The sequence below is a fragment of the Camelus dromedarius genome, chromosome 3 (assembly GCF_036321535.1).
Source record: "Camelus dromedarius isolate mCamDro1 chromosome 3, mCamDro1.pat, whole genome shotgun sequence".
Lineage (NCBI taxonomy): Eukaryota > Metazoa > Chordata > Mammalia > Artiodactyla > Camelidae > Camelus > Camelus dromedarius.
The window spans coordinates 80,376,264-80,448,352 of NC_087438.1; positions in this window are offsets into that span (position 1 = coordinate 80,376,264).

Here is a 72,089-nt window from a genome sequence, read left to right on the forward strand (position 1 = left end):
TGCTGTTCTCTGTGGACAAGATTCATGACTCCCTAGTGAGGTTGTAAGTGAATGTGCAGCATTCACACATGGGCGACGTCTAGTTAGATAATGTTAGCACGTGGGATTCCACATGTGAAGGGACAGGCTGTACACAACGTCGAGTCATCAATATCTCAAACTTAATACATTGGAACTGTAGAAATGCTAAAAGCAAAACAGAAAAAGAAATTGGGTGAAGTGGTTGCGGTTCAGTGGTTAGAAAACCCTGACATTTTCACCGAAAATACGCGATGCAGTTCTATTACGAGAGACAAACTAGCTTGAGCTCCTCCCACATCAAAATCATTTCCAGGGTAGGCTAAAGATGGCCACCTAGATGCTGGGTTAAATGACAGAGTCACCAGATTATCTTAGGGTTCTTTCCCTTTTCACTTTCAGAATGTTTTGGGCGTTGGACAGAGTCTGAACTCAGGCTACCTACTCGTCTATTCATGATACCATTTATGTTTTTTCTTTCCCCAGATCATCCCTCCAGCTAAACCTGCCGTGGGTCTGAGACAGGGGGCAATGGCTGCTCCTGACATCCCTCTGGAGAGCTGAACTTCCAGATGGGATCTGTTAGTTGCACTTCTAAGCCTGAGAGATCGTCTTCCCTTTACCTTGAAGCTAAAACTTCCCTCTCTAATAGTCCGCAGAGTGATTTTCTTATCTGCAATTTAGATTACTGGGGGCCATCTGGGGAGATTTGCAAAGCCTGCTGTGCTGTTTTCCAAATAGGTGTCTGAGTATACATCTAAATATTTCTCCTCCTTCCCCCACTTGATGGAGCCTGTTTTCCTAGTCCAATTTTAAAACGTGGAATGGGTTAACCCCAGTGTAAATGAGGGACAGACGATGGCTATAGAGAGGCTTTCATTTAGCCACTGATTTTAGTGTGGGGCTTAAATGAGAAGGTCTTCAGAAGTATTTTAAATTGAAGAATAAAAACAGACACACCAAAGGGAGATTTGCCAACCATATAAATACATAGGCGTTAAGCCCCCTATACAGAAACCAAATATAAATGGAAAGACAATGAGTAAACTGCACATATAAACAGACAAAACCCCAGTGGCTAAGTCATAAAGATCTGACGGCAAGGACCATACGTTTTTAAAACTCTCAGCTTTTCTACTCAAGTATTGTGTTATTTGTCCCAGGTTCGCAGTTCAGTCATCCTACTCAGCATCGTCCTTGGCACTGTTCAGTTTGTCTGCTGTCTACACGTTTGGGCTTTTTGGCAAACGGAGATGCTCTCAACAAGAACAGCTTTTGAGTGTTATTCAGACCCCTGATGGGCCTCAGATTGTATAAAACAAGGATTTGTAGCTCTTTAGGGATGTAGCTCTGTTTGAAGCAAAATATCTTCTCACTTCTTTCCAGCGCTTACTTGTGGGGAGCTAATCCCAGAGCAGGGAGGAGAGGCAATCACTTTCTTTCTTACAGTACCAGCACCCAAGTCAGTGTCCCAGAGTTTGGGGGTAGGTGAGCAGATGTTAGAGAGCGGACGAATCGTCTCTGATCATCTACTTAAGCAAATTTCGAGTTGTGTTTTCCAACATAAAATAGTCTCAAATAAATACAAGTTAGATATCTTACAAACCCCCATTGTTTTTTAGTATTAAATGAAATGACATATGTGAAAGTATTGTAAAACTGTAAATCACTATGCGAGATTATTATTGTTAGAGGGAAGAGAGCGGTTATAAAAATTGACTTCAGAAGTCATGACATCACGGTGATTGAAAGCTGGAAACCACTTAGCTTCTTAGAAGATGTGTTTCCACAGCACTGAGCACATCTTTATTCTTCATTTAATGGTCGAATCACGTAATGCCCAAATTACTCAATTTTTTGTCAGCGTATATTAAAGTATCGTTCCATGGTCTGATCTCTGGAGTTATAGGTATATTTCCCATCCTGTTTTGGAAGGTGCTGTTACTGTGAATAGCGCTCCTACCATGAGCTCCCCAGTTTCTTTGACTTCTTTGGTGTGCAAGCACCCCGGCTGTGACAAGTGTGTGTAGTTTGCACAGAAGGGCAGGGAGCCCAGCGGGGGACTCTGAACAGACCGGCCAGTGAACGTTACGGCAAATCCCGGTACAGCTGGCCATCCGGTGGCCGTGCTGTGAGTGATCGGCAGACAAGCCTTCCAGAGTGGTAGCTATTTACGAGAAGAAGGTGGAATATTCAGTCCCAGCAAAGACAAGCAGCAGCACAATCCTGAACAAAAGGGTCGGGAGGCAGGGCACTCTGCCTTGCTCAGAATCATTCAAGAGACTCAGTAGCTCTGCATAGCAACGGCAGGCTTATTGACAGGAGGTAAAGGCTCCGGGAAGAGGGCGCCGTTCTCTGGGACAGCCACACACAAAGGCATTAACCCCCTGCGGGAAAGTGTGAAATTATCCTGTATTGGGGGCTGGGTTAACGTGTGTGGCCCTATTGAGGCCACTTTCCCCGCTGGCCAGTTGAGAACCAATCTCCTCCTCTTTCCGTGTATAATTAGTGAGTTTGAGGCCCCACATTGCCAAAACAGTTGAGGTCCCAGCACTTTCCTCCTTACTCAAGGGGCCCTCTTTCCCCTCCGTGCAGAGTTGCATGGTTGGCTACCGTGAGAACCACAGCCTGTCTCCCACCCCGCTGGGAAGCGAGTCCTCACAGATGTGCTCACTTTGACTTTGGGAGGAAATTCTTGCTCCCCCCACCCGCTCTGCTCTTCCTTCCCCAGAAGGAGGCGCAGAAATTGTATTTCTCCTTCTCCTCCAGCAAGGATCTCTTGTACTTGGAAAGGTCGATCTTTTTAGTATGAAGAAATGAGGGGAGTCTTCCCTAAGCAACTTGTTCATAACCACACGGGCCTTTCTAACAGTAGAACTTAGGACAAGTCACTTAGCTTCTGAATCACTTTCTGTGGATGCCATAGGGAAAAAAAAAAGTACTAGGTGAAGGTCTCAGTCCAATAACCAAAAGACTCTACCATCTTGTTGGCAGATCTTGTGTCTGGTGTTATGTGGGTAAATACCCAGTACAATGGAAAAAGCAGGGACTTCGAAATTATACAGACATAGGTGTAGGAGCTAGCTCTGGTGCTTTTTTTTTTAAGCAGAGCAATATCAAGCAATTAACTTGTTTATCCTTTTTAAGCCCTGGATTCTTTCCTTGTAAAATGGAGTGGCTCATGCCTACTTAATAGAAGATAGTAGAAACAACCCAAGTACTACTAATGGGAAAGCAGGCAAATAAATTGCGGTATGTCTACAGTAGGGAGTACTACACACACTCTTAAAATAGGTAGAGACAAATGTTCTGATGTGGAAAGATGTCTAAAAATAAGAAGTGGATTAAAGCAAGATGGAGGGCAATGTGTGTATTAGAGTTCCTTTTCTATGAGTGACTGAAACAGGTTTACCTGGGGAGATGTGAATCCCGGTGTGTGCACAGTAAGCAGTGGGGGTGGTAGGAATCAGAAGAAAGAGTTAAAATTTAGCTTAAAGTTGAGGGGTGGAAAGTTAGGTGTCTGGAGGAAGATTTACACTTTTTATTTGTATTTTTTTCTTGGTCATTTTAGTTTTCTAGCCAGGGCCATGAATGACTATTATTTTTAAAACATTATCAGAGTTTATTTGCATAATATGATTATGTATCTTTCTTCCTTTTCATGTTTTTATGGATTAAAAAATGAAAACCTTTGTAACTGATGTGGGAATTAAGTACACGTATCAGGTACCTGAAGCATAGAAGGGGCCTGGTTAATGTTCGTGCAAATGAAACAGAAGGAAAGAACATGAAATTCTCTTTATCAAAGTTTTTTAAAAAACAGGTACAATTTTTTTAGGTAGTAATGATTGCTATCTGTTAGGTACTATTTATCGTTTTTATTACTCTTTTTTAGAGGATGTTTTCTGTCTTCCTGTTTCTCTGTCGTCTTTGGTGCATGGAAGTTGTGGAAGGTCACGGGATTGGTCGTAGGACCAGATCTGCCGGCAACTTCTGTGGTTCGTGGCAGGCTGGTCATCTCATCTTTCTGAGCTTCTGTGTCCTCAGCTTTCAGTTAGCCAGGAATCTGGATGGGTTCTAAGTTCCCTCCAAACTTAAAATTTCCATCTCCATTTGCCCATGAAGCTGATGTAGCTCGTAGCTCGAAAGCAAGGGTGTGCGGTGGCGGACAGTCAGGAGTCCAAAGACAAGAGAGGCAAGAAATGTCTTTAAGAGAAACTTGAGGATGGGAAAGTTTCCTAAGACAGACGCAATCTGTTGCAACCCACACCCCCACTAACTCACTCAATTCTGCTTCTGCAATAGAAATTTTAAGTTGTTTCTGCCAATGAATCCAATGAAACAGAGGTCTATCGTTGTTATAAAAGGCTGCTGGGGTAATTTTATATTTCCTCGGGTCGAGTTTTGTCGGCAGGTTTTTCTCTTTGATGATTTATGTCAAATCTAAAAGGCAAGGCAAATGCTTTGGGATGCATGTTTATTTTCTCCATCTCCCATTCTTTGGCGTAGCTAAAGTCAATTCTCTTATCCAGAGCGGTCCCTAGGAGGGAGCAGGCCTGTCCAGAGGAGGCTTACGCTGTCATGTATGGAGGATATGTATGTATCACATTTATTTAAATAAAATAAACATGTAGTTCGGAGTACTGTGGGGACCCAACCAGGAGTAGAGTACAGGACATCTGTTCTGCTTGCTCCCATCCAAAGGAAAGGCCCACCCTCATCCTTCTCTTCAGAAGCTGAGACATCAGCTAATCAATGGGCAGCCTTTTGCGAAGCTCCTAGCATGTCCTTCCAGTCTTTTTTTTTCTTTTTCTTTTTTACTTTTCTGTTTTCTGATGGAGGTACTGGGGATTGAACCCAGGACCTCATGCATGCTATGCGCGCTCTCTTCCACTGAGCTATACCCTCCTCCTTCTTCCAGTCTTGCTGTTGTGCTGGCAGCCAGGTGATCTGGTCTGTGTGGCTGCAGGAAGCTGGGAAAGACTTTGTTCCCCTCCCTGAGCCTGGCTTCCCTGGGAGCGGAGATGTGTCAGCAAGCGGTGGGCCTGGAGGACTCTGCGCTCTGTTGCCATGGTCACTTCCCAGCGTGCCAAGGACAAGTCCCCGCATCTGCTGTGAGACTTTCCTAGAGACAGAGCAGCGTGTGACTGCAAGCCTCCAGCCACTTTCATAAAGACCAGAGCCTGGCCCTTTTCCTTCGTGTCGTTTGGCCTCATGAGTAGAATGGAGCTGATCTGGGGCCAACAGACCAATGTTTTCTTAACACCAAGAAATAAACGCACTAACACTTAAACCACCATTGATAGGACCAACAAGCCAAATTACAACAATGTGAAGGGAAGCAATGAGAATATTGTTTTATAACCAAAACAATCGTCTGAACAAATCACTGATGTGACTTGACATACTTGTAATCATCCTATACCCAGAATTTTTTTTTCCCACATCACATAACTTTGTGAACATTCTCCCATGTGGCTTTGTTGCCTCATAATTAGCTACATGACAATTTAAAGGAAAACAAACATGGTTGTTGTTAGGCCCCCAGGAACTAGCCTCCAGGACAGACGACATGATAGAGAGAGAGCAATGGGATCACAGAAAATGTCTCTAATTTGGATTTGATTGTATTTTAGTTATGGGAGTTTGCCACTGCTTGCAAGGAAGTCCCAGACTTTAGTTTCTTTGCCTTCGAGGCAAGTCCATGGATTTCTTTGCTTGTCTCCATGTGATGGGCTACAAGTGGCAATTCTTGTCTCTTTCTCTTGTCTGCCAGGGGACTTGCTCCTCATTAGTAGGGAATCACATCCCGCCAGCTGTCTCACCAGCCGTGTGGACATGACCGCGGTTCTCAGGTAGGATTTCTCAGTGTCCCATCCTCTTCCCTTAAAGTCACTCCAAGAACTCCCATCAGAGAGAGAGAGTAACGAGGCCACTTATTGTTAATTGCAAGGGCTCCGATAAATAGGCAGAAAATGTACCCAGACTTCTACTTGGTTCCTGAACACAGGAAATTTCCATGTCATTGATCCTCAATCTGTTTTGAGTGAACAGGCACAGGGCAGTCTCCATTTCCCCAGGCAGAGCTCTGATTCTCTGGCTAATGAGTGGCTTTAACGTGTGAGGTCCTGGCCCTTGGGGGAGACATGTGCATCTGGGTGTAAGCTGCGTTGTGAGGGCTGATCTCCCACAGCCAGACTGGGCCCTCCTTCCGCCACTCTGGTACATTCCCACCAGCTCGCCAGACCCCAGAGGCGGCTTGCCAGAGTAAGGACCCTCCTCAGTGCCTGGCGGGCCCCGCAGGGCAGGCTGTCTGTGTGGCACCTGTCAGCCATGCCCAGCAGGGCTGTTTGTCGCTGCTTGGAGCCCACCTGCTGCTGAGAGAGGGGATGCTCTCTGAGTACTAGGTAGCCTGTGTGAAAACCTGGACAAGGCTGAGAGCATAGATTCCCAGGGTGGGACCTGTGCATCCCCTGGGAGAAGCGGTCCCTGGAATCCTAGGCACGGAGCAAAGGAAAACCTCTTGTGAGACCAGCCACACCTAGTAAAACTGGGAGCCCCATGTGGCTCGTACCCAGACCATGTCAGACCGAGAAGGGAAGCAGGGATCATTAAAAACATGGACAGAACTTTCAAGGTCAGTGGCCCCGAATCACATCTGGATGGAGCAAATGGGAATGGCAGTTCTAATTAAGGGTTCACAATTTTATTCGAGTCATCTGGGGGAGAAGGAGGAGGGGGCGTTTTCTTGGTTTGATTGTTTTCAGCTTATAAGACAAATTCCATTTTCCCCTACAATTGTGTTCAGTTACTGGCTCCAAAGAAATATTTGACGTATGGACGCCCTCTGATCTGTCTTCCCCGGTTGCGTCTTTCACGCAGGCTGGGAGGGTCATTCATGATACAGCAGGGGCGGTGAGGCAGGAGGCTGGCCCAGGCACACCGACAACCGGCTGGTTTACGGAGTGTAATCTGACTGCATCCTGGAAGTCGTTGCTTTGATCTTTTCTCCCCATAATCATGCTTGTCAGAAAATAAGGAGGGGGAAATCACCGCCAGTCAAAACTTTTGCTGAAAGATAAGATGTTATGATCTTCTGCTAATTATGTTCCTGCAATTAAGGAGTTGGGGCTGATCGCTCAAAGCTTCCAATACATAAAAATCAGCAGCCGTTTTAGCTGAAATGCTACATCCTGTGACCTGTTTTTAATTGACTTCCCTCCTCTCACTCTTCAAAGCCGGGCTCTGCCAAAGCCACCAGCTTCTGACTTTGAAGCTTCCTTGAAAAAGAGAGAAAAAACAAAGGCCAAAAGTCAGGGCTTTCAACTGCATATGTTTTAGGCTGAATTTACAAATGTCTTTTTTTTTTTTTTTTTTTTACAATTTTTTCTAGTTTCTCAAAAGGTTACTTTTAGTGAGTTCTTTGATCTAGAAAAACAAAAACAGAAACAAAGACACCCCATATTGATCATGTTTAACACAATTATGTAACAATTGGTCTAGTCACACATGTCTGCTCTTTTCCCTGAAGACTGAAATTTAATACTTCTGATAGGTCCAGAATAGCAGATCAACTTTTTTTCACTTTAAAATACTTCTTCTCTAGTGTAAGGATCACATCCTGGCCAGTGGCTGGTTCTGTTGGATGAGCTCTTTGCTGAATCCTGTGGGCAGCTGTGGCTTAGTCATAGGTCTGTGGAACTATAACTGGGGTTCCTGGTTTCTGTTCAGGGAATACATCGGCGTCTATGACCTCCTTAAATTGTCGTATTTGTATTACAGAAACAAAACCCCAATAATTTAGCATTACACTGATGATTTGCCAAGTTCAGACGCATGGGAAAAATGTTTGCAAATTTATGGAAAAAAACCGAAGTATCCCAGCCCATGTTGTAAGAAGTATTTTGATAACAGACTCATGTAAATGCTCACAACTTAAAAAAGGGCCTCCTTGAGAATGCCAGTGAGACTTGCAAAGTCTTTGTTTTTTCAGGGCTGGAACACAGTGCAGCCCGCTTAGTGTGGTGCCTGTTCGTGGGTCTTCAAATCCAAGCTAACGCATGCTTTGTTCTTGGCATCACCATCTCATTCTGACAATGTTAGAATGTCCCGGGTTCTATAAAGAGTGATAACCTATATTTGGATAATGCTTTTCCGTTTAGGAGCCCCCTTCCCAAATTTTCTCATCACCTGAACACTTACTCCAATCCTGTGAGGTAAGTACTGTTGTTTTCTCTGTCTAATAGATGTAAATACTAAGGTTCACACAGATTCTAGCAAGTTGAGTAGGTAGATGAGCCAGGACCAGATCTTCTGACTTCACACCTTTGCATATGCTACGTGCATCTCTTCTCTCAATGCATCCAGGCTTGGTGTGCAGAGGAGCAGGGACAGGCAGTGTCTGTCCTGTGCCCCTATGCTGAGATGCTAGTCAAAATCCTATACATTCTTTATTCTGGGAAACTTGCATGTCCCATGTTACCCACAGAGGACCCTAGGAAGGTAGTATTTTTAGTAGGGTGTTCATTGTCAGCCTGCCTGAAGACATTCACATTCATGGTTTATAGGTTCTCTGCCAACATAGGGATTCAGCTGATGCATTGCATGAGATCTTTCATGGAGAATGGTTTTCATTTTACAGATAAGGAAAAACAAAACAAAACCAAACCTAAGAGAAAAGTCAGGGAGCTTGAGAAGGGTCACATGAGTGATTTATACAAGTTTAGGGCCAGGATCTATGTTTCTTCCTTCCTTCCTTCCTTCCTTCCTTCCTTCCTTCCTTCCTTCCTTCCTTCCTTTCTTTCTTTCTTTCTTTCTTTCTTTCTTTCTTTCTTTCTTTCTTTCTTTCTTTCTTTCTTTCCTTTAAACTTTATTGTTAGTATTCAACAATTTAACCTTGGGCTAAGAGCAGTTTGAATTATTTGCCAATTCTTAAAAATCTTTTTAAATTATTTATTTATTTTTTATTGAAATATAGTCAGTTTACAACGTGTCAATTTCTGACATACAGCGTAATAGTTCAGCCATACATACATATATTTGTTTTCATATTCTTTTAAAATTTATTTTTATTGAAATATAGTTGGTTTACAATGATGTGTTTGTTTCAGGTGTACGCATAGTGATTCAGGGTCTGTTTCTTTTTTTTTTTTTTCCTTCTAGCACAATGATATTTATTTACTTACTTGTTTGTTTGTTATTCTTAAGGATCTGTGTTTCTCGACCCCCACAATGGAGCTCTCTCCATCACACTATACATTGTTTATCTGCGAGAGTCACGCGCCCTAGTCACAGCAACTCAGTTGGTCCATCCTGCCTTTTGCCAAAGGCTAGAGAAACCCAAGCAGGGAGACCCACGGTGTGTTCTAGATGCTCAGAGCCATGTTCCCTGACGGCGAGCTCCCCTGGGGCATGCTAGTACACACGCAGCTTATCACAAGCTGCCAGACTATTGGTTGTAAAAACTGAGCGTATGTGTGGCAATTGGGCGTGGATTTTCGGGACTCCGAGAACCTCTGTGCCGAGGCGATTCTTTGTGGAGAATTATAGACACAGGGTTTGGCAAGGCTGATGGTTCTCAGGCCACATGTGCCATGGAAACCCAGACAGGTCAGCTTTGATTGAAACAGTCATTTGGTCTGATTCCCAACAGTCCACCTCTCCATCGCTGGTGGAGACCTGGAAGCACAAACTGGCCTCAGACAAAGCCTTTCAGCCACATGCGCTAGACCCCTGCCTGTTGTTTCAGCTCATTTCATCATTTTTGGCTCTACCCTTGGAAAAGTACTTTCGTATAATTGGAACAGCAAAACATTTTATTTTCTCACCATAAAACAAAAATGCACGTTCATTGCAGACAATTTTGAAATTACTGAAGAACACAAAGGAGAAATTTAAACCACTCACTCTAACCTGATTCCCTGACAATAATCATTAGTAAAGGCAAGTGAAACCCCAGTCCAATTTTCCATGACTTCAGATACTTGAAAAAAAAAAAACAAACCAACAACTGGATTCTACTATACGTTGCTTTGTAATTGACTAATTTTTAATTTTCTTAGTAGCATAATAATAATTTCATCTGAACTGTTATTGGCTGTCTACTACATCTCAGCTACAAAAATTCTGTGCGACAGCTGCTGCAGTTCCTGCTTTGCTGCTGACGAAACACGGGTTCTGAGATTGTTTATTCTTTCTCTCCATTGTCTCATTGGATAACCTCATTCCTTGCCAGGTCTCACAGTTCGTTTGTAAGCTCTGGCTCAAAATTTTCTTGTCAGCCCTGACCTTTCCTCTCAGCTTTACCCTTTTATATCCAATTGCCTACTTGACATCTCACTTTGGATCTCAAAGATGCCTAGGACTCAACCCATTCAGAATGGCGCCGAGGTTCTCTGCGTTGTGCAGGGCGGGGCCTGCACACAGGCCTTCACAGCCTTGGTCTGAGTTACCATCTGAGCTGGTTTCCCGCAATGTACTCTTGACCTTCTGGATTTTATTCTCTACACAACAGCCAAAAGATCTTTTCAAAATGCAAATCTGATTATGCTCCCACTTATAGCCCTTGAATGACTTTCCTCTGTTCTTCAGGTAAAGACCAGAATCGTTAACCTGGCCCACTAGGCCCGCACGAGCTGTCTGTCTCCCCAGCCTCGGTTCATGCTGCGTTCCCCACACTCTGTACCCCAGTCACGCAGGCCTTGTATTCATTTAACTAAACCTCAATAGGAGTTTTGTACTTGCTGTTCCCTCTGACTGCAATGCTCTTTCCACCATCCTCTTCATCCTTTGCCGGGATAATTCCCAATTTCTCTTTAGATGTTGACCACGTCACCACGTGCAATATAGGAGGGGAGACTGAATAACCTGCCCAAAGCCACAGGGCCACTAAATGGCAGCTCTGAGCCTCATATTCAGATTCCCAGACTCCAAGTTTCATGATGTTTCCACTGCCCCTCGCCTCTGTGTTAAGTGTAAAAACTTAGGCGGTACTTCTCTAAAATCTCTATGAAGTTTCCCCCAGAGGCAGAGGCTCCCCATCCAAGTTGAAGAATGTACTAGGAACAATGCAGAACCTGAACTGAAGCAGCCCTGACCTCTGTAGGCTGAGCCCTTCCCTCTCTCTCTGCATTAGGCAGGATGCCAGATCTCATGGAGCAGGGGTTCTGTGCCAGATTCAGCAGGGAGCATTAGATTAAGATTCTCACGTTGACAGCAATTTTGTCTTGTGAAGATGCACAAAGCCTGCCTTATGCATTCCTTTCACACCTGGGGGGATTGGAGTATATTTCTATTTGCAAACATATATATCTTGATACATAGATCATAAAAAACAGAAATGTGGGCTCTTTGAAAAGAATTCATGATTACTCTTCCATTTCAATCGTTTGGTGAGTTTTGAATGTATTTTTCTTTCCGGAGTCCATGAAAAGGTGTTTGTTTTCCGCCCTCTTTTAACTAGCTGGGTGCCAACATTTTCTATCCTTCTCTTAATCTAATGTAAGCTCAATGTTTTGCTTCTGCTGTTCCAGCCCGTAACCTGCAGGTAGTTGGATGAAAGAAGCTTTCTTTCAACTCAGGCAAGGCATCAAGTCCCACCCCAAACACAGATACACATAGACACACACAAACACTGTGGAGTACAATAGTTTGACGTACAGGATGCTTTGCAGAAGGAGGGCAGTTCACTTCCCCCCACAGTCCTCGGCAGGCCAGTTCAGGGCAGTGAAATTGGCTCCCGTCTGTGCAAATCAGCATCCTGGAAAAGGAAGGTCTGGGTCAAGAGGAAGGAATATCCCATCCTGAGGAAGAAAGATTAGGTTTGTTCTGTGTGATTGCTTGGGGATAGCTTCCAAACTTACAATGCACTGCAGCTCTTAATTTAGCCTGCTATCAGTCTAAACTGTATTTAGAAGAAAGACATATTCATTATTGTTATTAAGCAATCTAATTTTAGAACTATTACTAGACTAAAACTCAGGAATATAGTAATATTTGACTAGGAGAGTGACTAATAAAACTCCCCATGTTTCCACATTTAGGTATTAAAGGCTGTAATTAAATGTAAACAGGGAAACAGGGAAACTTGGGTGATACGATGAAGAATGAATGGCTTTTAGCAAGCATTGTTTGCTTGAGTGAGTTACTCAAATGACAGATTGCCTTTTCTGATTTGGTCGCATTTCATTTAGATTAGAGACTGACTGTACAGCATATTCTTGTTATTTAGGCTAGGGGGAGACAAGGGATCACTTCGTCATAGGACTCACATGACCACTTTAGTGCAGATCAGCTAGGAACCACCTCAGACCCTGCAAATGTTGGGTTAGATATAAATCAGATAGTGAGACCAGGAATCTCAGATGACTTGCACCTCAACTCAAGCGTAATATATAATAATATTGTTTGTTAACATGATACATTTCTCTCACTCCTTTCTTACATGCATACCTCTTTTTTGTTGTTATTTTGTTTTCTTGCCTAATTGCTTTGGCTAAGACTGCCAAAACAATGTTAATTAAGGTAATGATCGTAGTTCTTTTTGTCTTCTTGACTTTGATTAGAAAACTTTGTTTTCAGTCATGATGGCAGCTGAATGTTTTAAGTTTGTATTCTGTCCCTATCCCTGAATGATGAATTAATGGTAGTCCCTGAAAAGACATCTAGGGGAAATAATTTTATGGCCTTTGTGATTTAAGGCCTATGTGGTTCTCAGTCACTGCAACTTTTATCTTTATCATTGCCTAATTAGCCTTGTCCAAGTCCCGAGGACCAGTTCCCAATCTGAGTCAGAAGAAACTTTTGAAAGTCTAGCCCTGCGTGTTGGGATGAAGCTTTAAGTTGTCTTGACGATGGTCTATCACTGTACTTTCGCTTTGCCTCTGACATACGGATTTCTACCTTGAGCCCAAGACTTGGTCTTGACCTTGTACCAAGCTCCCATAAGTGAATTTCTGTGCTTGAGTGTCTGGCTCTATAAATTGCTTACGATAGGTACTGGTTAGTATCGTGGCTCTGGACCACAAAGTCTGGATTCAAATCCTGTTTCTTCTACTTATTAGCTGTTCAACCCCAGGCAAGTTGTGTGATGTTTTTCGTACTTTCTCACTTGTCATATTAGGATAATAGCCATACTTGTCTCACAAGGACATTGTGAGCTTTAAATTAAATAATGCGTATAGAGACCTCAGAAGGATGTTGGCACATAGTAAGGCACTCACTAAAGGCTTGGAGTCATCATTACTGGCAGTGGAAATGCAGTAGTACTGTTATCCCTTTGAACTCCACTGACTTCCTTCTGTCAACCCTCCTCTCAGGGTTAGATGTCCATGACTTGAGTCTCATCTTGGTGGTTGGGGATCTGCTGCCTGCTATTAGGCTTGCCTTGGCAGGACACCCCATGACAACATACTGCCCTTTGGAATAATGAGTGTTTTAAAGCTATCCTATTGCTGACCTCAGGTTCCAGTATTCTACCTGCTGGGTCAGCATATTCATAGCCTTCTTTTTAAATAGCACCTGACATACTCATGTAACTTACGTTAGTGCTTTTCTAGAAGTGACACTGATTTGTGATGAGGGATGTTGTTCCAGCTCTGCAACATCCCTTTTATTTACCCTGAACCAGACTTCCCAAACAGAAGATCATATTAGTTAATCGGTTTGTTTATTTAGCACATATTTATTTAACCTATAATCTAGGGATAAACTGTGTCAGCACATGAAATAAATATGAAATAACGTAAGACATGGCCACTGTCCTTGAAGAACTTACAGGTTCGTTGAAGGAGACAAAGACCATGGCTCTCTGAGGCCAAGCTGTGGAAGTGAAGGTGAGGATGGACAGCCCAGGAGGGAAGTGAGATCCTAGTCGAATCATGCAATTTTTAAATACAGTACAGCGAGTTTTGAATTTTTGTTTTCTAGAGTCCATGAAAAAGTATTTGCTCTCCCTTTCTTATAACTAGCTGTGTGCCAGCGTTTTCTTTCTCTTTCTCTTCATCTAAGAAAGAGGAAGTTGCTCCAGTTGGAGCACTAACATTGGTAGATTCCAGTTTGATGATATTAATTACAACTGATGTCAATTGACTTACTTATTCAGCTATTCTTGGACTATTTTCACAATTTCCCCTTATCTGTGTATTATCTGCACTGTTATTTACTTAATGGCTTTTGTTTAAATGACTTTATTAACATGTTGTCATTACTATCTTGAATAGAAAAGCAGTATATCTTGCTATAGAAAGGAACCACACAAGGTATGCACAACGACTTAAACTTTAAAAGTTAACCTGTAAATCACCTAAAATTGTCTCAGTGCCACTACTGGGAAGCTCTGGCCTTGCCATCCTCAAGTTCCTTTAGGAAGGAACCCTGGACAGTTTATTGAGGTCTCTGATCAAACACTGCTCGGCAGTTCCACTCCCTCAATTCTAGACACCTCCCATCACTCTGTTCCTGACTTTGTTTTATTTTCTTTACAACACGTCTTATTTTCTAAAACTGTATTTTTTGATTTCCTGGCTTATTATCTGTTCTTTATGGCTGAAGTATAAACTCCAGGAGAGTGAGGACTTTGTTTTGTTCACTGCTGTTCTCCAGAACGTGGTTTGTAGGAAGCCAGTTGCCTGACTTTCATGGCAAAATGGTAAGAAACTTTAAAAACCTGAGCTTAGATGAAATAACCCTGCTTGCTAGCTCAGCACGTTATGGCCTGATTTTTAATTCCCTGTGTCTTTGATGGTCTACTGTGGCTTTGGACTTTATTTACCCATCTGGGCTTTTGAGACCTTTTAATTTCTCTGAATCTTTTTACTTTCTTGCGCTCAGGTCCTTCTCTTTATAGTCAGCCTGTGGCCTCCAATTCCTTTCCTGCCAAGACTACCCAACGGGACCCTGACTGGACTCTTCTGTTCAGATAGCTTCCTGGGGTGCCCATCATTACAGATCTAAGTGGCCAAAAAAGGCTGTGTAGCATTTGTCCAGGAAAGGGCAGCTACGACAGTTCAACCCGCCTGGATGGTGTGCTCTAACAGGTAAAACCGAAACAATAGGACAATGGCAAGTACCTTTGTGCGTCTGTGCCAAGAGTAGCTTTAGCTAAAGGCTTAGATATGTCCCTCAGCTTTAGTTCTGAAGATAGTTTGGATTTTTCATTCTTAAGGCAATAGAGGTATGATCATCAAGAATATACCCCCAATAGATTAGATGATTTTAAATACTTCGGATGAATTTTTATCCTTATTTTTTAGATGCTTTGCTTAATATTCATGTATTGATTAGAATCATTTAAAGAGATAATATGATCTATGAGATAGAGAAATGTTATTTAAAATATTTCCATCTAGGCAGGAAGGGCATAGCTCAGTGGTAGAGCACATGCTTAGCATGCTTGAGGTCCTGGGTTCAATCCCCAGCACTTCCATCAAAATAAACAAACAAATAAACCTAATTATCCCCCGAAGACAAACAAATAAAAATTTCCATCTAGTTCTTTATCCTTCAAAGAATTTGTGTACTTTTTCCTGCCTAATAGGATAATGGTAAGTCAAGAGGACGAAAGAACATGCTTACTTCCTGTGACAAATCCAAAGCCCGTTGAGGCTGGCTGATTAAGGAAGCCATACTTCTTGGTGATAAATGACTCTGAATCTACGATAAGGCTCATGCACTTCCAGTGAAATCTTTCACGTTGTGGAGGAGGAAACAAGATTGCAAATTTGAGAGTGGATGATAATGATTAGTATTGGGTGCTGTTTGTAATCACTGGCACAGGAAGTTAATTAGTTGTTTTCAATACAGAGACTGAGCTGATCCCAACAGAAAAAATGCATATGATTTTGTAAATGAAAACTGTTTTTTAAAAGTGTTGAGATATTTCATGGTGTTGGTAAGTCTCGGAAGAAAGCATGCTGAATGGTTAAAAACGACTCAGCTGACCATTTTGATGGTAGATAAAGATAATTCTTTTAAATTTATTTTATTTTCATAAAATAAGTGACATACAGTATATCAAGGAATTTGGGTATGCATCCTTAGAAAATGGGGCCTTTCTAATTGGGTACTTATTATCGATTGCATAAAATAATGTTATTTCTCCAAATATACAAAGCATTGACTCTGTGGGAATGAGTATGAAATGTGATAGCAACTGACCTAAGCTACAAAGATACTCTTTCCCGCACTGTGGGAATATTTATTAGTGAATACCCGTGTGGCCTGAAAGCGTAGATTGATGTCATTTGCTGAAGGAACTAACTTGTTCCCCGAGAGCCATGCACAAACTGGCAGGATTTGGCTGATTGTGGAAAAGCACGGCCCTGGCAACAAAAGTGAAAATTGCAAATGCTGCCGATAAAGAAGCCCAGGGTCAGAAAAGGACCAGTCTGATTCTAAAACGCAGACTATCGGGACAATGATGAGAGGGATCACCTGAACGGGGGCCTGGCATCGGGGCAAAACAACTTGCAGAGTGCTTCCTGAACTTCGCTGCATTGATTCTTCCACATCAACGGATTTAAAATGTTTCAGGGAGATGACGAGTGATAATATTTCTTTATTGACGTCCTACGATGTGCCAGACACGTTGCCACAAGGCTTTGTATGTATTATCTGACTTGCTTCTTGCAAGAGCCCTTAAGAGGTACTTCTGTTATCCCTGTTGTAAAAAGGAGGACACTACATCTGGGAGAGAGGCTCCCAAACTTGTCCACGGTGGCACCGCAGGGCAGTGGCAGAGCCAGGACTGAAGCCTGGGTGTGCCGAGTTCCCAGGTGGCGGTCTCGGTCCTCCCTTTGTCACTCAGGTAGGTGTGGAAACTTAGTCGTCAACCTCCAGCTCCTCTGCTCTTTTTCTCCACTTACTCCATCCCAACCCCTCCTTTCCTCTAACAGATAGTCAGGTCTTCAGCATTTGGGGGTTCTGTTTTCTTGTCTTAATTTTTAAATTTGCAAGTGTGTTTTATAATAGATTTCTAGTTTTCAGAGTACTTTTAGGTTTTTCAGAAAAATTGGGCAGACAGTACAGAGTTCCCAGTTACCACTCCCCTCCCCATGTAGTTACCATTTGGCTCTTGCATTAGTGTGGTGTTCATTTTACAATTGATGGACCAGTATTAATACATTATTATTAACTGAAGTCGGGAGTTTACATTAGGATCCACTCTTTGTGTTGTGAGCTCTCTGTGTGTTGACAAGTGTATAATGTCAGGTATCCACCATTACGGTGTCATATAGAGTAGCTTCACTGTCCTCAAAATCCCCTGTGTTCCACCTATTTCTCCCTCCTTCTGTCCTCCTGGGGCCCTGACACCGATCTTTTTACTGTCTCTGTAGTTTTGCCTTTTCCAGAATGTCATCTAGTTGGAATTATACGAAGCCTTTTTAGATTGGCTCTTTTTTGGCTTAGTGATATGTGTCATTCCATGCTTTTTTGTGTCTCGGAAGCATATCATTTCTTCCTTTGCTGACCTGCGTGGTAGGTTGTGAGTGTCTAAGGGGCAGAAGCAGTCTTACTCGGACTCTGTTGTTTCCATACCGAGTGCAGTGTCTGCCAGGTGGGAGGGCTTCAAGATGACTTCACTGAATATTGCCTCCATCCTCTCAGTTTTCTTTCACCCATGTGGTCTTCTTATTCATTTCTATTTGAAAAAATAAAAGGGGACCAAGACCACAAGATGAGAAAAGAGAGCCCAAGTCTAGGGGACCCTGGAACATTTTCCCCTTGAGCCACAGCTGAGCACGAGGCAGAAGTAGACCGTGCCCGGCCCATCGGGTGCCTTGGTCACCTTAATGATTCACACAGCTAGTGGCATAATTGATTGGGCCACTGGGAACATTATGGATTGTGGAGATGGCCAAAATAATTGGAGCAGCCAAATTGTGGTTCGGTCCAGTAAATATGTGCCTGTTTGATAAATGTTCTTGTAATTTGGTGATTTTTCTTTATTTGTTACAGAGTTCTGGTGTGGGAAAGGATCTCAGAAATCATCTGGCACAACATTTTTGTTTTATAGATAAAGTCATTTAGTTCAGAGAGGTTCAAATGTTGACCCAGGGCTGGTGGCTGGTGGTTGAAACACTGGTCCCCAGGCTCCAAATGCCTTGTTCTTTCAACAACACTCTAGTGTGGATGAGTAGTGGAGTGAGAAATAAGCTCCTGTTTTTATGTGTCACTGAGATTTCTTTTTTTCCCTGTAACTGCAGCGTCACCTAGCCCAGGCTGTCTGATGCTTGTATGACTAATATGATGAACAATAGAGTTCCGTGGACAAGTAAGATTCCTTCAATAGCAAGAGGTGGGGGCAGCACCAGATCCGTGCCGCCACGCACCGTTGTTGACTGTGTGCTGTTTCAGAGACTCCTAGGCTGTGTGTGTGTGTGTGTGTGTGTGTGTGTGTGTGTGTGTGTTGTTGTCATATTTAACTTCATAAATGTTCTGTACGTTTCTTGAGATTTAGGGCTCTCTTGGGGGAATTTGTGGATTGGGAGTTCATTTTCTTGGAGAACAGTTAGTAGAATCAAGGAAAATAATTTAGACCCAAAGTCTCAGCTCTCAGCCCTTAATTAGGAACTATGTGTTGGGGTAGAAAAACCAAAGAAGAGAGTAGATTGAAGCATTCAACAACCTTTCGTTTCTGTTTTTAATGGTCAAAGGTAATGTGTAAGAATCTCAACCCACTGAAAGAAGTTAATAATAAACTGAAACGGGGTTTTGACAAAATGGACTGGACCGATAGTATCTGAGTGATGCACATTTCCAGCCAGGCTGACCCAAGTTACCTGCAGCCCTGGCGATCCTACGGCTCTTAGGCGTGGACCTGAGAGTATAAAGTGGGGCAAAGAATGAGTTTGTGCCCTCGCAGTGGTTGAGACTGGGCCCTAACCGGGGAAGACCTGCTCTAGTCCAGATCCTGTACTTAAGACGCAGTGGAATTGGTTTCTGGCTGACGGTGGGACCAGTGTGCAGCGCCCAACTGGATACCTGTTTTACCAGATCAGCTGTACTGGAAACAGACATTTGAACAGGAGGTTAAGATTTTTGTTGTTGTTATGTTCTTAGTCTTCCCAGAACAACGGCATTTTTTGAAATGCTTAGTAACACTTTCAGAAATTCCAGTAATTATTTCAGACTCTGTAGACTCTGCTAACAATAACACAGACTTTGGAAACATCCCAGGAGCTGTTTGCCAGGAAGAACACCGTCCAAACACCTTATGATTCACATCTGACTGTTCACCTTTCCAAATTCCACAGACGCTTCACTAACCCCTGCCTTTGCTCATCCTCTTCCCATAGCTAGGGTGGCCCTTATGATGAACAATAGAGTTCCGTGGACAAGTAAGATTCCTTCAATAGCAAGAGGTGGGGGCCCTTTTCTAGCTCATCCTTCAAGACTGAGTTTCAGTGGCCCAATTTTCATGGTAAATACCCCTAAATATGTAAAAACCCACACTGACCTTACAGCCGATTAATTCATTCCTAGTTATTTACCCAATGGAAATGAACACGCATATTCACATAAGATTTATACAAGAATGTTCATAGTAGCTCTCTTCAAATAGCTAAAAACTGCAAATGATCCAAATGTCCATCCACAGATCCTGGATAAGCAGGCTGTGGTGTATTCATGCAATGGAATACTACTCAGCAATACAAAGGGAGAAGTTACTCTCCTTCATAACATGTGGAGACATTGTGCTCCATGGAAGATGCCAGAAACAAGAGTGCACACAGAATATTTCTATTTATATAAAATTTAAGAATGTAGGCAATACTCATCTACGGTGAGAAAAACGAGAGCAGTGATTGCCTTTGGCCAGGAGGGCAGTGGAGACTGACTCACTGGAGCAAACTGTGTGAGTTGATGGAAATGCTCTGGGTCTTGACATCAGTGTGGACTATTTGAGTGTCTGTGTTCATGAAACATCAAACTGCAACATCTAAGATCTGTGCATTTCACCGTATGTAACTTAAAACAGTTTAAATTACAAGCATAGAAGGAAACACATTTTTTTTTTCTAGCTCTTAAATTTGCCTATTTCCTGTTACTTTATGCATTCAGCTTTTCTGGCCTCCTCTCTGCAAACTTACCATGGTGTCAGTCAATTAAACTTTCATGTTTATTTAAATCAGTGACTGACAGCTCCCAGTTTTCAAGTCTAATAGTGGCTTTCAAGTATTTGTTTTCAGGTGGAAGTATTTCAGACATCACACAGAAGACAAGAAAGATATTTGAGGGTGTCGAAAGTCTCCTTTTGGTGCTTTTGACATCCCATCCCGGTATTCCAGATACCTCTGTAGTTACTTATTAGGGATAGTTTACTGTTGGTCTGTCTTTTCTATTTCATCTCATTTACCCTTACATGGAAGATTGTGCAGGTACGTCTGTAAACCCACGTCGTCTTCCTTTAAAACCCACTCTCAGACATTTCTGCTGAGTCTTTTCCTTTTATGCAACTTCTAAGTTATTATTTCCCTTGACATGTCTCTCTCCCCTATTGAATTTGGAGCTCTCTTAAAGGTGAGAAGTGTCTTAAAAAATCGTTGCCCCGGCGCCTAGCACAGGATCTGAAAAAAAAAAATAAAGGCGTTCAATAATATTTATTGAAAATAATCAATAGATGACACTTTTTTCTCATGGAGCTGGTGAAGTGAAAAAGAGCTACATTCAGAGGCAAGAGCGTTTGGATGGTTTGCGTTTTGCAATTACATCATCTGTCCTCTCAAATGCTTCTACTTTGTTTCCTCAGTCCTGCCCTTGCCTCCCCATGTGACTATTGTACGGCTGAATCAGTGTAGTGTAAGTGTTCCTATTAACTTCATAGGAGAGAAGTCTTTGGGAAAAAAAATGACATTACAAAATGAAAGCAGTTTGAACCAAAAAAGGGATTACTTTTCAAATGAGATTATGGAGTTTTACACCTTGGCCTTTTACTTTATGGAAGTCAATGTTGGTTTTTTTTTTGTTTTTTTCCACCAGGCTTCTCAAAACACAGTATGTTCAGATTGGATTGCGCTTAAAATGTAATATTTAAAACAGCAATGTGTCTGACAGATCCCATAAATGAAATATGTCCATTTCTTTTAGCAAGGAGCAGAAGGCAACATAAAGCAGCTGCAAGAATTAATTTGCCGAGATAGTTGACATTTTCGAGCTGACTGCCTCTTAGAGAAAATGATGTCATTGCCGGCAGCCTAATGACAGTCATCAGCCTGAGAGGACACATGCTAATAAGGTTCATTGCTCACCTACTTTTCTTTTTTGTTTAGCCAGGGTGTCCTTGGATGTCCATAATTTGGCATTATGTTCCTAGAATAATTTCTAAGAGGGCATGAAGTGTCAAACTCAGGGAATGACTTTTTTCGGGGGGGGGGGGAGGTCAGAAAATGGTATGAATAGATTTCTTCCTTCTTCCTTGTCTTAGTAACTCCAAGTTCTATTTCCAGTTTGCTCATAAATAGCCAAATTCTTATTGACTTTTCTTTCTAAGGTGTTGGCATCGGTGCTTAAATGTGAAAGGTCGTTGCATCAAGATGCTGGGGCCGTTCTGACAACAAAGAAAGAAAAGGTGGGATAAAAATCTAAAATTTCATTCTCAACCATAGAGTTCATTAAACCTGAAACTTCTAGAATATCCAGTGTAGGTGTCCTGGGTTTGACTTTACTCCTGGACAAAATTATGGCTTTCAAAGAAGTTTTATTATTTTTTAATGTTTTAAATTTTTAGTTCTTACTTTTATGGAAGTGTAGTCGATTTATAATGTTAGTTTCAGGTGTACAGCAAAGTGATCCAGTTATACATACACATACATATATATATATTTTAGATTGTTTTCCTTCACAGCTCATGATAAGAAATTGAATAGAGTTCCTGTGCTGTACAGTAGGTCCTCATTGTTTGCTTGTTTTATATATAGTCGTGCCAACCTGTTAATCCCAAACTCCCAATATGTCCCTTCCCCCTGCCTCCCTTCCTCCTTTCTCAAAGAAGTTTTGAGATGAATTTCCATGGACCAGAAATGAATAAGGGAACAAACAACGTCAGCTTAAGGGAATGAGCAAAGCCAGCTCACCCACAACCTCTCTGACAAGGGCTTTTGGCTCTAGTATCAGGATTCATCCCGCACAAAAGACTTGTTAAGTTTCCCAAGCCTTTGTCTCTCTGTCTCTTCCCTGGCAGACAGCACCAGCAGAGCCTCTTTTGAGCAATGACGCCCTGGGGACGTCCTGATGTACCCAGCGGCACCTGTACAGCTCCCTTTCCTGGCAAGGCCCGCTGACAATCTTTCAGTTGAGAACTTTCCTGAACAGGTGAATTGTGTTGGCTAGGGATGAAATAAAAGAAGTGAGCCATGGGTTTTGGATGAGATCAATGGGTTGCAAGTGTCCACGGACGATTAATTCAGAGTAGTATCATTGCTAAGGAGGTTTTACTTTAATGTACCTTTGGCCTCCAAGTTTTGCTAGAGACGAGCTTCTGGAAAAGGAAGCTCACACCACAACTCAGTGAATGCTTGAGAGTTAGACATTTAGACCCAGCTGATAGGAGAAAAATCATCTCCTTAGCAACTGAAGTGCTTCAGACCATTCCAAGGGCTCCCTACCCTGGAGGTCAGGCCAGTCACTTACTAGATCAATAGCCAGTGGTGTTGGGTTGATAATGTAATGACAAAGTAGGTCTTGGTTGAATCTGTGGAAGCATAGATTCAATCCATTTAATAAATTAAATGATTTATAACCTCTGGATAAGATGTCTGACATCCTTCAAAGTGGCTGTATGTAGAATTAATTCGGTTAATACTTATTAAGTGCCGATTCTGTGGAAGGCCTCTTCCAGACTGTGGAGGTGGGACAAGAGAAAGGGGCACTGCTCTTGCCTTCAAGGGCATGCAGTCCAAACGGTGTATTAGCATATGTGCACAAACCAACTGTGTTTCCTAAGGCACACGTTCCGCACAGGTAGTCATCGCAACAGTCCTGTGAGTTTGGTACTGTTGCTATTGACACACCTAAACTCAGTGCAAAGTTGTTTTTTTTAAATCTATGCCTCAGTTTCTTTTCTGAAAAATGGTAATGTTAGATTAATAGTAATAATAGTGAGCATTCATTGAGAAGGTACTGCTTGTCAAGTGCTTTGGAAGCACTAGCTAATTTAGTCTTCACGGCAACTCTAGGAGTTCTACCCATTTTTACAGAAATGAAGCAAGGTTAAGTAACATGCCCAAGATCAGAGTTGAAACTCAAATCATCCAAACCCAGGGCTCTTTCCGAGATACTGGGCAGCCTTCCTTCTGAGTGGTCAGCAGCACGTCCCATAGGTAAAGGACACATGAAGTCCCTGGGCGGGGGGGCGTCACTCCTGGCTGCAGAACTGCAGGGGATCTGTGGCACACTTGGCATGTTGGCTGTACACCCGGAGGCTCGAGTTTGATCCCGGGCAGAGGAGCTGTCACAGTGAGCCCTTTCATAGGTGACTCTCTAGCCCCTCAAGGATGTCATTTTTTTTATTATTTCTTAATTCCAACACTTACTCTTGACAACTTTCCAAGTAGGAAATCCTTTTGCCTGTTGATGAAATTGTTGTTGCAGTTTTTGTCCGACGTGGGGCTAATCTTTTTTTTTTTTTAATTATTTATTTTGACTGAAGCATAGCTGTTGTACAATATAAGTTACAGGTGTACAGCTGAGTGATTCACAATTTTTAAAGATTATGCTCCATTTATAGTTATTATAAAATATTGCCTATATTCCCTGTGGTGTGCAATATGTCCTTGTAGCTTATTTTATACCTAATAATCTGTACCTCTTAATGTCCTACTTCCATGTTGCCCCCCCAACCCCCAGAGGAAAAGACTCAAGGTGCGATGATCGTTCACGGAGAGAGGCAGATTGGTTTTGAATGAGGGGTCAGGGATGTGAGTTATGATCTTGGCTTTTCTTGTTACTTCTTTTATGTCTTTGATGAGCTTTCTCCTTTCTCTAGGCTTATTTCCTTCCTCATCTCTAAAACAACTCTATCTCCTGGTCTTCAAAACGACTGTTGTTGGTCTCCAGTGAGCCAAGGGATGCGAGAGTGCTTTGTGAATGACTCCACCAATGCAAGTTATGGCCACTATCATTCATGATCTTCTTGTAGGAAATATGGATAAAAATGCCCTGTAGATTTTTCAGACATCATGGAAGCTTCTTTCGCTCCGTGAGAATGAAGGATCCTGAACTGTCAGTTATAATCAAACTTTTCATAGCAAGTAAAATATCTCTGTGTTACCTAAGTATGTAATCCCGACTTTTAAAACAATTGACTTCAGGAATGTGGAAGAACTGGATCTATTTGATATCTTACCTTAACTTTTTAAACCATGCATAAAAGCACTTAGGAAGGAGCCCGTAGGGAAGAGGCGCGTGGGGTTCCCTTCCTTATAGGTCGGGTCATTCATGTTGGAAGGGGAGAGTCAGGCTCACAGGACTGACACAGAAAGAGGGGGAAGTGGTGGACTTGAATCTCTGTGTTGACAGGTAACAAGAGCCGTTTTATGGCCCAAGTGATAAAGCAGAGTGTTCAAACTGTTCTAGTCAAGAGGCCCATACAGTGAAGTACTGAAGAAACCTTCTTCCAAAGGCTCCTGCTAAGGGATATTCCTGGCCATTGTCAACACGGAAATCCCACAACAGGGCACAGACATTCACTCTCTTCATTAACATTCCCTCTGGCTCTCAGTTTGCATCTCTCTATCCATTTTCTAGCTCTGAATGGAAGTTTCCTGGGAAACCTTTTCTATGAATGGAATGTATGAGGTTTGTCTCATGAGAAAACAAAAAACAAAAACCAAAAAACAAAAAACCCAAAACCCCCCAAGAAACTATAGCAAAAAAACCCTTCTTCCCCTGAAATACTGCAGTCAGGAGCAGATAACACCTATCTATTTTCAAGGATGGGTGGAGATTCCAGCCCTCTGGTATTCAGTAGTACTCAGAAGGTTGCTCCCTCAGTTTAAGCCTTTCTTACTGATTCAAAAAATTAAAAGGGGTTTCAGATTACTTAGGTAGAAAGAAGTATGGGAGAGTTGTCTCAGTCACAGATAGACATCAGCTCTTTCTGATCTGCCCTATTGTCAGCCAAGTAATGGCTCTGTCCGTGCGTTGTTCTCGCTGTGCAGGCAGGAGGGAGAGTTAGCCTCACCCACAGCTCCTGTTACCAGCAGACACCCCTCCCGTCAGAGGTGGGCGCTGGGGGACACAGTCAGCACATTCACCATTTAAAAGAAGGGGACCAGCCGATATTTACACAAGTTACTGGTACACCTGGTCCCAGGTAAACCTTGGGTTTTTGTCTTTATTGAGGTAGAATTTACATACCGTTAAGCCTATCTAAAGTGTATAATTCAATGGTTTTTAGGTTATTAATGGATTTGAGCGACCATCACTATAATTGAATTTTAGAACATTTATATAACTCAAAAAGGAAACTCAGAACCCATTTGTTATCAGTCCCCGTTCCCCACTCCCCGCACCAGCCCTGAGCAGCAACTCATCTACTTTCCCTGTAGATTTGTCTATTGACTCTTTCATACAGAAACACGCAGTACATGTGTTTTTGTGACTGGTTTCTTTCACTTAGCGTGATGCTCTCAAGGTTCATCCATGTGGTAGCAGAACTTCATTCCTGAATCACCAAATACTATTCCACTGTGTGGATAGAACGCATTTTATCTATTCATCAGTTGATTGACCTTTGGATTATTCCCACTTTGGGGCTATTAGGAATAACAGCTATGAACATGTTTTTATGTTGATACGTATTTTCATTTCTGTTTGATATTGACCTAAGAATAAAATTGCCGGGTCATATGGTAACTTTATATGTCATATTTTGAGGAACTCCCAAACTGTTTTCCAAAGTGGCTGGTCCTTTTTACATCTCCACTAGCAATATATGAGGGCGAGACCTGTCTTTGTGCATTTTTCTCCTGTTTGTAGGATTCTAAAGTTCTGCAAAAGATTAGAAAGGTAGCAGGCAGTTCATCTTGGCACTTACTTAGGAAGTCTCCTTTCTCTTCCCAAACGACAAACATTTCTGTTGTCTGATGAGCCGGTGCTACCAGCTATGAAGCAGGAATACTCATTTCTTATTTGATTTATAATAATCTTCAATAATTACAGGAGAATATTTAGGTATTTAGCTTTCTGTGCTTCTGTGTTCTAAGGTACTACTGTTCCTTTGCTTTTAAAACTCACATTTCTTCAGTGTTTCGCTATTTAACAATTTGTACCTTGATTACAGATCATTACTTCCTTCTTTAAAAACAGGTTCATCTTTGCATTTCAAGAGGTATCATTTATTTCATCCTCATCCCTAGCAATTCGATTCTTTGTAGAAACATTTAGGTCAACATATAAAACAGCTACTGTAAACAGACTAACATGCAGTCTTTGGAATTGAAATATATGTATCTTATACTTGACCTGAACATGTGCGTAATGGAATGAATTTTAGTGACTCTAATGTTATTCCACATGCAAGCCCTTACTTATAAACATGGTATATAAGGCTAATAGGATAAACCTGTTTTTAAGACAGAAAATTCTGTCCATAAATCTAGATTTATTTATTGTGTTTCCTTCATGTGAAGGATGGTTTGTGAACTAATTTTTTCCTGTTTTAGACATTAGTTGGCATTTTGTCTTTAATTTCAACATTTGCGAATACGCTATGGGTCTAGCTAATTTGCATAGACCCACTGGAGCAGCACCCTTAATGAGAAGTGAGTTTTCTCATTCTCTAGATCCTGTCTCCCCTGCAACTTGAAACCAAGGCTTCTGATGACATGTGTTGAAGGACGAGGCTTGATTTCATGTTTCCCTTTGGCTTGTTTCCTCTCCATTTGCTGACCCTGGATTATGCAGACAATATCCTGCTTTGACTAATCTGGCCCCCTGTGCCAGACCTTGGCTGTCTTATCACCACATTATCAAAAGAAGTGGTCCAAACACTTCTTTTACATAAGGACTGTGTTCTTCTCTAAGATATTCATGGCTAACTGAAAATACTGCTGAATCCTTTTCTCCAGTAGAGTTTCAAGGTTAACATGAAAACTGTTATCACTTGCTTATGCTGCATAAAAATCTGTTTTATCTTTGTAACAATCCTTTTGTTTAAAAAAGCATTGCAGTTCCTCTGCCGCACTTGTGTTTTCTCTGCTACCGAGCAGACTATGGCTTGCTGGCAAGAGAACAAGTTATGATTATTTATACGCCCGTATGCATTTGTTTCCATCTAGAGTTAGACACAATTAATTTATGATAATCAATCATGACAGCAAAAAGAATTTCTACCACGCTAACTTATATTTCCAACAGCAGAGGGACACAAGTAATTTTGATAATGTCTTGTGTGTCCAGTGAAGTAATTTCCCCATTACTGGCTTTTAGTGAGAATTTATAATTAAATCAGAGTGAAAAAAAATACTGACAGCCAAGATTGTGTCACATTTATTTCAAGTGTAATGTCAGAAATTTCATGGATGGTCATTTAGGCATTGAAAAAGCACAGCGATTAGAGAGCAGAAATGAGGCCACGAGGGTTTATGTCCATGTTCCTGCGTTCCCAAAGTAGGAAGGGAAAACATAAATACAACTATTAGCTTAACAAGGCACTGGAGTTTCTTTGCAAACCAACACTGGATAAGATGGAAATCTACCCTCAGATTTTTTCAAATGAAGTAAATCTCTTAAATCTGTTTTTTTTTAGAAAAGAAGTTGTCTGTATATATGATGTTGAGTATGTCTATATGTGTATAATCTTTAAAAATAGATTTAAGATAATTACTTTATATATTTATAAAATATGCATATACTTAGGTATATGTACTTATATATGTATAAAATATATAAAGTGTGTATATATAATATAAAAAATTTATATGTCACCCATTATGGATTTGATTACATATTTATCTGGCTTTTTCCTTTCCATGTCTACCTATGCACATTTTTAAAAGGCTGCCAACAGAAAGGAAAAGCATTAACAGCATTGCAAGTTTAAAACTATGTTTTATGGCAAATGGCTTAAAACTTTAGGAAACCATCTTTAAAGGCTGCAAATGAATGTCTGCTTTTCACTTAGACCAGTGCTGATTGTGTATCGCCTAGAAATACGGAGACACTCTATAGAGCGTGTGTACTAGTGTGCACTCCTGTCCTCATTATAACGTGGCCTGGGGCTTGGAGCTAAACATTTTTCTGGAACATAATGAGCTGTGTACTGTAATGAAGGTGTTTGAAATTGATTTGACTGTTATTTAGTATAAAAAGTCCCAGATCAAAGGCTCTGGCAAGCCCACAGACACATAGGCGTCCACAGACAAAGGATGCTGTATGATGGTCCAGAGACAAGTGGAGAGGTGTGGTGGCTTAAGATGAGCCAAGGAATCTATCAAGCAGTTATCTGATCATGTTTATTTCAAGTCACTGTACATGGCTTGCTAACTGCCTTATGGCACTTGACGATTCTGAGGATTATTTTGAAGAGTATTACAAACCTGATTTAATTTCCCTCTTGTTTCCTAGTCTTTTTGCAGTGCTCCTTCCTCACAGTCATGGACACCCTCCCAAGCTAATTTGTAAAATGAATTTTACTGAATGCCATTTAATCTTATTGCCATAGTTACAAACCAAGAAATCGAAGATTGCTAGGCTGAGCTGAAAATAGCTGACTTTATACACGGACGAGGACTAATTCTTATGCAAAGCTCTGTACTCACATACAATCTCCGATTCACAGAATAATGGAAAGTTTGATCCTTGAAAACCTGACCTTCTGATGCCTTTTCACTCTTCAACACAGAACAACCATAGGTTTTCATGCAGTGTATAAAACTGTCGTGGAGGTTCTGCTTTGCAACTCACTGCTTCAGCTTCTATGTTATTGTTGCAATGAGTTCGCAGAGTGTTTGTCTTGATATTTTCATAGACAGTATTGGGGATTTTATAGCCACTGGCAAATTATAAAGCTAGGAACCCATGTAATGTTTTGTAATTTAAGAAAGGCTTATATTACCTCTGAGCATTACTATTTACAATTGATAAATCATATCTGTTTATCTATCTACCTGACAAATCAATTTCTCTCTCTCTCTTTTTATGTTGTGTCTATCTATCTATAATTCTGTCATCATAAAGCAAACCCATAACCTGGGTCAGGACATGTACTCCATGGGAGAGGTTCAGGATTTCTTACATGAAGAGAAATTGAGATGCTGAACACCAAAAGGCTTACCTTTGCAGGTATATGTATACCAAGATTATGCATACCTATATACATACATAGAATGTAAAGAGAAAAAAAGGTTATCAACTTAATTAGAATAAATACAATTGAAGGAGTTAATATGATTGTCTGATAAGTAATCAGTTTTCAAGATTTTTCTCAACAGCAAGCCTCCTTTAATCGAATAGTCAGTATACTTAAAACCCATTCCATGTGCTAATAATGGTCTATCACCGTCTAGTTTGCATTATTCTTGGTCTTTGAAAACAATCAAATCAATTTCTTTGGACATTTATTTCATATCATTGAGTCTCCATTCTCTCACCTGCAAAATGAGGGGTTTAGACCTCTGAGAGTTTTATCAGGCAGAAAATTCGGATTTATTCGTTCTTTAATTTCCGCTAATTCAACCTGCAATTTATCCAGTTTAATTTAGATTATTAAGGCTTTGGTGTATTGGAATATCATTTTATGGTATTTGATCAACAATTCAAAAACAACCATAGTCCCTTAAAGATTCTGAGTAAATAAGACACACGGCATGTATTTAGGGAGTCAGCACAATGAGGTCCGCGCTGCTGGCCAGGGCAGGACGCCAATAGGCCAGAAGCTTTACCGGTGTTACTGTGCAGTGCTTGCTAACTGCCTGACTGCCCCTGAGGGTTCTGTATTATTCTTTTTATATGCGAAGATCTCCCGAGGACTTTGGGAGTCCTGGGGAACTGCTAGTTGAATGTGGGAGGCAGAGATGCTACCCCAGAGTTTTCTTTCTATAAGCGCCTCACTGAAAAGGCTATGCATGCAGACTGGCCTCACTTTTGTGGAATAAGGAGATTCTAAAAGAGGACTTTTTTGCAATATATGTTCTAAGGGGTTGAAAGTGTGGGAAATGCTGAGTTAAGCAAGGGAAACAGGCTTCCTAACTGAGGACTTCCCTAATTCAGTTATTTAATAGTTTTGAGAGTCAACATCCAAATGCCAGTTTCCCCAAATGTTAGTCCCCAAAAGTGGGATGGAGGGTTCAGCACTGTTTACTTCCCTTAATCATACGACCTTTTCTCCTCTGGCCCACCGAGAATTTGTGGAATGGTTATGTCATTAAATGTAATTTGGCAGAGTGGCAGATAGGTATTTTCTTGAGGGCCACCTTTGATCAAGCGGCAGACTACCTGCCATCATTTTAAGAGGGACTTTGAGTGCTGGCTCTGGCTAGAAGGAAAGAGAGGGACAGTGGGGCTTGATGTCACGTGCATTGGCCATCTCTGCTCTTGTTCTTAGCCCTTTCTGAGTCTTTCAAACATTGCTCATAAATACGTCCATATCCTACCCTATTTGGAAATCCTTGAGATTCCAATAAAATTGCGATTGACTGATTCTAAGATACTCTTGATTTCACACAAGCTGAAAGCCCAGAAACTTCCATGAAAATTACTACCTGGTTAGTTGCAGGCACGGCAGCTGGGACCCTGCTCAGTGCAGGTGCGGCTTGAAGGGCAGAGACTATTAGCGCCAAACGGGAAGGGTCCAAGGTAGACGTCAACACACACTTTCTAGGTCTAAACTTCGTTCACACAAGTACAGTCAGTGAGCCACTGTGCACATTAAAAGCATGTTTATCTACTTACTATGAAAGAGGAATTATGTTTTGGGCTATCTTTTTCTGAAAAAAACCTGTTGAATAACACCTTATTAGCTATTTGCTTGTAGCCAAAAAAAAAAAAAAAATTTATTATGCACTGTGTAAACTCTAAAACATTTATTGAACTCCAGTACCTGCATTCTTCTGACTATGTCATCACATTATATTCAGACTAATTAGGCCACAAATAAATAGAACCCAATGAAGTTCAGATGATGTAAGTTAGCATCAGACGTACTGAGTTATTGATTATACCATCAAAAACGTGGTAGGCGTGGTTTGTTAAAGACAATGTAGACAAATTTTAAAAGTAAGTAACAAATAAAAAAATGTTTGGGTTAAATTAACCCCCTCAAATGTCTATGAGAAGAGTTGAATATGACAAGAGCAGACAGTATGAACCAGACAGAAAAGGCAAGAGCCAGTGCCTTTGAAACAGCAGGCTTGTATGGGACCCGGGGTCTTGGAGACTCCAGTGTATGCTCTGCCCTGCAGTGAATCGGGGGGACAGCAAGCACACTGGGGCTACTTTAGGGTGCTTAGTACAGCTACGGATATATGAATATATCTACATACGGTACAAGCTCCTCCCTTTGAGTCTTTTACCCAGAACTGTTTGCAGAAATCATGATCAAAATATTGTTACTTCAATTTCAAATTCTCTGATTAACCTACCGTCACTGGAAGAGCTGGGTAGTGTGGAAACTTTGATAACTTGAGCAATTTGTTAGAACCTAATGGCATGTCTATTACTTATGTTTGTAATACACCCAGGGTTCAGCTTCATGTCTTAGGTAGGTGCTTTTTATAAACGAAAACAACCAACTATGTATCTTTACCATCATTTTTAATCATCTGTCTGTCCACCCATCTCTCATTTATCACCTATTTATCTGTTTCCCCAAATAGTGGAGCTGCTCCACTTTGTGAAGATTGCTTAAAGATTAAAGATAACTCCATGCAGGCTACACCCAAAGTAAAAATCAGATTATTTTTGAAGGAGAAAAAGACATCCTATGAAACGAGGTTATCAACATTTAAAAACGTGTGGGATATAAGAAGTGTGTCAAAATCATGATCCTGAATTGATGTGGCCCTCTTTCCAGTCTGCCTTTTTGTGTCTCCTGGAGACATTGACAGAGATTGGTCTGACATATATAGTTTTGAAAGTCAACATCCAAATATTCGGGGGAGGATTTCCTTGCAATTCCCAGGCCTGGCCCACAGTAATTATTAAAGAAAAAGTTTTTAGCAGTGAATAAACAGAAGATGAGTGGAAGAGATAAATTTCTAGAATTTTTGCAGGCATCCCTGAACTGTCAACTTTAGGTTAAATCTTAGCTCTGAGCACTTACTAGGTATATGATAGATCCCGGTGTATTTTGGAAAGGTAGACTTCATAATGAGGAAAAAGATGATTGTAAATAATTCAGTTATTTAATCTTTATCAAAGCCTCTGTTACTGCATTTTTTTTTTCTCTTACTGCAGACCTTGCAAAGGCACCATTTTAAAAACAAGTTTTTATATGATGGTATGGTCTGGAATTTCCTAAAACATTTCCAGTTAAGAAATGTTGAAAGAATTATTTCTCATAAAAAAAATCAATATAAGTAGATGGAACATTTTTTTTTAAAAGATGGCTAATGAGCAAAACCAAATCTTTACCTCTTAATAAGTAATATAAAATGTTAAAAATGCAGAGTGTGTTACCAAATGCTGGATCCAGACATGCCTCTTATTGGCATTTTGGGCTATTTTGACATAAAATGAAATGACCAAGAAAATTTTTAAACTGCCTCCAAATGACTCAAGCTAATGAACAAGTAATTTAAAGTGAGGCCAGGATAAGTAATGCCCCAGGAGGAGGATGCGAGTGGAAGAAAATGATCTTTGATTGTGTTCCTTGAAATGAGGCCAGCTGAGCACAGCAAAATGCTTGGAGCCAGGCGCATGGAAAAGGCAATGACTCTCGCTGTGAAACGCCACTGACCCTCGTCCTGAGCACTCCGCCATCTACCTCTCTACCTTTCCATGTCTGTATGTCCTTAATGGTCTAGATTAATTTAGTCAGAGAATCTTTCATTTAACTGTTTTTTTGAGTGCTGCCTACCATAGACCCCTTTTGTCTGAAGCAATGGGGACTGGCAGTTGGTGAGTTAATTAAATGTCAAAGCCAGAAATCACACAAAAGTATCTTTTTAAACTTGAATATTTTATTTTAATCTGACATCTATAAATACACATTCACTTACTAATCTTTGATATTGGCCCACAGGCTGCTCTTTGGAGTTTTCCGTAGCTTTTCTCATCTAAACCGTACCGTAATGCGTTGGCATTGATTTCCATTATCAGGGTTTGTTTAAAATGGAGCAAGAAATTCAAATATACATGCAAAGCAGTTTGAGTGCAGAAATCTGTATTTTTCCCTGATAGCTTATATTTGTCTGGCCCACAACTAACTTGATAGCATTTTTTTTTTTTTTAGTGATTTATCTTTACCCAGTTTTTCAAAGCATGCCTTTGACTTTCACGAGAATGACAGTGATGTCCCATATCCCACTTTTATTTACTAACTGATGAAAATAAAGTGTGCAATTGGCACAAACAGGCGTTGAGGGGAAGAGTCTACAAAACTCCAGGAGAGGCACCACCTGCCCGGAGCCTGCCCTGTGCTCTGGTGGGAATCAGTCTGATAAAGGAGCTTTGACTATGGGTATGACAGTTTTATGGCTTGAGAAAACAAAGAGGAATAAGATGTTTTTATGGTTTCATGCAAGAGGCCAATTAAACATCATGTGTATGTGTTTATCTATATGTATAATTTTTAGGAAAAAGACATACTAAGCAGTACAGGAGAACAAAGGACTAATTTTGTTAAAGAAGCTTTCCCTGATCAACACAATTCACACTAATCTTTCTCTTCTTGTATGTGGTTATTTCAAATATGCTTCATATGAACGATAAGGAAATACGGACAAAGACCAAGGCAAAATGCACTTCTATCAGATTTAGGTTTATTGCAAAACGTTGTGAGTTAGAGTTAGTTGTTGCAAACAGTATGTATCCTTGAAATGCTCTGCTCTGGTGAAGCTGTTTCTGTGGGGGATGGATGTGTGACTCGGGTCTTCAGGGATGAGGGGCTGCAAAGGCGTCTAGTATAAAGTATTTTAAGGTCAAACTGACAATGTTCTTATACATCTTTGACAGAGAGGCTGCAACTTTTTGATATTTCCAGCTCCACTAAATTTCACTAGGCTGCGCTTGGTCCTGGAAAATCTAGTCTGTCAGTGGTCTGCATGGTATGCTTGAATTGTCACTTTTCTTTTTGATGACATTTCTAGGCCATAATAGTGACTAATCAGGGAGGCAATCAATGGAATGTGCATAGTGCATTTGATTCAGCAGGATTAGAGTAACTGCATAATGGGACAGGGTATTGTGACATTTAAAACATTTAAGTGAATTAAACATGTGGCCATTCCATCTACTGGTTGCTGTTATAACCCAAACACCTACGCTGAGAAGCTAAAAACAGATTTGGTCATAAAGACTAGGCATCCTCTTTGAGAAGCAAATCATGTTAATAGAAAAGTTTTAAATCAATTATGTACAAATTTAAGGTTTTGTTTTTTTTTTTGAGTCAGGATATATTTTTTGGAGAGCAAAAGAAGGTGATAAAAATACAACATCTCTTTGGAATTTTTATAATATTAGGACCTGCCATACAAAGCATTTCGGTGACTGTTATTCTTATAGTAAAGTTTTCTTTGGCTGAGGTTACTGTGTAAGTTAGATTTGACAATGGCCCCTTTGATAAATGGGAAATGAGACAGAAATGCAAATTCTGAAAATATTTACACTTAGGAAAATAAGATGAAATACAACTTTTAAATTACATCAAGGGCAGGAAAAATAATTATTCATTGCATGCATGGTTGTTTCGTTATTGAAAACAAATGTGATAACATCTTTCAAATCATTCCTCGCTCCCCTGGCCATCTGAAGGAACCGCAGTCCTTGGTTAAATAAAGGCTAGCTGTTGGTAATAAGCAACAGCAAATGTCTGGGGATGTCTTTTTAGCTTATGAATTAAAACTTGAACAAATCATTATTGTTAGGGCTTCAGTTAGGTTGTTATACCTTGGAAAAATATAATACCAGTCTGCCGGAAGCCAGAGAATTAATTTTTCCATTTGTTTTTGGAGGCACGTTCTCTCTTAGTTACTTCCAATTTTCACACAGATTCCTTATTGTTGCCAGTTGTAAAATTTCTGTTAGCATATTTTGATTGCTCTGTGCTCTGAGGAAGAAGCTCAGATGGGAAAAAGCTTTAGTAAGGCATTATTCTGTAAGATGTGGGCTGCTGGTCCTGAATTTGCCAGGCTGGGAGCCAACAATATTAATAATTTTTAGGGAAGATTCATTTTCTCCAGATCTATAGTTAGCAATTCCAATATGAGGTCTTTTACGTAAAAATTTATTTAAATGTGAAAAAGGATTGGTTGAAAAATGACTGACCTTCTCTTCTGAAATAATAATAGATGACATTTATTGAGTGAGTAATGCATGATAAGTTTTATAAACATTATTTCATTGACAGAGGGACTGCAGCTCTTTGGTATTTCCAACTATGCTGAGTCTTCATTTAGTCCTCTGAGATAGGTAATGTTCTTATTTCTGTTAAGAATCATTTTCAGAAAGGGTAAAGTCATGACAATCAGATATTAAAAAAACCCTCTCTACTAAAGATTTTATTCTACTCATTAATCAGTGAGAGAACCAGACAGATGCTACAACTGATGCAAAAGAGAATCCAAAGTATAAACACATGTGCAGATTAGAACCACTGAAGTGAAGGTACAAATGGAGGCAAAATATTCGTTTTCACAGCAGGGTAAAGGAAGTAAATTGAACTTCTCTTTAACTGGACAGAATTTGCATATCTGCAGGGAAGAAAAATTTGGCATTGCATTCAGTTACTTATGACTTACAGGGTTGTAGACTAGCTCCCTGGAGGGGTAGCCCCTAGATAAGGCATAGTTTTCCACTTAAACACAAATTTCCCCTCCATGCCCATTTTATAGATGGTGATATCAAGGTTCAGAGGGGACAGGTTTTGAATGGGTGAGATTCATTCACAGGGAAAGTCACTGTATTATGGGAAGGAGATGACCTCTGAGTGAGTTAGTGGAAAAAGGATGAATGAGATGAATGAAGTTGCTCAAAGATGTCCACACCTCTAGAGCCTTGTGGAGAAACTAATGAAATAAGGAGTGGAGGAGGACTGCAGAATGTTTACATCTGGCCCATTTGAGGTCTGGGCAGATGAGGCAAAGAACCCAGCAATGACTGTCCATGCCTTGCAACAGAGTCCTGATGATGGAAGCCCCTGTCCAAATGTGTGGCATTCCAAGGAGAACAAATGCACAAGCTATACAAAATGGTGCTTAGAGCCACATTCACTTTTTTTCCCCTTAGTTACACCTAATATGAAAGCCTGGGGAGGAGTTTGGGAGGGGTTTGTGATGCAGATAAAGAATGGGGTTATTTTGAACCTGCCGGCAGGGGAGCCCCAGGGTATGGCACAGGTCATCCTTGCACCTCTAACTCTGGTGCAAGTTCAGATAGGTGACAGACTGTGTAGTTAACCTTTGTGAAGTTGTCATCACCTGGAAGGAAGCTAGGCAGGACAGGGATATGACGGAAACTTGTCTTCTTGGTGCTCTGGTAGTTGTCTCAAGGCTGGAGCAGTTGCTCAAATGGCTCTCAACCCCACCACTTCCTAGAACCTGGGATGGTTAGGCCAACTCAGAGGAGACAGTGAGAATCAAATAAAGAGCATGCATAACATGCTGATGGACACAAAACTAGTAAGTGTCAAAGCCCACATTCATACATCAATCTGTCTCAGTCCAGATGGTGTCCCTAACTTCGCCACTACACTGTTTACCCTGTTTCCTTTAAAAAGCTGGATGCCAGAGGTCCACAGTGACTTCTGATTGCCTTGGGGAATGAGCTGCATGTCATTCTCCAGTGCCTTTTCACTGAGTCATTTGGGTGGGACCAGCCCTGACTATGATTTTTGACAGTCTCTGCTGGGTGCTGTTAGTATGGGAGAGGGAGTTTTCATATACTTTTAACAGTAAAGTGACCTCATTTTGAGTATAAACTGAAAGCAGATTTCCACTGCATGAGACCAGGAAATGTCCGGGATGGTATCACACACCATCTGCAGTGTCTTGGGTCTTACCGCTTCTTCACTTCACCTCAAGCATCGTAGGGGAAATGCATGGGCTCAAACAGGAGCAACCAGTTGGAAGTCTTGGATATTGTCCCTGACCTTGAACATCATTACCTTTTCTGTGGCTCCATTTTTCTCATTAATGAAACAGGAATAATAGCATTTGATCTCTATAGCTTCTGTGCAGTGAATTCCATGAGAGAATATAAAATGGGAAAAAATATTTTACGTATAAGAAATGATGATCTTTGTTGTCAACCACAGAAATGCAGGTTGAGGCAATGTCTACAACAAGCAGAAAGCCAGAAAAAAGAAAAAGTCGTCTGGATATTGGATAATTCAGAATGACCCCTTAAAAATACCTGTTGTCCAAGTTTTGCAAGTGACCGAAAACCTAACTCAAATGATCTCAAGCAGAATAGGACTTTTATTCTATTTTTCATTTAGTATACCTGAAAAGTCCAGGGGCAGATGTGGCTTCAAGTGTGACTTAATCTAATACTTTACTTTTTAATATAAATTTTATTTTTTATTGACATATAATTGGTTTACAATGTTGTGTTAATTTCCAGTGTACAGGATAGTGTTTTAGTTATACTTATATATGTATTCATTTTTCATATTCTTTTTCATTATAGATTACCATAAGATATTGAATATAGTTCCATGTGCTATACAATAGGACCTTATTGTTTATCTGTTTTATAAATAATAGTTAGTATCTGCAAATCCTGAACTCCCAATTTATCCCTCCACCCCCTCCTCCCCCTCTGGTAACCACAAGTTTGTTTTCTATGTCTGTAAGTCTGTTTCTGTTTTGTAAATAGGTTCGTTTGTGTCTTTTTTTTTTTTTTTTTTTTTTTTTAGATTTCACATTTAAGTGATGTCATGTATTTTTCTTTCTCTTTCTGAGTTACTTCACTTGATATAACAATCTCTGGGTCCATCCATGTTGCTGCAAATGGCATTATTTTATTCTTTTTGGTGGCTGAGTAGTATTCCATTGCATATATATATACCACATCTTTATCCAGTCATCTGTTGATGGACATTTGGGTTGCTTCCATGTCTTGGCTGTTGTAAATAGTGCTGCTGTGAACATTAGGGTATATCTTTTCAAATTAAAGTTTTCTCTGGATGTATGCCCAGGAGTGGGATTGCTGGATCATAGGGTAAGTCTATTTTTAGTTTTTTAAGGAATCTCCATATTGTTTTCCATAATGACTGCACCACACTACATTCCCACCAACAGTGTAGGAGGGTTCCCTTTTCTCCACACCTTCTCCAGCATATATTGTTTGTGGACTTTGGAATGATGACCATTCTGACTGGTGTGAGGTGACACCTCATTGTTTTGATTTGCCTTTCTTTGTTCATCTAATGCTTTATAGGACTTGGTTCTTCCCTTCTCTTCTCTTCCCTTTCCCTTCCCCTCTCCATCTGGACTTGGCTTTCCTTTGCGTTGGTTTAATTCTCAAGCAGGTTTTTAGACCAAACAGCAGAATGTCTGCTACTCACTTTGAATTTACATTGGAGAGAAATTGCCTCTCTCTGTTGCTCCTGCAAAGGTTCTGGGGTTAGATATAATTGGCTGTATTTGGCTACTCAGGCCAGTTTTTGGTTCTATAGTCACTCTTAGGGCTGGGGTTGAAGTCAGCGTCATAGATGCCATGTGGATTGAGATGAGGGAGGAAGAGATTTACAGATAAAATAAAGGCACTCTAACCAGAAAAAGAGCAAGTGTTGGTAAGGCAGAAGGAGACCCATTCTGGGGGTATTTGTGATAGAAAGAAGCTTGAATTATCCTAATTGACTAGCTATGGTGATTGATACTAAAAATATGAAAAAAACATCAATTAAAATATTATCCTTATTTTGCTATGAAGATGTTAGGGAGATTGAGATCCAGAGAAAAAATTGCTTAGAGTTTGAATAACAATTGTATTAGAAATACTTCTTGAGGGGTTACAGAATGAATATTTATTTATTGGATTAAAAAATTCTATTTGTCGAATAGAATAATGGGAGTTCTAGAAGTAGTGATACATACTTGTCATTTATCTGTCTACCCCATGTATTCTGAAATATGGAATATAGATTAAAGACGATATGGACTCAATTTTTCTTTTCTTTGTTGAGAGAGAGAGATTTCATGATGTTGGCTGTTTTATTCATTTGTTCAGTAATTATTTATGGAGCTCTATGTACAAGGCACTGTATATTCCAGGGAAAATAATTTAGCCATGATCTTGCTGTATTTTAGTATGTGTTTCCCTGATTTAAAAAGTGATATGAATCATATAGTTAATTCACAAAAGATGAAATTTGGTAGGCATATGGAAAATCTCTTAACCTCATTAGTAAATAGAGAAATAAAAATTTAAATGAGTTTTCTTGATACTATGAAGGGAGGAATGATAATTATAAATTACTTAGTCATCATAGAGGGTAATTTCTCAATCTGTTAAAAATGTAAAATATATAAGAGGGCGCACAAAAGAATGCTTATTGTGATATTGTTTGTCATAGAAAACTGTAGATAAACTAAAATTGTAGCAAGGGAAGAATGGTCAAGATGGTCAAATAGGCTAAAAAAAAAAGTCCACAGTTAGGAATGTGATGCAGCTATAAGACAGTATGAGGTATATATGCAAACACAGAGGACAGTAAAATGTGCTCTAATTTGATCTAACACAGGAATATAGGTTTTACTTACCTATAGACAAATAGCTTTCTAAATACATAGAAAAAATTCTGAGAATATACACATCCAACCTGTAATGGTGTTTCATCCAGGGGATGTGGGGAAAGGAACTGGCTGACAGGGTGGGAGTGGGGAGACCTCATGTTACTCCTCATTGTTTGAAGAGTTTTATAAGGATGCTCTCAGCTACTACTTTTTAAATTAAGATCCAATTAATTTTTAAATTATAAAGATACATATTGCTGTGAGTATAATACACACTGAGTTTCTACAGCAGTTAATCACTGCCTTTGTGTGAAGCGCTGTATATTTTGTTGCAACTTTATTCTTTTCATGAATGTGTTTAATTTAAGATATAATTTTTATATCATTGTAAGACCTATGTTAAATAGATTTTAAAAATCTGCACTCTCCAAGGCAGTAGCCACATGTGACAACTTAAATTAATTAAAATTATGTAAAATTAAACATTTATTTTCTCAGTTGCACTAGCCATATTTTGAGTACTCAGCAGCCACATATGATTAGTGGCTACCATATTGGACAACACAGATACAGAACATTTCCATCATCACAGAAAGTTCTATTGGACAGTGCTGTTCTGAACGATTTCATTTTCCAGGTTCTCTCCCCTCTTTTGAAACTCTGGGTTGCTTTAGAAAATATGAGATATATTAACTCTGACCAATGAAGGGGCAAAAATCCAAATATTTTCATCTATCATCTAACATTCCTAAAGTTAATTGGTGCCAAAAACTTTTTTCCCAAACTCTTGAAAAATTTAGTATTTGGAAATGCTCAGATTTCCACTGTTTGTTTGAGTCAAACCTTTCTTTAAAGTTGCCCCAGACTTTCGTAAGTGACAAGAGCCCTGAATTGCCCCATGTGAGGGTTGAAGTGTAATGTTAGAGTCTCCTTAGAGCCAGGACAGAGTCAGCCAGATTTCCTGAAGTTTGATTAATATGCAAAGCAGCCAGCCCCCTGCAGGAGAGCTTTTCCACCTCTGCTCTGGTGGCCCATACGAGGGATCATGCTAATTTTCAGTGAGTTGATTTATATGTATTCTCCTACTGGAGCTTTGGGATTTGTGAATTTTTGTTGTGTATTTTCTAGGAGATTCTCTCTTTGCTGAGTTGTAACTCTCTCGTGCTCAGGGTGCAAATTCCTGGGTTAATATCTTCAGCTCAAAGAGAGTCTGCAGGATAATGGGTATAATCATGACTGATGTGGCCATGTCAAGAAAACAGTGGCTACGCCCGTTTCAGGAAGGAAGAGATTTAATACAACCTTTGCAAGTGCAGGGAGCAGGGAGGGGTTGAGGTTAAGAAGGTTGCTTTCTGGAAATCTCAAGAAAGCCACCATCAGGGGTCTTGGGTATACTCAGCTCCTGGAAGTTGGTGGCAAACACCTGCTGCTGGAGAAATGTGGCTTCTTTTGTTTCTCATCCCCTAAATTGTACATAACTGCCTGACACTGATGGATTGTAGCGGGTGCCACACTGGTATGGAAATCCTGAGATACATAGTTCCCATGCTTTCTGCTCTCAAGGGATAGATGAGAGCTGTGGAGGCAAGAAAGACACAGAATGCTGCAAACAACATCCAGCCAATGCTATCCCACCCTGCATCCCAGAGCACTGCTGCTGTGTGTGTAGAAGTGGGGACTGGGCAGTCCTCTCTCCCAGCCTCTGCTCTAGAACATGTTCATTTCTATACTTTGTTCAGTAGGTGCAACATTCTCAAGGGTCCTTCAGTTCAATGGGTCCCCAAACTTGCTGCTTATCAGTGTCACTGAGAAGTGTTCTAAAAATACTGATTTTTAAAAATTAAAGTTTAACTGATTTACAATGTTCTGTTAGTTTCTGGTGTATGGCATAGTAATTCAGTTATACATATATATATTCTTTTTTATATTCTGTGTTATTACAAGATATTGAATGTAGTTCCCTGTGCTATACACGAGGACCTTGTTGTTTATATATTTCATACATAGTAGTTTGTATCTGCTAATCCCATACTCCTAATTTATCTCTCCCCCCACCTTCCCTCTTTGGTACCCACAAGTTTGTTTTCTTTTCTTTTCTTTTTTTTTAAATTGAAGTACAGTCAGTTACAAGGTGTATAGCACAATGGACTGGTGTATGGCACAATGTCCCAATCATGTATATCACAAGTTTGTTTTCTATGCCTGTGAGTCCCTTTCTGTTTTGTAAATAATTTCATTTGTATTTTTTTTTTTTTTTAGATTCCACATATATGTGATATCATGTGGTATTTTTCTTCCTCTGTCTGGGTTACTTCACTTAGAATGGTAATCTCTAGGTCCATCCATGTTGCTGCAAATGGTATTAGGTCATTCTTTTTTATGACTTTGTAATATTCCATTGTATATATATACCACATCTTCTGTATCCAGATATCTATTGATGGACATTTAGTTTGCTTCCATGTCTTGGCTATTGTAAATAGTGCTGCTATGAACATTGGGTGCATGTATCTTTTCAATTTAGAGTTTCCTCTGGATATGTTCCCAGGAGGGGATTGCTGGATCATAGGAAACTCAAGCTTTAGTGTTTTAAGGAATCTCTGAACTGCTTTCCGGTAGCTGCACCAAATTACATAAAAAACCCCAATTCTTGAACCCTACCTCAGAACTCCTGAGGTGGAATCACTAGGGAGACCAAATGATACATTTTCCTCCTGTTTTGTAGAAGGGTGTGCAAATTTCTCTTAGAATGATGAGAATCTATCCTCTGCTTCAGCTGTAAATTCTGGTTTTAGAATGGAAAAGGACAATCAGATGCTGGTACGTAGTCACATCCTTGGCGATCACAATGGCTGCAGTTTAGGAGGTGAGATTATCCACCTGAACATGGTCCCTGAGATGCTGAAGACATTCCCAGAAATGAAATGTTGATAAAACCCCAAGTGTTGGTTAAGTTTCATTTTGTAGGGAGAAGAAGGGGGAAATGAAATATTTTGAAGCTGCTAATATCAGTCATAAATATATGCTTTATCTATCGTGAAAAGGCTGACTGTAAATAAGCATTACTGCTGTCATTGCAAGTAAAAGCTGCACAAAACACATACTGGGCTGATTATACTATTTTTTAAATTATACAAATATTACGCTGAGGCCAATTCTGAAACACAACTTGTGTCTGTGAAAGGTGCTCAGAGAACTTAGGGGTAAGCAGGTGTTGGTTGCAATGATATGGCAGGTACATTAAAAATCTTTTTGTTAGTGTGATTAATTGGATGTTGCTTGGGAGCATGAAATATGAACTGATTTCCAGTTTTTGTAAGGGCTCTGGTTAATTTGTAGGGTGGCTGGAATACATGATTTGCAGTACTTTCTTAGAACTAAAATGGGAGGGGGAGTCACTTGGTAAAGAAAGCAGAGGATTAATCTGTCATTTACTATGTCACAGCCTAAATACATTTGCAGAGTAAATGTACTAGTTGGGGCATCTTGCACTCTCATCTTTTTTTCCTTGGCTTTTTACTTTTTAAAGCAGCTTTATTGAGGCATAATTGATATACCAAGAACCACACATACTGAACATATGCGATTTCTTGCGCCCTCATCTTGTGCCAAAGTTTTAAAAATGAATCTTTGCCAGAAGAATGAAACCATGTAAAATTCATTCAGCAAGGTAGAGTCTGCAATCAGACTTGCTGGCGCAATAAACTTGGTAAATGATGATACTTAACAATTGATGAAATTTCTTTTTATGAATCTGTGTTAAGAATGGAAGATCTGTGAACTTCAAACATACATGGAGATTGGCTGGCTTTGCCGCATACTCTCTGAGCCATTGGACTTTGAGGGGTTAAAAAATACTTATTTCCTCCAGTGTCAAATAAAAACAAAATTCTAGGCATGGGTACATGAAAGAAAGGAGTTTGATCTCTTTACACTAGGAAGAAATTGTGACACTGAAACTACACAGAACAGGGGAGGAAGCAAAGTGTTGGAAGATTAATACCAGAAGCAAAATTATCTGATTTCATGTTCAGATTGCCACATCCAAATCTACCAAATATCAAAGTTTGGTTTTCAGATCTTACAGCCTCTTTGAAGCAAGAAAGAAGAAATTTTTGGCTAGCTGGTCAGAGAAAACAATTGGGTTAACCAAGATACTCTTCATGATTATAGTAGCAAAAACCCACCATGACTTTAAAATCTTTGCTTTAACTTTAAGAAGTGGTTCATGATTTGGGGGAGAGTCAATAACAGAATCTGAAAATCTGGGCACTCTTTTCATAAAATTAAACATATGTTATCATATAATTTCACCTGTGATTCAAGATGTTCACCAAAGTTTCCTGGTGTAAATGATTAGAAAATAAATAATCTTAATTGTGAAAATGAAATTTAATGTTCAACATTGTCCAATCCAGCCAGGAAGTGGGATTTTTCCCTCTGTTAAAAAATGACCAAAAAATGCTCTCATACTTAGAGGGGAATAAAACATTTGTGTTTTAAATTCATGTACTTGTGCTGTTTGGAAAATTAGAGTCTTCATCCCTGTTCAAGATATAAAATATTATAAAAGTGATCAGAATTTTGACTTTGGGCTCATGAAAACTCTGAAGCTGCATCTTGGCACCTTGGGGTCCACTCATGTCTGTCCTCGAGTGGGGGTTCATGAGTGTTAGTGTGCCTGAGAATGAAGTGCGGACATCATGTCAGTCGCAGATTTCTGGGTCCAAGCGCCCAGAGAGTCTGGCTCACAGGTTGGGGGAGGGTCCAGGAGTCTGGGCTTTAACAACTGCTGTAGGCACTTCTCCTGCTCCTCCGAGCACATGCTGAGCAACACTGATGTGAAGCCATGAGTCTCTCGGTGCATCTTTTTTCTATACTCCTCTCTGTCTTTTAAATCGCCTCTAGCACTCGATCTTATTTCTTTTCTGTTTTTCATTTGGAGTTTTCCTAATATTAGTGAGAGTATAGCCTCTCTCTCTCTCTTTTTTTTTTTCCTAGTGCTTTGTCCTTTATTTCTGTTACTGTGATCTTCCTTTGATTGTGTTATTTTCTCTTTCTCCTTCCTTTTCTTATCTCTTTTTTCTGATTTTACATTAGCAGAACTGTTTCAGAGAGTTTATTATAAATAATGCTTATTAAATACATGCCAATTTAATGGTCTTTTCTTAATTTAAAACACCGATAGGTGAAACATTTTATATTTCTCTTTCTTTAAATGTGACAAAAGTTAAATTAGGCTGCCTTTTTACTAATGCATTTGTTTATTTGTTGTCTTCCTACTCCCTTTTGCTGACTTACACATCTCTAGTATTACTGCAGAAAGAAGCCAGGTAAATCACAGTTTAGGATGGCTCTGTATCAGGACAAAGCCTGGGTTATGGTCCTTTATAATTTGTTCTAGAGGAAGCTGCCACATCTGCTGGCAACCAACGGACTTTCACTCCCTTCTCTCATCAGAGACAAAGAAAAAGAAAGTAGATTTTTTGCCTTAGAAAGATCTGTTAATTTTTTTCCTGGGAAATCAGATCAGTATCCTACAAAAAAAAAAAAAAAATCAGTTAGTTCGAGTCTGTCTACAAGAAATCAAAATATAAGTTACCCAGCTCAGTATTTGGTACATAACAGACTGCCAATGAATATTGGATGAAAAATTTCTGGCAAAATGTTATTTCTGGTGTTTCTGAATATATGCCAAATACTAGCTATAGATTTAATAGATGGTGTCTTAAATGCCATATTTGTATCCATGACATATAAAGGAGACAGATAGTAGAAAGTAAAATTTGAAATATATATATTGGTAATCCTTTGTATGTGCTCAGATTTCATTCTTATGCACTTATTGGCCCAAGACTGGGACGCTACAAAGCCTAGTGATTAAGAGCTATGGAGTCTGCTGGAACTGAGTTCAATGCTAGCTTGTCCACTATGTAACAGGAGACATACGTTACTTAGCCCTTCTCAAGCCTCAGTTTTTCCATCTGGGTAATGGGGATAGTAATAGCTCCATCACTGGCTTGTTTGGGCCTTTATGAGATGTGCAGGGAAAGCATTTAGCCCTCCGCGTGACACACTGCAGGGTTAGATAACTGGAACTATTATTCTTCTTCCTGAACGCAGAACATTTGTTAGTTCCCAGAAAGTCTACTCTAAGGGAAGGAAACTATCCCCTTTTACAATAATTGTCACCATTGCTTCTCATTTAAAAAATTAATCAGATACTGTTTATCATGGCTAGAATGTCCAAACAAAATATCAAATAACCCCATTATTTCAAAGTCTTTACTTTATTAACTAAAATATATACCAAGCTGTGCAACTTCCACCAAGGGTGTGTCCCTTTTAGTGGAAAATACACAGGCTCCCAAACTGCCTCTTGCCATGTGGTCTTGGACAGGTCATAAAAACTCTTTGAGCATCATTTATTTTTTCAAAATGGGGATAAAATGCTGTGTTGTAAGTTTGTTGCAAAGACTGAGACAACAGGTGAAAAGGCCTGGCAACCAGAAGTTGGAATAGACACCTCTTGGTACTTTTGGAAAAGTATCTATGATTCACAACCCTTGGGGTAGGGATGGATCTGAGCCTCCCAGTCAGAACCATGGGACTCTCTCCCTTCCTCAGTGACTCAACCATGGTTTGGTGGCTGATCCAAGCTAGACCCATCAACTCTCTTCTGGTCCCTTGTAATTGGGACACAGAGACTCTAGTTAGTTGGCCTTGGGCTCTGAAGGTGAGAGATCAGTGGTCAGCCAGGGATGTGCTGGCTGGCCATTTTTTTTTTTTTTTTTTTTTTTTTTTTACCATTAAGGCCACTTTTCACTACTGCAAAGAAAACCATTGGATGGAGAAAGGACATATAAAGGCAACACCTACAGAAAAATAAGAGCAACAAGAGCCTGTGTGAAATGAGAATTTGATGACAGTCATATTGGCTCTGGAACAACCATTTTTGGGGGCTAGTGCCTTATTAAGCCCTGCTCTAAACGCCTGCCTTCAGGTATTACTTCTGCTTTCAAAAAAGTTTCTTTTTTGTTGAGCTAGCTTAGTTATATTTTCCTTTATTGCAATTGCACGATTAACTTCTGAAAGCAAGCACTCACCGAATGCTGGTTCCCCTTTCATTTACTTTAAAAGTTTCATAAAATCATAATCAGAGCTTAAAAGATATAAGTAACATCATGGCCCCCTCATTATATAGGTATAGAAACTGAGTCTTAGACCCATATTTGAATGGTATATCCGGTATCATACGAGAGTTAGCAGAAGAGTCCAATTTAAACCTGAATTTCACCTACCAAACTGCATGACACAAAACAACTGAGGTCTAAGGTGGGGGGGTGGGGGAGGGCAGTGGTTACATATTTTAAACTATCTTCAACTTTGTTTACATGACCTGCCCAGATGCATTTCAAGCTTTTGAACAAAGATGGAATGCTTCATTTGAGATCAGTCACCTCTCTGTTGTTCTTGGTGAGGTTGGCCAACGGTTAGTTAATAAGCTTATTATCTTACATGAAAATATGCTATGGAAATGTATTTAAGATATTTTGAAGATAAATGAAATTAATTGTGAGTCTTGGAATTCCTGATGAATTAATACAGATGGACCCCTTCCATCAAGTCATTTCAGGAACCAGAATCAGAATCACTGAGAAGTCTCTTTCCTCTATTTCAAGGTTCTCAAACACTGGAGGCAAATTCCATGAGAGATAATCCTGTTTACTGTGAAACCCAAGAACATAAACAAGGTGAGAAACGTGCATTCCTTAGGCTTGAAGATGCTCAGCTTTCTTGCATTTAAAGAACGAAGCCTGAGAGCATTCCTGGTGATACAAAACGTCCTTTCTCTAACCTTTGTTTCATTACTTTATTTTCTATAGTTAGATTGAGAGACAGTAGTATCATCCTGATGATATGGAAATATGGGTCTGCTTTACCAAGCGCGGGAGCTGACGCTTGCCAAGGAGAGGTAGGTAGTGTATGGGAATGGAGTTTTGAGGCTCCTGCCCCACTTTGGAAATGATTTCTCTGGTGACCTCCACAACCTGCTCTGAACTGTTACATTGTATTCCTCTGTTGAATTAAATTGAATTCCAAAAATACTTCTTTAACATCTAGTTTTTTGAAGGGATAATGTGGGTAGGGATTGGGGATTGGGTTATGTGCTGTAGAAATGAATAATGCACATTCTCCACCCTCAAAAAAGTAATATCCAAGAAGTTTAATCATGTTTCTGATCCATATTCTTATGAATGATGGTCCTCAACCTTGGATGCACATGAGAATCACCTGGGGAGCTTTAAAAACTCTTAATGCCCGAGGCTGTGCCCCAGACAAATGAAATCATAAATCTGGGAGTGATATCCAAGCATTCATAGTTTTTAATGCTCTCCATGTGATTTCAATGGGCAGCCAATCAGTACTTCTTGAATGGGCTATAGCTACACTCAGGTACTGGTCTTGTTATCTCTTGGAGTTGTTGGGCAAGACCTGGAGTAGACGGAGCCCACAGACTGTTAACTCTGGCCACAAGCATCCTCTACCAGTAAGGTGTTGAAATATATTTTCTATCTACTATGACATAAAGAAGATTGGGGAGCACAGAAGTGCTCATTTAAACCTTACAATAACACTAGAAGATAATCATTTGTATTTCTAAATTTTATAGATGAAGCATTTAAAGCTTTGGGAGCTGAAAATTGGCTGTACTCACGTCACAGGATAATTCACAGAGCTAATATTTGGACCATACTTTTCTCATATTGCAGCTTCTTAGGTGTATTGTAATGCAGGATGTGAAAAGGACTATGGAGTCATGCAAATAAAACACTATGAGGACCCAGAGAAATAGACATTGATTCTGGTCCAGCGTGATCAGGGAAGGCTACCTGGAGAATATGTCATCTGAGCTGGACCTTGAAGAATGTGTGGATTTCCAGAGGTAAAAATGTGATGTTATCCCAGGTTTATATAATAAATAGTGGTCTTATTTGGCTATAAAATAAAATATTAGGAGCTTATCTATCCTGGATCCATAGTAGAATCATTTGGGAAGCTTTCAAAATATATTGATGCCAGAGCCCCACCATAAACCATTAAATCAGAGTAGTGGGATAGGACTCACTGGGACAGTGTGGAAGGAAGAAGCAGGAAATAAAACCAGTTTGGGGTTAGATCACAGAGAATAGAGAATGTGAAGCTTACATGATTTATTACTTAGGTAATGGCAGGCCAGGGAAGGCTATTAAGCAGGACAGTGATAAAGCAATCAACGTATAAACTCTGTCCAACTCCCTGCTACCTTTTGCTTTGTTATTTATTTAGAAAATATCAAGAATTCCCAGTGGAAGTGGTTTTAAATCCAGGAGCATATCAGGATTCTCTGGGAAGGCTTTTCAATTACACTCTCTTTCTCTGGTTCTGGGGCCATGCCAGAGCCTTGAGGACGCCTGGATAGTTTCACAAATTCTGTTCATAAAGACAGCCCCTTCGCTGGCTTACCCCAATTTTAATATACCAATTAGGAGACACAGAAGGTGAAATTGTGGAACAGTGTACAAACCACCCTCACGTCTGACACCAATTTCAAACTTCAGGATTGCCCAACACCACCCTCCATTTTGGTGATGCACCAGAGGGACTCACAGGATTCACTGAGCTCTGTTGTACTCACAGTTCTGTTGTATTGTAGCGAAAGGTTGGAATCAGTTGAGGGGAGAGATGCATGAGGCTGAATCCTGGAGAGTTTCAAACGTGGAGCTTCCCGTGGTCCTCTCCCAGAGGAACTCCGAGGAAGGGGACTTGCCCTCCCATGGCCTCCGGAGGCTGTGACCAATACCTATTGATTGCCTTTCTTTCCCTGTCTTCCTGCAGCTCAGCCCTGATGTGAGTCAGTCTCAGGAAGTGCAGGGCAGGATAAATAAAGCCCCAGTTTTTGAATAAGTGGATCTAGAAGGGGAGCTTCTGTGAACCAAAGAGAATAGAAGAGATCTGAGAGAGGAGGAGCTTGGCACAGAGACTCCGTAAAGTTGTTTATGAACTCTGGGGATCACATCTAAGCCACACGTGTGGGTATCTGACTCTAAACAGTAAATTGTAGATTCTGAATTACAGGATGAGACACTGCCCAGATCCCAGATTGGTCAGTGGATAGCAGACATATAATAGATCCAAAAAGCCTCACAAAGGCTTTGAAAATGAACTGACGTTGGAGCCACAGCCACCATGGGAGGCTGGTCATAACTTGAGAATTGAATCCAACCAAGTTGACTGCCTACTAAAACAAAAACTTCAAGATTTTCCACAGAATTTAAGTAAGACTGAAAGGCTTATAATATTCAAAGTGTACAGAATACAGTTCAAAATTACTCAGCACAGAGACAGCCAGGAAAATCTCAACGTGGGGAAGGACAATCAATAGATGCCAACAAGATGACACAGATGTTGGAATTAACTGACAGAGACTTTGAAGCGGCTGTTATGAAAAGAAGTGATGGATGAAGACGCTTAAAAAGAATGGAAATATAGAAACTCTAAGCAAGTAGAAGATACAAATGAAAATTTTAGAACTGAAAAATACAATAACCCAAATTAAGGACTTTATCTGTTGGCAAAATAGCAAGATGGAGTTGATAGAAAAATCATGAACTTGAAGACAGATAGAATATCCAATCAGAACAAAAGAGAGATGGTATTAAAAACAAGAGAAGGAACAAAGTCTCAGAGGACTGGAGTTGGAAAAAAAATCATACTACCCAATTTTAAGACTTACTCTAAAGCTTCAGCATAAAGATAGCATGGTATTTATGAAGGACTAGGCCAATGGAACAAAATAGGAAGTCTAGAATAGACACACATACAAATTTGGCTTATTTGTTTCTGGCAGAGGTGGCAAAGCAAGTCAACAGAGAAGGTGTAGTCTCTTGGTGTTGGACAAAAGGTCTTTGATCTAACTCTCTTGTATTTTTCAAAAATTAACACAAAATGAATCTAACATCTAAATGTAAAATATTGTGTTTAGAAGAAAATATTAGAAGTCATTATGACCTGGATTTAGACAAAGAATTCTTAGATGTGATAGCAAAAACAGATCCATAAAAGAAAAAAAAATCAGTAAACTGGAAGTTATCAAAATTAAAAACTTCAGGAGAATGAAAAGACAAGCTACATTCTGGGAGGAAACATTACAAATCACATACCCAGCAAACAGCTTGGATCAAGAGCATATTCAGAACTCTCAAACTCAACCTTAGGAAAACAAACAACCCTATTTAGAAGCAGGTTTGAGGCTTGAACAGATGCATCCCTTAAAAAGGAAATATGGGTGATAAATAAACGTCTGAAAAGATACCCAATGCCATTAGCCATTGGAGAAATGCATGTTACAATCATGGCCTACCTCTTACAATGACTAAAACCTGGAAAAGGACAGATAATATCAACCCCTGGTGAGGAAGTAAATTAAGTAAAATACGAAATGGTGCAGCCACTCAGGAAAACTGTTTGGCAGTTCCTTATGAAGTTAAGCATACACTTTCCATGTGACCCAGCAGTCCTCTTCTTAGATAATTTTCCAAGTGAACTGAAAACTGACGTTAAGATGAAAACCTGTACATGATTATTTATAGAAGCTCTGTTTGTAATCACTAATAAGTGGAAATAACCCACATGTCCTTCAGTGGGTGAATGGATAAACATACCATGTGCGTTCACAGAGTGGAACACTAAACATCTCAGCAATAAAAAGGAAGAAACAATAGCACACAAAGCTTGGATGAATTTCAAAGGCATTTTGCTTGGTGAAGAAAGTCAATCTCAAAAGGTTACATATTCTATATTTCCATTTATATGACATTCTCAAACAGACAACCTTATAGTGACAGACAACAGAACAGTGGGGTGTGTGTGTGTTGGGGTAACTATATATAAAAAAGGATAACATGGGAGGTTTTGGGGGTAATGAGATTGTTCTGTAAACTAGCTTATATAAACTTTCCCCACATAGGTTAAGTCAGCTTCAATGATGATTTGATGATTCTGTCATCAGAGCTTATCACAGAAGCAGGACATAGATTTTCTTATCTTTCAAAAATTTAAATGAATGGAGAGAAAACCACAGGCTTCAGGAAAAATGGTCTTTGTCCATTTGGATAATTACTGTCCTTGAAATCTTAGACCAGGGGTCAGTAACTATAGCCCTCAGGTCAAATCCTGCCTTCGACCGATCTTTGTACAGCCCAAGAGCTAAGAATGTTTTTTTTACATTTAAATGGTAGACAAAAATCAAAACAATAATGTTTCATAGCACATGAAAATGTATGACATTCAAATTTCAGAGCCCATAAATAAAGTTCTGTTGGAACATGGCCAGGCTCATTCATTTACATATTGTCTACGGCTGCTTTTGAGCTATTGTGAGACTCATGTAGTTCCAACAAAGACTTGATAGCCCCCAAAAGCCTAAAATATTCACTGTCTGGCCCTTTCTGGAAAAGTCTGCGTATAGTTGTTTTGGAATATTCCTTAGATCACTTACATATTTTTATTTAATAGCAGGACCCTACATCGATTAAGATCAATTTATACTTTGGCTCCGTGAGTAACTTCTGGACAGTTGTTTTTTTTTTGTTTTTTTTTTGAGAAACAGTTTTTCTGACATAAACAAGGTTTATCTTTAAAAAAATCTGCAATATTTCGGATATTGTCCCGTTTGTTCCCCCCATTCAAGATCTGATATTTGATCAAAGAAAAGAGTTAAAAAGTGCCCCCTCACTGCCACCAGAAGATGGGAAATCTCTTATTGTTTTTATTATGTGTGGGCTGCTTATGGAATGACTGTATTAGAGGTTAATTATAGCAGCCCATTCCTGGGTGATGGGTCGTGAAGCCAGAAGTTATCAGAGATAAACACTGCAGAATCTGATTTACTTGTTCATGAGTATACCATAAAATCCTCAGTTAAATTACATTTTATGACTATGGCCTCCAAGTTTTTAAATATAGCCGTTTGATTACTTCATAGTTGTAAAGGCAGACTTTCCTTTTCCTATATGGCAGTGAGTAATTTATATCATCTGTTAAGTGAACAATATTTACCAAGTGCTATCAAACAAAATAAAGATATATTTCACTGCGTCTTTACAGCTGTGTAGATAGCTAGAGAAAATATTTTCACGATGTATGATTGCTCTCCATGACATTAGAGTTCTATGAGGTGCAAATCTGAAACAATTTTCCTACGGTCCTACCTCTATTCCTTGTGTAGTGTGTTTTTGAAGGCCATTTGGATGTCTTCTTTGAAAGGAAAAAAGAAATCATGCCTTAAAATATGGTTTTTCTTTAAATGCAGTTTAAATGACTGTATTCCATATGTTGAGGAATTTATGTGCCAATCACATGTGATATATTGAATCATGTCATGACGTGTGTTCACAATGTGAAAGACTGTATAAAATAATAACTTGTATATTCATGGTGGTTTCATAGTTAAGTGTAGTAATGGGTGCAGGATGTATTGCAAAAATTTAAAAATATCATCTATAATTTATAGTTTCACAAACATTCATACACATTATCTCAGTTGATTATAATAGCACAATATGAAATATACAAGGCAGGTATAATGATCTTTATCCTACAGAGGAGGGAGATGAGACTCAAATACGCTGAGCAGTTTCCCCAAAGGTACAGTTTATGAACAATTGATGGAAGATTAGAACAGATATCTTCTCATTCCCAGTCCAGAGATTGTTCAGCTATACTAAACTCGCTGCCTTATTCCTTATTAAGAAAAACACTCTTTTGTCCTAGAAATGGTAATATTCTTTTTAAACCAAGGAACAGCTTCTATATATTAAAAGTCAGGAGTTCAATTATTTTGCGTAAGTGTTGCTGTTCCCTTCACCCCATCCTACTCGCTCTCTAGATGTCAGCTGTCTAATGGTGTTGATTTATAGTAATTTCCTGTCTGAATTTGGTAGTGACAATATTAAGTGAAAATGTTCTATGGGGAGTGGAAACATGTAACCCCCCTTGTGGAGTTAGAACAAATCGCTTTAGGGGTTTATGATCATGCATTGTGGTTAGGACTGTTTCTATGTTGATCTTTTTTCAGCAGCACTAAACCTTAGACAGAGTGAGCAATACTGAAGTTTTGCTTAACACCAGAGGCCGGATAGGTCTTCAAAACTGACTCATGCAGCTAACCTCATTGAATGTATTGAGGTGGCAAATTATAATTTCTCAGCCAGTAGTCTACAAATATTAGATAAATGGGAGCGGGGGGTGCATGATCTATTACATTGGATCTGTATTATATTAACAGTTAATTTTAAAACACACCAGTTGAGCCATTGGTACATGAAACCGACTACCTTCTTCTTTTACTATTTCCATGAGGTCAAATTTCCCATCCTGGGTATAAGGCATTGCCTGTGGCCAGGGATGCCCATGGGTAAAGTATGTGTGTTGGGAGAACCCTTGTGCTCAAACTTCCTCAGAATGGTGTTTTTCCAATTCTCTTTCTGTTGACTTCTCTCACTTTTCTGTGATCCACCTTTCTTTGCTTTGTGGGACCTTGTACTTCAGTGGATGTACTCCCTTTTCACCCAGCCTGTCACATGCTTGTTGCCTGAGCCCCTGCTGGGAAAGAGAACTGACTTTGTTTCCTTGTTTCCTTGAAATTCACCCTCTCTGTTTCCACTTTGATCTTCTCCATATTGTTTTCATTATTCTCTTTTTAAAAATAAAAATTGTATACGTTTAAGGTGCCCAGAATGATTTGAGATACATAAACAATGAAAGGATTACTACAGTCAAGCTAATTTACATATCTTCTCATAGAATTACCATTTTTTCGGGTGGTGAGTGCATCCAAAATCTACTCTCAGCATGTTTTCAACGTTCAATACAGTATTAGTTTAACTATAGTCATCATGCATGTAGATCACTAGACAAATTCATTCTATACAACAACAACTTTGTACCTTTTGGCCAACACTTCCCCATTTCCCTCAATCCCCAATTGCCAGTAAGCACCACCCTACTCTCTGCCTCTGAGTTCTACTCTCTGCCTCCATGAGTTCACTTTTTTGTTTTTTAAGATCCCACATATAAGTGAAACTACATAGTATTTACCTTTCTATGTCAGGCTTATTTCACTTCAGTAATGTCCTACAGGTTCAACCATCTTGTTGCAAATGGCAAAATGTCCCTGACATTTCTCATGGTGGTATAGTGTTCATATATATAGCTCGCATCTTTTTTATCTATTCATCCAAGGATGGACATTTTGGTTGTTTCCGTATCTTACTATTAGGAATAATGCAGCAATGAATGTGCGAGTGCAGATAGCTCTTGCAGACACTGATTTCATTTCTTTTAGATAAATACCTAAACATGAGATTGGTAATTCTATTTTTAATTTTTGAGGAATCTCCGTACCATGTTCTATAGTGGCTGCACCAATTTACATTCCCAACAACAGTGTCCAGAGCTTCCTTTTCTCCACGTGCTCACCAACAGTTGTCATTTTTGTCTTTTTGATAATAACCATTCTAACAGTTGTGGAGTGATATCTCATTGTTCTGATTTGCATTTCCTTGATGGTTAGTGATCTTGAGCATCTTCATGTATCTGTTGGCCAATTGTATGTTTTCTTTTGAGAAATGTCTATGCAAGTTTTTTTGGCCTATTTTTTAATTGGGTTATTTGTCCTTTTGCTATTGAGTTGTTTGAGTTCCTTATATATTTTGAATATTAACCCCTTATCAGATGTATGGTTTGCAAATATTTACTCCTGTTCATTCCATGGGTTGTCTCTTCACTTTGTTGATTGTTTCCTCTGCTGTGCAGAAGCTTTTTAGTTTGATGAAATCTCATTTGTCTATGTTTGCTTTTTGTTACCTTTGCTTTTGGGGTCATACCCCCCAAAATCATTGCCCAGATCAATGTCAAGAAGCTTTTTCCCTATGTTGTCTTCTAATAGATTTATAGTTTCAGGTCTTAGATTTAAGTCTTTAATCCATTTTGAGTTGATTGTTGTATATGTAGTGAAATAAGGATTAAATTTCATTCTTCTGCATGTGGAAACCAATTTTCTCAGCACCATTTCTTGAAGAGACTGTCCTTTCTACATTGTATGTTTTCAGCACCTTTGTTGAGGATCAATTTACCATAAATGTGTAGATTTATTTCTGGGCTTTTTTTTTCTGTTCCGTTGTATGTCCGTTTTTATGCCAGCGCCATGCTGTTTTGATTAGTTAAGCTTTACAGTACATTTTGAAATCAGGTAAGGTGATGTCTCCAACTTTGTCTTTTTCACCCAAGGTAGCTTTGGCTATTTGTAGTCTTTTGGGTTCCATATGAAGTTTAGGATTTTTTTTTTATCTTTCTGTGAAAAATGCATTGGAATTTTGATAGGGATTGCATTGAATCTATAGATAGCTTTAGGTAGTACAAATGTATTAGCAAAATTAATTTATCTAACTTGTGAACATGGGATATCTTTCCATTTATTTGTGTCTTCTTCAGTTTCTTTCACCAATGTTTTAGTTTTCGGTGTACAGATTTTTCACCTCCTCAGTTAAATTTGTTTCTAAATATTTTATTTTACTGAATGCTACCATAAATGGGATTGCTTTCTTAATTTCTTTTTCAGATAGTATATCATTAGTGTGTAGAAATGCAAATGATTTTTGCACATTGATTTTGTATCTGCAACTTTACTGAATTTATTAGTTCTGACAGGTTTCTTTTCTGGTGAATCTTTAGGTGGAACTGTTAGTTCTAACAGTTTTTCAGTGGAATCTGTGTATAAGGTTATGTCATTTGCAAAGAGAGACAATTTTATGTCTTCCTTTCCAATTTGGATCCCTTTTATTTCTTGTTTTTGCCTAATTGCTCTGGCTAGGACATCCAGTACTATGCTGATTAGAAGTGATAGGAGTAGACATCCTTGTCTTATTCCCAATCTCAGAGGAAAAACTTCCATCGTTTCACTGCTGAGGATGCTGTTAACTGTGGGCTTGTCTTATATGGCAGTTATGTTGAGATGTATTCCTTCTATACTTATTTATTGAGAGTGTTTCTCAAGAAGGGGTGTTGAATTTTGTCAAATGCTTTTTGGCATCTGTTGAGATAATCATATAATTTTTATCTTTCATTTTGTTAATGTGTTGTATCCCATTATTTTTGTATATTGAACCATTCCTGCATCCTAGGGTTAAATCTCACTTGATCGTGGTGTATGATTCTTTTAATGTACTGTTGCATTAGTTTGCTAGTATTTTGTTGAGGATTTTTATACCTATGTTCATCAGGGATATTAATCTGTAGTTTTATTTTCTTATAGTGTCCTTATATGGCTTTGGTATGAGAATAATGCTGCTCTCTTAAAATGAGTTTGGTAGTGTTTCTTCCTCTCCAGTTTTTGTGAGAGTTTGAGAAGGATTGGCATTAATTCTTTAAATGTTTGGTAAAAATTTACCAGTGATGCCATGGGGTCCTGGGATTTTATTTGTTGGGAGATTTTTGATTACTGATTCTGTCTCTTGGTCATTATTGGTCTGTTCAGATTTTCTGTTTCTTCATAATTCATCCTTGGTTGGTTGTATATTTCTAGAAATTCATTCATTTGGTCTGGGTTATCCAACTTGTCGGTGTGTAAATGTTCATAGTGGTCTCTTGTGATCCTTTGTATTTCTTTAATGTCAGTTGTAACGTCTCCTCCTTATTTATGTAGGCATACCTCATTTCATTGTACTTCACAAATATTGTGGTCTTTTTTTTTTTTTTTTAAAGCAATTGAAAGTTTGCGGCATATCTGTGTCAAGCAAGTCTACTGTTGCCGTTTTTCCAATAGCTTTTGCTCTCTTTGTGTCTCCCTATCACATTTTGGTAATTCTTAAAATATTTAAAATGATTTCATTATTATTATATTTGTTATGATGGTCTGTGATCAGTGATCTTTGATGCTACTATTGTAATTGTTTTAGGGCATCACAAACTGCCCATATAGGATGGTAAACTTAATAAATGTTGTGTATGTTCTGACTGCTCCATGGACTGGCTTTTCCTCCGTCTCTCTCCCTCTCTTCAGGTATCTCTATTCCTTGAGACACAAGAATATTGAAATTATGCCACTTAATGACCCTATGGTGGCCTCTAAGCATTACAGTGAAAGGAAGAGTCAATCAATGTGTCAAATTCTACTGTTGTCTTATTTTAAGAAATTGCCACAGCCACCCCCTTCAGTAACCACCACTCTGAACAGTCAGCAGCCATCAACATCGAGGCAAGACCCTCCACCAGCAAAAAGATTACGACTCACTGAAGGCTCAGATGATGGTTAGCGTTTTTTCAACCATATAGCATTTTTAATTAAGATATGTAAATTGTTTTTTAAGACATAATGCTGTTACACACTTAGTAGACTACAGTATAGTGTAAATGTAACTTACATGCACTGGGAAATCAAAAAAACTGTGTGGCTCACTGTATTGCAATATTTGTTTTATTGCAGTGAGTCTGGAACTGAACCTGCCATATCTCTAAGGTACGCCTGTACTTTCATCTATCTGGATGTTCTTTCTTTTTTTCTTAGTCAGTCTAGCTAGAAGTTTGTCAGTTTGGTTTATCTTTTCAAAAACACTACGTTTTATTTTCCTTGATCTATTGTTTTGCTTTTCTAGTCTCTGTTTTATTTAGTTCTCTTTGATCGCTCTTATTTCCTTCCTTGTGCTAAATTTAGGCTTAGTTTGTTCTTCTTTTCCTAGTTCCTTGAAATTAGGTTATGTATTTAATATCTTTTCCCCCCTTAATATAGATGTTTAGTGCTATAAAACTCCATCTTAGAACTGCTGTTGCTGTATATCATACATTTTTGTATATTGTATCTCCATTTTTATTTGTCTCAAGATTATTTTTTAATTTTCTTTTTGATTTCTTCTCTTACTCATTGGTTGTCCAGCAGTGTTTGTTTACTTCTACACACTTGTGAGCTTTCCAGTTTTACCCCTGTTACTGATTTCTACTTCCGTACCAGTTGGAAAAAAATCACTTGACATGATTTCTATCTTCTTAAATTTGTTAAGATTTGTTTTAGGGTCTAACATATGATCTATCCTGGAGAATTTTCCATGTGCATTTGAAAAGAATGTATATTCTGTTGCTGTTGGATGGAATCTTCTATATATGTCTATTAGGTCCATTTTGTTTATAATGTTGTTTAAATCTACTGTTTCCTTGTTGCTTTCTGGGTCTGGATGATCTATCTGTTGTTGGAAGTGGGATATTGAAGTCCTCTGCTCTTCGTGTATTGCTATTTATTTCTCTCCTCTGTTTTGTTAATATTTGCTTTATATCTTGAAGTGCTCTGATACATTAATTGTTTTTATCCATTCTCTAGTGGAGTTTATATACTGGGAAGGAAGTGTGTTTGGCAGGGGATATGGGAAAGAGAAAGACAATAAGCACCAAACAAAATTAGGAAGTACTTTATGTAGCATATTAAAATGGAGGGAGGGGATGGCAGTGTAGATATCAGTTACAGCACCTAAGGTTAAGCTATGCCTGGCATGTTTGAGAAATACAAGATGGCTAGTGTGATGGAGTGAGTAGGTGAGGAGGAGAGTAATAGTAGATGAGGCAGAGATGTAAGGTGTGAGGTGGGAAAATCCACTTTTATTCTTAGTGAGACAAAACCATTGAATAATTTCAAGCTGAGAAGAACACGATCTGATTTATATTTCCTCCACATAAATGCCAAATCTACTGATGAGCCCATCAAAGGCATTCTTCATTTCTGTTACAGTATTTTTTTTATCTCTAGCTCTTCCTTTTGATTCTTTCTTAGAGTTTCCATTTCCCTGCTTACATTATTCATTTCATCTTGCATGTTGCCCCCTTTTTCCATTGTAGCCCTTAATCATAATTATTTTAAATTCCTCGTCTGATGATTTCCACACCTCTGCCATATTTAACTCTGGTTCTGATGCCTGTGCTGACTCTTCAGACTTTTTTTTTTTTTTGCCTTTTAGCATGTCTTATAATTTTTTTGTTGGAAGACAGACATGATCTGGCTAGGAGTTAGGCTGTGTTTATTGTTTGTTCTAGCTGTGGAGTCAGCGGGCGGAAATTTCCTCTAATGTCCTTGGTTTTGTCTTCTCTGTTTCCCTTGGGCATCCCTAGAGATATCTTAAACAGAGTCTGGGTCTTGGAGTTCTTTTAGCTGTAATCCCCTGTTACAATAAAGAAGCCCTACTGATGTGGTGGGAAGATGTGGGTGAGAGAAAGTGCCTGTAGTCCCATGACTCTGAGTTGTAAAAGTCTGAATTGGGTATTTCCCTTCTCCCAGGTCAGTCAGATTCTGGTCAAATGGTTTCCCTTGAGGGCAGGTCTTGTTAAGAAAGGGGAGAGCCATACCAGAGAAGACCTTGTGCACAGGTCTCGGAGAATGCCACTTATTCCTCACCCATCTGAGTCTGTAGAACAAAACTGCCCATCTCACTAAAAGACAACTCCCCTTTTCAAGTTGCTCTAACCAAAAATCAGAGAGGTTTCATGACTGCTTTCTTTATTTCCAAACTCACATCCAACCCACTGGGAAATCCAAACTATTTCATCTTTGAAATGTTTCCAGAATTTAACCACCTCTTACCATTTCTGCCATGGCTGCCACAGAACAGGTCTGCATCCTCATTTACCTGCTTTATTGCTATGGCCTATGGACTGCTTCCTCCCTGGTCTCCCTGCTAAATGGCATTCCTGTACTTGTACCTTCCTGTAACAGCCTACAAGGCCCTGTGCAGTACGGTCCTGCACCAGCTTTCTCATTCATCTCCTTTCACTTCCCTCTTCAGTCTGTCTTCGCCAGCCAGTCCCATTCGCTTTCCTTTTTTGCCACATACGCCTCAGCCTCGGGGCATTTTCCCATACCAGTCCACCAGTCCTTCTTCCTGGAATGTTTCCCACCTAACAGATTCAGGCTGATTCACTTCTCTGCTCAAATGTGACCTTATTTATTGAAGAGGACTTCTTGACTGTACTTTAAAAAATCAACCTCCCATCTTCCTCTTTTTCTTACTACTTTGCTTTATTCTTCTTCTTAGCATTTAGCTCTACTTGAATGTATGTTTAATAAAAGCAGTCTGTTTACTACTGTGTCAGGGATTCAGTAGCTTCTCTGTCTGGTAACTAAATGAATGGGTGAATCTGCATACTTCTTATCAGAGGCTTTGGTCCTCTGATCTCTGATACTACATAGACTTAAATTGTGAAACAGTCTAGTCTGGGTTCTTGCCAAAGCAGAGTCTCAGATTAAGACTATGTATAGATAGCTTACCTGGAATGTGATTGTGGGAGCAGGAGTGAGGGATGGGGGACTGAGCAGTGAAGGGGGGGAACTGAGCAGTGAAGGGGGGAACTGAGCAGTGAAGGGGGGCAACTGAAAAGTGAAGGGGGGGAAACTAAGCAGTGAAGCGGGGAACTGAGCAGTGAAGAGGGGAACTGAGCAGTGAAGAGGGGAACTGAGCAGTGAACGGGGGAACTGAGCAGTGAAGACGGGGAACTGAGCAGTGAAGGGGCGGAACTGAGCAGTGAAGAGGGAAACTGAGCAGTGAAGGGGGGGAATTGAGCAGTGAAGTGGGGAAACTGAGCAGTGAAGGGGGGAACTGAGCAGTGAAGGGGGGAACTGAGCAGTGAAAGGGGAAAAGCTGTTATCAGGATCATTTATCCACCACTGCCAGCATCGGATGGGGCTGTCCTATAGGACCTTCTGAGTAAGATCCCTCCCTAACTAGTTTAGGGTGGTCTTTGGGGCATTAGCTCCCCTAAACTTCTGGGTTGTTTGAGTGCCAAGTGAGTAACCTCTAGATTTTCACTTGATGACATCAGAGAAGCTGTGAGCTAAGAAGCCACAAGTATGCGTCACAGGCCAAGGCCGGGTGCTATCAAGTTACTTATGGACAAAGGTGGTTGTAGCCCAGAACTAGTTGCTATAGCAACACGTGGAGTAAGAGGTAAGGCCAGGAGGGTTTGAAGTGATACACAAGAGGCAGCCATACCATCTGTTCCCTCAGATTCACCATGCTCTGCAATGAGTCCCTTCTGGTCGGTGGCCAGCCACGGTATCTGCAGAGACTTAAACCAGATGAACAGCTACAGTCCCTGCTCTTTGACCCTGACTCTAGGTTTCCTTTCCTTTTGACTCGCAGTTTGGCTGGTCTACATTGACCTAGAACTTCATCCCTGAGGGTGGATGGCTTTAGCTGTCTTGCTCTTGTCAGGCTGTGAGCACTGAAATGCCCATGCACCATTATTTGTAGACCAGGGTCCTATGGCACCATCTTTGTTGCCTTCTCTTCCATCTGAAAATCAGTGCCACGTATTAGGTTTAGTTTCAGCAGCCCCCTTCTTTCAGATACACTTTTTGTGGCATCCAACTTTTACAGCATTATAAGCAAATGCAGTTCTCCAGTGGCATGCAGCAAGCAGCATTTATTCTTTGCTCACACACCTTTGGATCATTGGAAGCAGGATGGGACAGGTCAGCTTCATGTGTCTCATTCTGGTACCTGAGTTTAAAAGGCAGCATGTAAGGGGGTTATCTTTTGTCTCATGAGGATGGCTGAACCACAGGAGGTAATATTTCATGATTCTGCTGGCATCCTGATTACCAGTAGCATGCTGGCCCAAGCAAGTCACATGGCCAAGTTGAACGTCAAAGTGCGGAAAAGGAGAGTCTGCCCGCCATGAGTACCAGCATGGATGTACCTACACAGAACTACTAAGGAAAAGTGAAGAATTGAGACCGATAGCTCTGTCTACTACAAGGAGTGAAACAGAAAGAGAGAGAAGACCACAGTAAGAAACTATCTCTGAGTTGGCCACTGCTGCAGGCAATTGGTGTGAAATTCTACAGGACCTCCTGAGAAGTGTTGTGAAAGGTGCCTTAGCATCATCTGCTCAGGGGAGAGAAAAGGAAAGGGTCTCTATATAGTTCCTTCTGGGCTGCACACATGTGAGTGCCAAGTAGGCTCCCAGGGGTGCTCCCTTCTGCGGTATTGCAGCCGCCCTTGTGAAGGAAGAAAGAGGCCAGCAGCACAGTCCTACAAGAATGCACTGTCAGCTTTCAGCTGTGAAAAGCAGAAGATTGTGTGGAATGGGCCAAGCCAAGAAGATGTGAAATGCACATGGTGTTTCTAGTACAGCCACTCTCTCACCTCCCACCCCAGCATCAGCTTTAATGCTGGTGTTCATCTTTCCACACACCAGGGAATGTCTAATTCTGGGTCCCACTTCAGTAGAATATCATTCTTAATGATGCTTTAATGTAATATATTAAATGTTGGCTGACTGAGGCTTTGAGTATTACCACACAGATATTTTTATTTTTAAAAAAAGGGTACATTGCCATGTGTGCTTTTGACCAAGATGGAATAAATAATAGGGATTGAATTTACAATCTTGCCTGAAACAACTACAGAAACAGACAAAATACATCAGACAACTGTTTAGAAAACTTGGACAGTGAAGGACAGTGATCCGTTTGCCTGGAGGGAGTTTGCGGGACAGGCACAGGCAAGGAGAACACAGGTAGAGCCTGGCTGTCTCCTTGATTTGAGGAAACAGAGCTAGAAGTCCAGGGAGGCCAAAGCAGGTGGAGTTTGCAGGGAGGAGAACATTGTACAGAAAGAGACAACTTTAGAGAACTCTTGAAGGTCCATCTTGTGTCTTTGGTTGAGTGTTAATCACTGTATGCCAAGGAAAGAACCTTGTGGAAGGAGTAAAGGGGAAACTCTCCAGTGCTCACTCGGGACAGGGGGTACGGTTCCTGTTACCACTAGCCAAAGAGGAAAATCGCATAATTGATGGGGCTACAAGGTTGAGTGTTTAGAAGGGTTTTATCTGATAGTGGGGACAAACATCATTCTGTACTAAACGCTGATCTCTCTGGTCCAGAAGAGCAAGAACTGAAAGGACGAAACTGTTTCCAGGTATCTTAACCTTTTCCCAGGACAAAACTCAAGAATATTTATGGAAAAATAAGTATTTTCTAACACCTAAAAATGTGAAATTCACCATTCATTCCATCCAGTCAAAAATCACCAGGCAGGCAAAGCAGCAAAAACACACAACTCATAATGATGAGAAAAACCAGTCAATCAGAGCTGACTCAGACATGACACAGACAATAGACTTAACAGACAAGAACACTGAAGTCCTATACTGCCTATGTCAGAAGTCCTCAAGGCACGGAAGATATTTAAAAAGGCCAAAATTACACACTAGAGTGTGTAAGATGAAAAATACAGTGGATGAGATTAATGGAAGATGAATATGGCAGAAGAAAAGATGAGTGAAGTTGGACAAAAGCAATAGAGACTACTGAAAATGAAATGGAGACAAAAAAGAATAAATAAATAAAAAAAACCAAAACCCGAGCTGTGACCCCACTTTGGGCCTCTGGCGCCTGCAGTGTGCACACTTCCCTAGTGCCCGGGGTGGGTGGCTCCTGTAGCGAGCTCCTGAAAAAGGGCAGGCTTCTCACATACCTGGCTCCTGCAGTGCACAGGACCTGTGCCAGCAGATTCTCCCAGTTCCCCCTCATCAGTTTGATAGTGGAGTACCTCTAGTGAGACATGTCTCCATGAACAGCTTTCCCTGGAGGCTCGATTTCTATCAACTTCTGCTGGTGTGTACCATAGTGACTAGTCTGTCATTCCTGAGCCATCACCATGCCTTCTCCATCAGGGTCCAGATTTCAGCCCTAGGGCAGGGTTGACTCTTCCTTGGGGGCTCTATGTCAGCCCTATGGGTTGTTCATTGCTCCTAACAACTGCTATTCCTATTTAAACTTCTCTTTACTTCTTTTTTTGTTTTTCATCTGTTTTATTTTATTTTTATTTTATCGAAGTATAGTCAGTTACAATGTGTCAATTTCTGGAGTGCTGCTTAATGTCCTAGTCATGCATGTATATACATATATTCATTTTCATATTGTTTTTCATTAAAGGTTATTACAAGATATTGGATATAGTTCCTTGTGCTATATAGAAGAAATTTGGTTGCTATCTATTTTTATATATAGTGGTTAACTTTTGCAAATCTCAAACTCCCAGATTTATCCCTTCCCACCCTCTTTCCCCCGTCTTTACTTCTTATTTGCCAATACCTCATTACTCCATTCCCCTGTTTTAGTTAACTGTTCTTTCTATGAAACATCCCTGTTCCAATTTCTCTGTATCCTTATTTGACTTTGACTAGTATACTTTCCAACTCATTCTGTGAGACCATCATTGCCCTGATACTAAAAGCCAAATAAAGATATTACAAGGAAAAAAAGATCTTACAAGAAAACTACAAAACAATTTCCCTCATGAACATAGATGCAAAAACTCTGAATAAAATTTTAAGAAATGAAATACAATATATAAGAAATGTGATACATTATGACTAGTAGAGTTTCTCCTAGGATTGCAAGGTTAGTTCAACATTAAGAAATCAATGTAATTCAATGTATTATCAAACTAAAAATCAAGTGATAATCTCAATAAATACAGAAAAGAAAATTGACTACATTTACCATCTACTACTGAAAAATATTTCCTGCAAACTAGAAACAGAAACAAAATTCCTCTATGGTAAAACCATCGAGGCATTTATGACAAATCTGTTGAAGGGCATCTAGGAAAAATCTACAGCTAATATCACACTTAATTGTGGAGACTGAATGATTTCTTTCCAAAGATCACTAGCCAGACAAGAATGTCCACCCTCACCCCTTTGACTCAGCCTTGTACAGAAACTGTGGCCAATGCACTTGGGCCAAAAAAGGAAATAAAAGGCATCTCCATGGGAAAGAAAGCAGTAGAACTATCTTTATCTTCATAAGACATGATAAGCTATGTGGAAAATATGATGGAGTATAAAAAAAAAGCTACTGGAGCTAATAATTGAGCTTGGAAAATTTGCAGGATATAAGATCATTATAAAAATGAATTATACTTCTACATACTAGCAAACATCCAGAAATTGAAATAAAAAATATCACTTACAATAGCATCAGTAGATGAACTGCTCAGGGATAAATCTGACAAAAGATTTGAAAGACTTGTACCCTAAAAACAACAAGATATTGCTGAGAGAAATTAAAGAAGATCCACATAAGTGGGAGATACACCATGTCCATGGGGTAGAAGACTCAGTGTTATTAAGATGTCTGTATACTCAGATTGATCTGTGCATTAAATGAAATGCCAATCAAAATCCCAGCAGACTTCTTTGTAGAAATTGATACACTGATTTAGAATTCACATAGAAGTGCAGAGGATCGAGAATAACTAGAATAACATTGAAAACATCATCATGAAAACATAAATTACTTTTTCAAGAGTGATTTCAAATGGACATAAGGAAACTTTTTAGGCTGTTAGATATATTAATTATCTTGATTGTAGCGATGGTTTCACAGATGTGTATATATCAAAACATAAATGTATACACTTAAATATGTATAGGTTTTTGGTATTGCAATGATAACTTAATCTATTTTAAAAAGAAAGATGTACAGTAAGAAGTCTTTACTAAGAAGTGTTTAAGAGGCAGAGAAATTTCTAAAAGTAGAACTCAGACACTGGAGCATATGTGTGGAGATATGTGGAGGGTGAAGACAGCTATTTTGGTCTCGTTGCATTGTGTCCCTTTAAGGCAAACATCAGTGTGGCTAGTCCTTTCCCACCACCATTGATCTCTTCTAGCCTTTTCCTTACCATATCCTCAATCACACTCATGAAAGAAAAAAAAAAGCTTCTGGGCAGGCTTATGATGTATGAAAGATGTGGCTAATTGTCTTCCTGATGGGGACAGATGTACCACTTCTGTCTTTGTTCTTGAAAACCCACTGTGTGTACATGTCAGTCATTTTGAACACAAAACTCTAGAGATTGACTCCAGAAGGAGAAAGCATGAATGAATGGGTCATAAACAAGCTTCATCAAAGGCCTCAAATAACTTATTTTCCTTTTCTTCCTCTGTCCCTTCATCCTTCCATCCCTCAGTCTCTCTTTTCCTCTCTTCATTTCTTTTACCCTTTTCCTTTACTTCTTTTTTCTTTTACTATGGCTTTATCATCTTTTCCTATCTAAACACTGAGAAATTGTTGACAGATTGGGGAGTGTGGTGGCGCAAAGTTGGATAACTGTTTTTTAAATTGTTTCATATAAAAATGTACTTTGTTCATGGGTGGAATCTTCTCAGCCATAGCAAATTCAGTAATACGATGCTTTTAGGTTGATATACGAAAGATAAGCACTCAAATAATGTGAAAGGAAGATTATTTCTGCATAAAAAGACAAAGAACAATTATAATGGGTATTTAAGATTTCAGGGGTCAGTTTTTTGCTCTTCACAGTTGGTTTAGAAGAAAAACTAACCACAACCAAAACCTTTTCTGAGTCTGTTCTTTTGCTTAGATTATGAAGAGAAAGCTACTTCACTAAGAACTAATCAGAAAGGGAATACTGAACATAGCTTGAACCAATTCTGGGAGATCTGAACTTGAAATTAAGTTAAAATTCCATCACAGTATTAATACTGGGTATCCGTGTAACACTATACTGCCCAGAGCTTCATAATCATCTGAGTTATGCCCTTTCATCACTTTAAAAATTCCATTTATTTATTGTCAGGTTCTAAGCATCTCGTCTAGCGACGGATGTTTCATTTTACCGACAGTACTCTGCTACTGTAGGGAAAAAAGAAATCTTAGCCTCTTGAGTTATTTCTTAGTAGGAACATGGATTCTACTCCTATAGTTTAAGAAGCTATATTTTTCTGTCCATGCACAGCTGTGCTAAGGCTTAAGGTAAGAATTTAGCAACATGCTGACTCACCAGAGAGATTTTTACATTAGACACTGACTTGTGAAGACTGGTCGCTTTGGTAAAATTAAATAGTCAACAGATGTTTGGCATTCCCAGTGCTCCTGCCGTGGGGTCTTGTACTTCACTGTGTGTTAAGGGCAGAGAGGGTTGGAAATTATTCGAGGCACTGAGCCGTTCTGTGAAGATGAAAGACACCATCAGTAATATTATTCATGAAAAAATATGAAAGGTCATCTCTCTCTCTTAAGGCTCATTTGGCGCACTTTTAATGAGTGACAGATGAACGGCAAAGGCTTTGCTGCAGAGGGGCTCTGCCCTGAGAGGGTCTGGAGGACTGCTGCTGCTCTGTCACCTCCCCATACATTTCCCCAGCCTTTGCCAGCGTGGATTTTCCCGCTGATGGTCTTTACACCCTCTCATTTCTCTCTCTGCCTTCCTTCCTTCCTTTTTTCTTAAGGCATTTAGGAAATTTTATGTATCTCAAGTCTTTCTTTGCTAAGTCTTTCCTTTCCACACCTTCTTTTCCCCACTTGGTTGCTTGAGGTAAATGACAGCTTCCTGGGGTTAAATAAATCCAAGTAACTGTTGCTTAGGTGAGAGTTTCATTCATGTCCCCTTTTCTGTAGCCTACTTTGGCCTAACCTTTTAACTGGTGTTGCTGACTGCTCTCCCCTCCCATTCATTCCTGCTTTCCTTCATTCCTTTCTTCTCTCTAATACGTCTCCTCCATTCTACTTATGGTTACCTCACTCAGCCATACCTCCTTGCTTCCTCAGCATTTCCAGATAATCTTGATTTGCCTTCCTCCTCCAGTTTAGTCTCGGTTTACTTGCAGAGGAACAGAGATGCACAAGATAGAGTCCTTCCTGGGAGAGTCGGGAATTCCGCAGGGTCAAGTCATCGCGCAGGGAGGCGGTTCTAACGACAGAGAAACTGACTTGGAGATGAGAGCACCGTGGCTGATGGGCCCAAAGTGTGAGCTAACACAGCGCACGTGGATGAGAAAGGGGGAAGGGCAAAGTCAGGGAAGGTGTCACAGGGTGTCAAACTGTTGAGATCGAAAGAAAGGGATTGGAAATGGCATTTAAGAAAAAGAAAAAACAAAAACGACATTTGAGGAAAACAATCTGGTTCACATAAAGCTACAAGGGAGGTTAGGCTTGAGAGTCAAGGTTGTCTCATGGATAAAATGCCGGCATGGACACCTGGCTTTCAGTCTCCAGTCATGGAGAACTTTGGATTCTCAGGAGGGTTACTGAGTTCAGACACGCAGCTAATTGCTGAATGAGAATGACTCACCTGCTCCTGGTGGGCAGGAGCTACAAGTTTACTAAGGTTCAGTGAGGCCAAGGGGCTCAGGTCTCAGCATCTCTGGCTTGGTGGTGGTTTACCAAACTCATGCTTGGCTGCTCACCATTCAAAAGCCAATGAATTCGAGAGGCAAGTGTCAGTAGAAAGGAAAGGTGCTTTGATCAGCAAAGCCGGCAATCTAGGGAAATGGTGGCCTGCTGTCCAGAGGCCATCTCTGAAGTGTCTGCTCAGCCATGACAGGTTTTAAAGGGAAAAATGGGGGAAGAATCTGAGTGAATCATCGAGGCAGGAAGTTGTGTTCTGCCTCATTCTCTATTGCGTGCAGACTGGCCGACAGTCTTCAGATGTTATCTTGCCCTGTGACCTGCCTGTAGGATTGCTAAGGGGGGTATTGGGGGTAGATTCTTTACCTGCTTAAGTCTTCATTCTAACTTCTTTTGATCTAGGGAAAGAATCCACAGGTTAGATAAGGCATGCTCAGGAGAGCGTAAGTCAGGAGTTAGTTTCAGTTGCTTGGTGATCTCATTCCTGTAATTAGGTTCTTTGAAGGTTCCAGGGAGACAGAAATAGGCGAACAGGAAAGGGGCAGAGAGCTGCTTTCAGTGGGAGGCCAATACAGGGAGACCCAAGTTAGCAGAACATTTGGCAGCCTTTACCATCAAGAAATCAAATCCAGAGGCTGTGAAACCAGCTGAAGGAAGTCATACTTAACAAGAGAAAGGAATCCTGGAAATATTGAGATTAGATGTTTCCAGAAATGATTTAGAACTCAACTTTTTTTTTTTTTTTTTTGGTCTTTATAACTGTGTGCATTCTTTCATTCTTTATAAGAAAAAGAGCCAACTGTTTGCACACATAGCCCTCCCTGGTCAATGCATTACCGTAAATATACACACATATGTGTGCATTCCTGTGAGTGCCCTCATTTTTGTGTGGGCGGGCTGAGGCGTCATATGTGCAGGGCTGTGCGTATTGTAGTTAAGAACAGCTGCTTTTCAGAGCTTCCTTTTTGGTTCAGTCATGCTGGTGACGGATTTCTGTTATCCTCCTTAGAGAAACATTTGGTCTTGCCTCCCTGCCCTGCCAAGGTCCCTAGATGGCTATAGCTTTTCCTGTTGCTCGTCCAGGTTTACCTTCTCGTACCTCAGTGTCTAGGTCCTCATCTTCCGGTGTGAAAGTCAAAGCAAGCTCATGGCAGAGGAGGCAAGGCTGTCTGAAACAAAAGGAAACTACAGCATGGGAAGTTTGTCTTCCGTGTTGCTCCCCTGTATCTACACTCTTAACTCAGTCTTCATGCCCCTCACTGGTATTCTTTATTCTCCCCTCTTATTGATTTATTGATTTTTGTATATATATTTTTATTGAAGTATAGTCATTTTCAATGTCGTGTCAGTTTCTGGTGTACAGCATAATGCTTCAGTCACACATGAACATACATATATTCGTTTTCATATTCTTTTTACTATTAGTTATACAAGATGGTACTCTTATTCTTTCTCTTCCTCCCTCTCTCTCCGTCTCCCCACCCCCGACACACCCCTTCCTAGTTTAGTGCTCTCTGGCTTTGATTTCTGCTAGGTCGTCCCAGGTAGCTCTGTCGGGTAGGTATTCACCACCTCTGTGTGGTGAGGGTAGATACGAACACCTTTAACATTTCCCTTCCCAGCTAATATATTTCCACAACTATAGATGCAATGTCTGAACCAAAGACTGGTTCAAAGATGGACCTTTTAAAAAAATCTGGCACAGTAGTATATTGAGGTTGGGGAGAGAGACATTAGAGGTGGATAGACTTCCCAGGGCCTCTGATATTACACCAGAAAGGCTCAGTTGTCCATGATTGAAGTTAACTCAGAGGACACTTGCCTGATCAAGTAGACAGTGCTGCTTTTGGAAGGTACAGGACCCACCGCCCTCATCAGATACATCAGCACTGATGCTCAGAAACCTGTCAGGGCATCTCCTTGCAGTGTAAGTCAATAAAGGAAGATCATGGAATTAAGCCATGTACACCAGAGAGTTCAGTTTTTCTTTCATGGGAGAGCCATTCTAGTTTGTGATCATAATGGGGAATTAACTTGCTTTATGGTGTATGCCAGCCTACTTTTCATTCTTCTTGCCAGAGTAGGCAGCTGTCTTTACCAATAAATCTTGCAAAGTTTTCCACTTTTGAGGAGTCATCTGGTTCAAAGCAAAACTGTTCTTATAACCTCAGGAAAAATATTCAAAATCTCTGCTGTCTCTTAAATATCCTTAGAGCAAGACAGGTTAAAATCTTATTTAGTATCACATTCTTGTGGTAAAAATGTCCCTCCTAAGAGCTAACTCAAATCTTTTTTTAAAGCCATCTTCTGAGCATGGCTAAAGAGAGAGTCCAGAACTTAAATTACTTTCTACTGCTTGTGGGAGGCCAGTATGTCTGCAGAGAGACCAAGTGTCCTGAGAACCTTTCTGGTGCTGACATCTGTCCCTTTGGATGACTTTTCCTTGAGTTCCTTTGGGATTCTGGGTCTCCACATCAGTGACTTCTGAAGAAGAGACAGGGAATAAAGATGCTCAGTTTTCCTTTGAACTTTTCTGGCCATTGTAGAATTGAAGACACCTTTTGTAAGAAAAGAAGGCAATGGAGGTGTTCCTCAGGGGACCCCGGTGGAACAGCTGCGTGAGCACAGGACTGGGAGTCCCCTTCCACTGCAGAAAGGATAGGGCTGTGCTGGGGGACTGATGCAGCTGGCTCAGCCCGGCCACCGTCTGTGAGTCCCCAGCCTCAGCATTAACCTCAGTGCTGCTTTTTCTGTGACTTCTTCCTCCACCAAATACCCCAGCTGGCTCTGGGCTTGGGTAGCTCAATGCAGGGGCTGTGTCGAGGCGGTGGCCTGCCACTGAGAGCCATGGTGGCGACTGTGGAAGAGCTGATTAGCTTTAAGAGCAGACCTCCACCAGACAGGCAGGAGTCTAAAGAGTAAATAGAGGTGCTGGCCCTGGAATTTTTTTTTAAAGGCCCCAGAGGAGTTTGTTCACCGGCGTTTGAATTTCT